Below are 72089 nucleotides of genomic sequence, written 5' to 3'. Positions count from 1 at the left end.
TATATATTATGCCTGGCAACAATAGCTTATTTCATCTCAACTATATATTTGTCATGACTGACACATAAGGGCGATGCCTGATAGTTCCGATACAGATACCGGATATTTTGGACGAAAAGTATTGTGATCCGATTTGGCATCGGGTATGGCAGTGGTTCCCAAACTGGGGTCCGCGGACCAACTGGGGTCCGTACAGCACTTTCAGAGGGTCCGCATGGAGAATTAGTTATTGAGTTTTTCAACTATAGGCGAATGTTTTTAAACATTAGTCTGTGTTTTAAACATTTTCTGTTATCATTATTGTCTTTATTTATGCTTTATTATTCGATCATATAGCGTGTTTTATAATGTCTCTTGTGCAATCACAAAGCATCTATTATGCTGTATTACTTGCTATCATGCGAAGGGTTCGCATCAAAAAGTTGTTACATTACAAAGAATCGTGACTGCACTAGTGTACTACAAGAAACATGGTTCAAATCGAAAACTATTCCATTTCTTGTATTCAGCTCCAGTGAACTGATTATCAGAGGTCTACCGTCACCGATATATCGTAAAGTCGTCAAATATTTTTTCGCTTCGCTGAACAGGTTAATTAAAGCATGTATGCGCGTAACGACTGATACGTTAACGAGCGAACAGTCGCGAAGTCCTAAACTAGCTGAAGCCAAGCTTAATGCTTGTTCAGAAATAAATTTAAGTAAATTTCGCAAATCAACGTGCATAATGCAATTAAAATAGATTTGCATTGTCATAACGCCGGGGTAGGCTAAAATGCAACACTTATGTATAGTGCTTTTTATATTTCTCGTATAGGCCGGTCCTTAATTGCACAATGTAAACATCACAGGGCATGCTAAAACACTCACTACCATCGACTGTCGAATGTGTGGCATTAGCTGATCAAAATGAAGCGAATGGAATTGAAACTCTCATGGTCGGCATCGGTAGATTACATTGTTTTGGGAGTTGACAAAGTTGGTTCAAAATACATTACACGATTTACCATGTAACTGGCAATTTAAATTGTCACTGACAATTAAAATTATTTTTATGTATTATAACATGTGATTTCTTACGTGGGTCCCGGTTATTTTAAAGATCACGTGTTTATTATTATCAGTCGTCGAGATGCCTAAACAGTTCTGTTTACTGTACAACATTTAATTGCACTATATCAACTGTAGCTGTTATAGGTCACATGTTTACAATATATTATGTGTGATTCAGGTAAAATATTAACACTTGAATTACAATGATGTAAGCCACTTAGGTTTTAACAATTGATGAAAGATACCTAGTTAAATGCGATTGTAATCTTTTTTAACTGTGTAATTTAGAACTTTAAAAAGTCCCGAGCGATAATTTTCGCGTATAGGGAAACTTACAAGTTCACATGTGCTTAAATTAAGCGTAAACAGTAAATGTTGGATGTCATGTCTGACTGTCTGTTTCTTGTATTTTCTTCTTGAAATCTTTTTCAATACGATTTAAATCAGTAGTAAACGAATATGGAGGGGGAGACGTTTGAAGTTTGTTGTTTAATAATTTGTTATATTGGTTTTATTTGTACGTAGGCTATAGTTCATTTGCATGATAACTCTTTAAACAACCATTTAAGGCTTAAGCAGGTCAATAATTTGATTAGCATTTAAAAATATATTTTTTATTAGGCTATTTGCTAAAATTTAATTTGAGCAAAATGACTTGACTTGACTTAAGTCTTTTGAAAAACTAAATTGGATTGAAGTTTAAAATTCGAAAAGTTTGCCATTTTATTTTTATGACAAGGACGTGATTTGAAGTTGACTTGGCTGGGACTTGACTTGCTCACCTGATGACTTGGACTGGGGCTTGTTTTTTGTTAAAAAAACTTCTTGGACTTAAGTTATTTTACACATGACTTGACTGGGACTGGAGTCATTTCAAAATGACTTATTTATAACACTGGTAAACACAGTGCCTCGATATAATTGCAGTATGGTGTCTAACACATAATCGGCGATCTACCCACTCGCCTACAAATGAAAGTAACGAGCTTATTACAGAAATTTTTTTTCGTTTTTTTAGCTAGATATGATGCGATTTAACATGTTACGTTATTTACACTTTTATTTGTAAATCCATGTTGATTTTGGAACAAATTACGTGGGTTTAATTTTAATACAAATATTAAAGCGATAAATTCGATAAAATTGACACTTCGCAGTTTACAGACGTTTCAGCAATACCTCAAGCCATCATCGGTGTAAAATCCAATTAGAGATAAAAGCGGTATAAAACATAAAAAAGAAAAAAGTAACAGCAAAGAAAGCGATGTATGGGTCAGTGCTTACCTCTAGGTATTAAACAGATATAAAGGTGTCGAGGTTGTATCGATGTTAAGCTAGGCCTACCATATGTCCTCTTTTAGGAGGATTTGTCCTCTTATTTCAAGAAAAGTGAATGGTCCTCCGTGGACGCTCAAAAATGCCCAAATGCCCTCTTTTTTCGAATTTCGAGTTAGTTGCTTATACTTTTAACACGACTTTTAGGCGAGACGTTGTATTTATTTCCCAAAAATTATTGTTGCCATGAAACATGCTGAATTGCTGGTTTAAAAAAGTTTTCCAACAAATTGCCCTACCAGCCATATACCTTCTTGAATCTTGATTGTTACTGCAAACATTGTTGCAAATATTGAGCCAGAAAAAAAATGTTAAAAATCGCGCAATTTTTCTTTAGCATTATGGTCCATAATGCAAATGTTGAACGCAATATTTTCTATGACGCAGCCACAATAATCCAACGAAAGAGACAGCATATTATTTGGATCAGTTTTGAGCATCTTGGCGGTTTTATATAATTTCAGTTATATGTCGTGTAAACAATTTCACGATCTCGTTAAAAATGATCATCATAGGCATACGCAAAAGTTAAGGGAATCACACAGTATTCATGGACTAAATCTGAAAAATAAATTTGATTTGCTGTTTTTGTGTCTGTTTTTGTTACTTTTGCTTTGCTTTGTTTTTGGTAACTTTTGCCTGCAACTACCAAGAAAATGCGAAACATCATCAAACTCAAACGTAACAATTCTACTTTCGTTTTACTTTCTGGCAAAAAATGTACTCTTTTTGGGTGCTGAAAATATGTTAGCCTTATGTTAAGCTCAGGTTTATGATGTTGGGGTTGGATCATCAAATACTCCAGCAAATATAGACGTGCACGCTGAGTTTGCCACAATAAAGAACGTGTTGTCGGGCAGTGGATATCCTAGTACCGGTACATTGGTTGTTTGTAGAGCATGCTATTTCGCAATTCCCTAATAATCGCCACCATGAAAAGGATTAGGAGATTACGCCTGTTAGTGCTTTAACGTAATGAAACTTCCATTTGTCGGACCTATTTTGCAGCACATAAGACGAGAACTCCAACGTTTTATATTCAACGAAACACAAAAGACAAGGCTAAGTTAAGGTTTTTTCGTGAAACGTTAAGCTGGCCTTCTGGTTTGCCCTAAAGGCCCGTTTACATTACAGGTGCACTGAGCTTAGCAAAGCGTAATTTGCATTTAAATTCTATTGAGGCGAGCGTTTCACGCTTTGCTAAACTCACGCCGCAGCAGCTGCAGCTAGCTTAAAGTTACGCTTTGCTAAAGTCAAGCCCCGTGCAGCTGGAAAAAATACGCTTGGAGCGATTTTCACGCTTTGCTAAACTCAAGCCCGGTGCAGCTATAGAAAAACGTTACGCTTTGACGCGATTTTTACGCCGAGCGGAACTCACTGCAGCTGTAGTGAAAACACTTTCACACCCAGTGCAGCTCAGCTCCGCTCAGTACAGCTGCAGTGTAAACGAGCCTTAAAAGTTCCACCATCGCTACTTTACAAAAACAACGTGGTGTACCGATTGCGATGCAGCTGCAACCAGATATACATCGGCCTAACGCAACGCAACCTAAAGACTCGTGTGAAAGAACACTGTAAGGTTAATTTCAATTATCCGGAAATATTGGGTTCACGGCATGATAAATATTGTCTATATTTGCTGGAGTCTCTGATGATCCAACATCACAAACAGAGCTTAACATTAAAACAGCCTCGGCACCTTTATATCTTTTACCTAGTGGTAGGTACGCACTGACCCATACATCGCCTTCTTTATCTGTTATTTTCATGTCCTGTTTTCCTTTCTTTTTATGTTTTATCGCTTCTATCTTCACTTTGACTTTACACCGATGATGGAATGAGGTATTGCTGAAACGTCTATAAACTGCGAAATGTCGATTTTATATTATGGCTTTAATATTTTTGTTTATTTTTATTTTGGGTTTAAGGTTTCCATGATGCTTGACTACAAGATGCAATCGCTGCTTTTAGAACTTCGTCGTTTCGGCAATCGATTGTTTTACGTTTTATAGAATAATGTTTTTAAACTGTTTACCACAATAATCCCCTTTTTACATTTTTATTTTCTTTTCATGATTTTTTCTTTGTTAAGGTTTTTCATTTTGTCCAGAGAAAGTATCACTTGTTCATAAGCATTATCGGAACATAAAAAAAACTGACATTTTTAGAAATATTAGTTTTAATTAAAGAAACGTACCGTTGTGACCCTTTTGGGGTTCTAACTATTGAAAATCCATTGTTCCGCTATCAATTAGAAGCAATTTAAAATTTTCAGTGCGGTTCGATATAAATCTCTTACTAATGCTAAATTTAGAGTTTGTACCGCAGCGTTGCCCAGACGGTAAGTTTATCTCCCATGGGTTTTTTGTCGTCTCATACTTACAACAAAAAAAAAACGGTACAAACAAAACGGTACCGATAAAAAACGGGAACTCCGGCCATAAGACCGAGAAAAGGACAACACCAACGTCAGAATAAACACAATTCGGAATAAGGCCAAAATAGGAGTAGTCAGCTACCGTGTAAATCGGAATAAGTCCTAAATCCGTCGTAATAAGACCTAAAAGGTCAGAACCAGGCCTAAACAACACTTTAACCAACCCCAAACCCCACATGGCCCCCGAACGTCCCATACCCTCTACCCACAGGTTCTGGGGTTATTTTGGCGATTTAGACCATCTTCCGATTAATTTAGGACCTATTCCGATGAATTTAGGCCTTATCGGTGGATTTAGGCCTTATTTCGATGAAGTTAGGCCTTATTCTGATGAATTTTGGCCTTATTCCGATAGTTTTAAGCCTAATTTTGGTGAATTTAGGCCTTATTTCGGAATATTTAGGACTTATTCAGACGATTTTGTTCTAATGCTGTAGGCTACTGAATATTACTGCGTATTTGGCTGTAATATGTCATTGGTTTTAATACTATGGTTTTATAGTTTATTGTGCTTTAGTTTTTGTTGCTTTTTAGGTCTTATTGTGTGTTCCCAAAAGAGGTAAACCACATGCGTTATTCAATTGACTTTCAAAAAAAAAATAAAAACAGAATAAATTGCACTAAATATTTTGCAAACTGGGCTATATTTAAACATGTTTTAACTTAACACATCAAATTACAAATTGTGGCGCAATGCTGGATTGGACCACTTTTATGACTGATTCGGGTTCGGTTAAGGTTCGAGTGAAAAATATATTTGGGGACTCGGTTAACGTTCAAGTTGTCCAATTTCTAGTCGTCATGGACACCCGTTTGGAACACTAACTGGTTTATAACATAACCATTCACATTTACTGGGCAGTGGGCAAAGTTTTTTGAATTGTCTATATATTAACAATGTACTCAATGTACTTTTTTATTGGATATACTCATTAACTGATTGGATTATAGTGAGTCTGTAGAATAATTTTCAAGAGTTAATAGAACAAACTATTAGTTTTTTAAAAAGATCGTTTAAAAGCGGTACGGGAAGTGATGTGTTGATTGTATTTCTGCGATGTCAGCTAACTCCACAATAAGACAAAAACTTCTTGCCAACTTGGTACGCCGACTTTTTGTATAATAATCGATAACTGACTTTTAAAAAAATATTTTCGCTGGACAACCGTAAACGGGCAGATTATTGATTTTGCGGTAAACAGTTTTCAAATGAATTTAAACAAACGCAAATATTTTGCTGAAATAGCAATTTGTGTTTTAAAGCCTACCCATAATATGTGGTAATGTACCTTGTCCTTTATGTACTTTTATGCTGAATGGAGTGAATGCATTGTTAAAAACTTGAAAGTGGCTATTGAACCGGATCGCTGTTTTACGCTTGCACCAAGATGTGATTATTTATTGATTTGGGTTTGGATCAGTGATTCTGAAAACCTTTTTTTGTCACGCGGCACAGTAAAAACATAAAACAAATAATATCATAACTTGTCAATTTCCCCTTTAAACATACCTGGGCGAAGTTGGCGCGCTGGATTGGTTTTGGGCAATATCTCCAAAAGTTGTGACGATACAAAGTTGAAATTTCTACACAATCCTTATATTGCTTACATCTTTCCAGCAATCACACTTTTAACGAAAAAATATTAATATTCATTTTTATGAATAGCTTTGATATGCGATCAAAAATTTCATAAATGGTCAAATTCGACATATGGCCTTTCGATTTCAAATGCCCCAAATACCATCTAATCATGACAATCCGTGGTGGTGGTCTAGAATCTTACCACATTTTCGTCCAGGGTTTATATTGCTAACACTATTTGGGTTAGGGTGAGTGCTTGGGTTTGGGTGGGTCAAGTATTGTTATTATATTAATTCTAACATATTTATGCCTTTTCTGGCAATTTCAAATTCGACAACTTGAGACCCTTGAATTTTATGGTCTTTTAAAACGTATATTTATGTTACTCTTTCGTCATACATCCATAATGTGTTGTTAAGAAGTAAAGCATTCTGATTATATATATATATTATAAATTTTTTTGACAATTGTGTTGTCAATAACGTGAATTGTTCAACATTGATGTCATGAAATAAACTTTTTTGGTGTTCTTAAATGTTGAAGTTTTATTCTCTGTAGTTTTAACCTGTTTAACCTATATTTTAACAGCTAACCATTTTTGTTTAACAATACCTTGAAATTGCAATGGGTTGCTGTGAAAGTTGTCTAAACAAGGATGAAAATGATGCTGTAAGCATATATTATAAATAAATTTAGGATATCCAATATATTTTGATTTTGTATATAATTAGATTGCCTAACTTGCTTCAGCTAGAGCACTTTGTATATTATGGTAATTTAATATAAGGTTTAAACATTTGTGTAAAGTCTCGTATTGTCTGTTTAGGTACAATTTATTGTTTTGAGCTTGCTAAAGGCCTTAGGTTTTATATACTGAAGCTATGAATAACTTTGCCAGCGCTAGTACTTGTAGGACTACTTTTACACTAATGCGCTGTTAAATATTATTTAGTTAAAATAGTTCATGTGATGGTATGGTAGAAAAGGTGAAAATTATTAGGGTATTTTAGTTTTTCTATTTGATAAATGTCTTTAAAAACTCCCAAAGTAAGATACAAACTTAACCTAATTAGCAAAGTTTTTCTGTTTAAGCCACGCTATTATTAATAAACATTATTTTCTAAGATCTAGGTTAAAAAAAATATTTTAGTTTTAACACATTGCTACCTAAAACACCAAAAATCAATTAAGCAATTATTATTAGATACATTATTTATTTTATTTACCTCCTTTATTTTGTTTACTTAAAAAAGTTTTGGGTTGTCCAAACATTTGTGGTCTAAAGTAAACCTATGATCGTTTTTCATGAAATGTCTATGACTGCTTAGGCCATGTGTTAGGACTATACATATTTGTGTTGTCACAATGCTGTTTTCTTGCCCTCTTAATATCTTTAAATACATTGACAGGATGAGACAACTCCCATATTACCCAAAGGTGGGAATGCTGTTTCAATTAATGACACCACAGACCCAGTAAACGCTCCATTTGACTTTCATCACATTACACCAGCTGCAAGTTTACCTAAATCTGTTCACGATGAACAATCAATTTTGAATGGAATTATATCACAATATAACAAGTGAGTTTTCACTTTTATGAATTCCCAGGTTGCTTTCAGGCAGAATCTTGCCAGCCTTCTGGTGACAAGCATTTTTTGGCGTTTTTTTTTTTCGGTTTTTGGTAGCGCCCCTAAACTTAAATGATGTGTTCGCCTAAGGAATGTTTGAACCTTGCCATGTTTTGGCGATAAACAAGGCTATTAAGTAAATGGGACAACAAAACGTAGCGCCAAAGGGGCGAAAATTTTTGGACATTAAGTCATTAACTAATACATAAGGGACATGTGAAGTTACAACCTGGGGCCTAGGGGTGTACGTACATGTCTGCTTTTCTTGCTTTAAAAGTGGTACATAGATAATATGTTTTCAGATAAATTTGTGTGAAAACGTGCTGCATAAAACCAGATTGAAAAGCACGAAAAAATATTCTTTGGATAAATTTTCAATCTATATTGCTCGAAATAATGATATTTATAATAAAATTTAATAGAAATTGTCACAGTTACATTGCAACATGCCCCATAAATATACTTTAGGGCTAGGCCTTAGGTGGAGAAGCATAGCCTGGTACATCCTTAATATGCTGATGCAAATGTTATACCAGTAAAATTAACAGGAATTGGGAATTCAACTCAATATAGAAGTACTTGCCAATTCAAAGCAAAACTGCCAACATGTAACAATTGTATGATCAAAAGTGTGTAGTTTTTAAAATAATAAACAGTCTATATGCCTTACACTGGCTTTTTCTCACTAAACAATGTGCACACACTACCGTAACTTTTTTCAAAATAACACAACAAAATGAATTTCTGCCAATTGTAGTGTATTATGTTATTACATATTTCCGCTGTTCAAAAATAGATGTGATTAAATATCTTTGGAAACCACCACAAGGTATTTTGTAAATTGGATGTTGGAAAAAAACTTTTCAAAAAAATTTTTTCGAAAAAAGAAAGAAAATTTTTTCAAAATTTTTTTTTTTTTTAAATTTTTCTTTACACCAATTTCTTCGGTTTTCTGGCTGATTCTTCGGCCAACATAGTCGCCAAGTCGCCAGCATTTTGCCATACTGCTTTCAGGCAACAAGTTGCTCTCCCCTTAATGTTAACTTAATCTTCTGGTCATCCCAAAACCGTATTATTACTAATAACAAGTAATCTGTAAGACAAATATCCTCTTTTGTATGTAGTGTACTCAACTTAATTTGTTTTATATTGTTGCAACAAAACAGTTGTTAAAACATTTATTTTATTATATAACTAGACGAAATACTTGGCATTGCCCAGCTAAAATACAATATTTACCATCATAATGTACGAAGTCTACCTGAATTTTATCTGGTTAAACAAAATGAAACAATCCATCACACTGTGACTCTTTATTACTATTGCACATTATGTTGTAACATGTTAAACTAATAGCTTCATGTTATATCCCATAATTTTGGAAGCTAAGTTAGGTAATTAACCAGAAAGTAATATTACGGATAGCGTAAGATCTTCGTAAGTGGCATAAATAATGCAAACATATTGTTTTAAATGTCATACCAAATTTGCTCATGCCTAAACGTTTCTACTGCTTTTCAATTTGGTAAAAACAAAAAAAAATTAACGTATAACCTAATAAGCAGTTTTGTGTCTGAAATGGGTCACTAAAGGAAAGTCGCAAACGCGCTGTGACCATTTAATTACTAATTCACATGCTACCAGCATTGTATAAGCTTGCTGAAGCCGCATGATATAGCCGATGATTTTAAAAAAACATGGGGTATTTAACATTAAACCAAATTGCAACGTTGTGTGCTTTTTAAAATTGAGCTACTAAACACACAACTTTGGCTAAAGACGTCTCGCATAATTTACGTAACGAAAACCTGTGACATATGTCGATCAAAAATTACTAACAAACAGAAAAAGTCGTAGCAGCAATTGTTCAAATTTCGCGAAATTCAAGCAAATAAGTCATCACGGTAAATACCATTCTGCATCCAACAAAAAAAAATCCTGTTTGAAAAGTAAATTTGATTAGTGTTTAAACTGCTGCAACAAACGCGATATTTTGCTAACTCAGTCCAAATGTTGCATAGTTTAAACTCGGTTAGGGTTGTTGTAAGTTTTCTGTGTAAGTGTCTTAATGCCTCATAAAAAAATGTTAAGGAAAGCGCTGCAATTAGCGCAATATTTTGCGAACTTATACTATTTTTTACGTGGTTAAACAAACTGCAAAAAGCTATCAAACATAAAAGTATAAATTTTGCCACATGAAACTTTTTTTTACCAAGGCAATGCACTTTACGCAGGTTATTGCCTTATAAATGTGTGAAAACGCTTTACCCTTTTCGTCAAGAGGTTTTGCAAGAAGTCGCACGCCCGCCCTTTCGAGTTGACATGCAACCACTGTTGTGTGATGTTTTTGAATGGTACGACTAAATAATCGACTATAGCACACAACACTTGGCTAAACATGTCATACATCTTTTAAGAAACGAAAACCCTTGACAGTTTTCAATTGACAATAACTCTCAAAACGTAAAACTTCGGGTTGTAGCAGCAATTTGTTTAGACTTGCTTGATAGCGTGATATCTAAGCAAATACGTAAACACGGTGCTAAACTGTTTAACCTATATTTTAACAGCTAACCATTTTTGTTTAACAATACCTTGAAATTGCAATGGGTTGCTGTGAAAGTTGTCTAAACAAGGATGAAAATGATGCTGTAAGCATATATTATAAATAAATTTAGGATATCCAATATATTTTGATTTTGTATATAATTAGATTGCCTAACTTGCTTCAGCTAGAGCACTTTGTATATTATGGTAATTTAATATAAGGTTTAAACATTTGTGTAAAGTCTCGTATTGTCTGTTTAGGTACAATTTATAATTTTGAGCTTGCTAAAGGCCTTAGGTTTTATATACTGAAGCTATGAATAACTTTGCCAGCGCTAGTACTTGTAGAACTTATACTATTTTTTACGTGGTTAAACAAACTGCAAAAAGGTATCAAACATAAAAGTATAAATTTTGCCACATGAAACTTTTTTTTTACCAAGGCAATGCACTTTACGCAGGTTATTGCCTTATAAATGTGTGAAAACGCTTTACCCTTTTCGTCAAGAGGTTTTGCAAGAAGTCGCACGCCCGCCCTTTCGAGTTGACATGCAACCACTGTTGTGTGATGTTTTTGAATGGTACGACTAAATAATCGACTATAGCACACAACACTTGGCTAAACATGTCATACATCTTTTAAGAAACGAAAACCCTTGACAGTTTTCAATTGACAATAACTCTCAAAACGTAAAACTTTGGGTTGTAGCAGCAATTTGTTTAGACTTGCTTGATAGCGTGATATCTAAGCAAATACGTAAACACGGTGCTAAACTGCGTCAAACGTAAGAAATCCTTATTAAAAAAACAAATGCTTTCTGTTAAACTGGTGCAATAAACGCAATATTTCGGGACCTCTTCCAAGTATTGCGTGGTTAAACCCATTGAAGAAGTCATTAGACTTTGGCCTCAATCACCATCACAACATTGCTGGGAAGGCTTGTTGTATGATATACGTGTAGGTTTCCTGATGTTTTTTCAAAGTGTGTTTAGTATACGACCCGTGTGGTAGCAGTATTTGACGTCCAACGAAAGAAAACCTTGTTTAAAAAGTAAATCTGCTTAGTGTTCAAAATGCAACAACAAATGCGATGTTTTGCGAACTCTGTCTAAATTTTGCGTGGTTGAATATACTGCTAAAAGTTTTAACTTTGGCACACGTTCGGTTACAATAAATTTCATAACATGTTTTGTTTTTTTGCCTTGAGCCTATTGTTTACACCAAAGCCCTGGTCGTCCCTTGACTTACAATGATTGAAATTAAATTACTCTTTTCACACGCTTTTTTATACACAGCAACAAAATATGTAGCGACATTTATCGGTCCAGAATTGCTAACCAACAGCCTTAAAAATAAAAGTTGCTCATCCGTAACCGGTTTGCGACGGCGCTCGCCTGAGATGCGAGACTTTCTCTCATAGAAAGAAACAATTTTTTTTCTGTCTGGGAGGCTTCTTTCTATTTTCCCACTTGCTCTGTCTGTGTCTCCCAAAAAAAAAAAAAAAAAAAGCGAACATGCAGCCGACTGCCGACTCACAAACTTTCCATTTTATTATTTTTAGATGTATTTCAGTAGCATATCAAGGGGATGGTTTTGTTGGGGTCCTGACCCTCCTTTTTTTAAGTACCAATAACATTTTAGTCAGTGTACCCTCTAGTTTTTTGCCACATCCGCCCAAAATTTTGCGCAAGAGCCGAAAATCAGTGCGCAAAGTGCCCAAATCATCAAATGTAAAAGTGCCCAAATAGGCTTCGTGGAAGACCTTTTTTGGTCTCTTTATTTTAGGCTGTTAGTCTGATATCAAGATTTGCATAGTTTCACCTAAAGAGAAATGACAGATCAATTTTTGCCTACTAGCCATTAAACATAAACATCTTGTCTTTCCTTGAAGCTTGATGACTTGGCGCACAGCCATTATTATAGGCAGCAAAAGGCCTGCTTGTAATTTATCATGATCCTGTTCCTGTGCATGGAACTTGAAAAAATGCTCTCCTGAAGAGGTTATGTATTTGACGCATGGCGACAATGACGCATATGTTCACTTTGCAACTATAAGGGTTTGCTTTCGATGGATGTTCGTTAAATTATGTCATTACTGTGAGAAGTAAAAAATCCCCCTCCTCCTCTTTTTGTTTCTTGATTCGCCACTGATATAATCATATACATATGTTATTAAATTATTCTATCCACCCTTTATGGATTTCTTGATACGCTTCTCATATTAATATTTATATTCTTCTGTTTTCCCAGTGAAGTCATTGATATTACTTCTCTTGACTCCAAAATTGATGCTGTTGAATATATGAATCGCGTCCAGCAGTATAAGTAAGTTTTTACCTTTGCAAATATGTAAATTGTCATCATTGTGTTAAACAAAGAGGCTGTATACATCCAATAAAAAATACCAATGTAGCTATTTTGTTATTGTTTAAATAGTATTGCATTTTATAATTTTGATTTTTAAAATGTGTTGATTTCCACTGTTTTAACAAGTTGATCAAACGTAACATTTTCAAGGTAGATCCATATATATATTTACACTTTTATGTATTCACTGCCAGTAATTTTAACTAGATCTGTGTGTTTTTAGTCGTAAGGTGTCAACTTTAACCAGTGGAACACGGTACAAACAGCCAGGTCTTCGCTCAGTCTGCGCTAATCCTGCTGAAATACTTGTTGCTCCTCCAATTTCAGTTGAAGACGTTTATTTGGTAAGTGCAAAGTTTACACAAAAGCTGAATTGTTCTCTTAGTTAACCATTTCACTTGTTTGTAGGTAACTGAAGCATCTAATCAACTAAGCAGTGCAATGAATGAAGTAAAAATTGTAAAAAGGGATGAACTAGTTTTAAGTTTAAGTCATCGGCGATAGCAGTGCTGTGATATTGCCAGTGAAGTGTTATGCAATTATGAGTCGTCATTTCATCTTCATTTTGATTCAACACTTGCATTGCATACTATGCCATTTTGAGAAAGAAGGAAATGGCCTGCCTTAAAGAAAGATGGAAAACAAAGCAACACAAAAATATCATATATATGTATATACATACGCTGCACTGTTAGTTGAAATTATTGTTTATTGCATGATTTTTTTTGCTTTAAAAGCATTTCAAAAATGACTTGTTGTTTTGAAAAATTATGATTGTGAGTATATATATATTATTTGTTATAAAGTATCCTTGAACAAAATTTAACATTTTCTTCAAAGCACATTGAAAATTTGGGTGAAAACTTTTATTGTGTTGTTGTTGTGGTATAAGTAAGAAGAATGTTGTGCATGTCCTTTCCTGGTAAAGGTTGAATGCAGCTTGTAAGATTTAGCATTGGGTTAAAATTGACTGAAACATGCAGTCTATCAAACCATAACTTGTGAGATCGCTTAATAATTCTTTAATATTTGTATTGTTTCCAATAATTAAAAAAAAAACACATTTAAATTTGAAAGTAAACAATTTTTTTTGCTAGCAATGATGCCAAATGAATGCAGCGAATTATCGATGATTTTTAATGCGTTTTTTCTGTGTTAATAATAAATTGTTTGAAAATAATTCTAATTTTTTTTTTCGATAACGAAAATTTCTACATTTTGTAGTGATTGTACTAAACTTGCATTTTATTGAAAATTCTGAAAATACATTTTTTTCTTCTTTGACCCTCTTTATTGTTGTTATTACCTTCCAACCGATCTGGTTGAGTAGGACATGCTATACAAATGCTATATCATACTAAACCGATATTGTTAAAAAATCCTCTAATTAAAAAAGAAAACGCAAAAATGAAAATATGTAGAGGTTTTAATTAGCAGGTGACCGAATTTGGTATCAAGCGATTTGAAGACGGTGGTAAACTACTATATAGGCCTATGACAACAAATAAATAATTGGCTTTGGTGTTCGAATTTCAGTGAAAAAATTAGTAAAGTGATCATCTTCCCCTGTGCAAGCAGGGCTGCGGAGTTGGTTCAAAATAAGCCGAGTCCGACTCCGTCCAAAAAAATAAACCCGAGTCCAAATCCGGCTAAATATGCGATTTCGTCGAGTCATGAGGACTCGATTAACGTAACTAAATAGGTAGATATTCGGCAATCCACTTCTAGGGGTGTCATGTAATTCACCCTCTCACGAAACATGGTTGGAAAATATTCACCATATGCTATTCCACCTTTACAATTAAAAGTTTGCTGTAATGTCAGTTTCAAAAGTCGGACTCGTGACTCTGGTAGTTTTACGTGGTCTTAATCAGTGCCGGATTAACTAAGTGCGGGGCCTGTAGCAAATTAATTTGATATAGTTACCGGAAAGTAATTGAATATTTTATAAATTGATCTACAACAACAGAAGTCTAGCAGGGGTCGGCAACCTTTTTTGACGCGGGTCAAAAACAAACTCTCTTCGGGCCGCACAAAATGTAAACTGAGAATTGTGTTATTAAAAAGTTACAACAACTGTGAATCAGGTGGACGCCGTTTTTTTTATGCAGTGAAAAGCGTGTTTAATTACATTTATGGCGACAGAACGTATTGGCGCAAAGCGCAAATAAAATGCGTTTGTTTGGCTCAAAATTCGAGTCCACACTTAGTCAACCATTTTCACTGATGAATAGTATAATAAAACAACTTTGAGGAAACCGAATTACTTTAAAGAGGTTTGGAGAACACCTGACAAGCGAAGCGAGCGCGATTGGCTACCGGCATTTATTAAATTTCTTGCAAGTTTTCATTAGCCTACATTGTCGAAAATAAACCTTAAAAAAGTGTTAAAAAATATATGTACAATATTTGTGAATATGTTTTCCGTTTTTTTACATTTTTGGGCTGGATTCGGCCCGCGGGCCGTAGGTTGCCGACCCCTGTTATACAACCTAAGCGTTGAAAGAATACTAAAGAAATTTTATGATACGTAGCGGGCAGTAGACTGGCGTATCACATCCGCCCTTTCCAGTGTCCATGGCGTAGTAATTAAGCCCAGTAGAAATTATTAAATCGCTAAAGAACCCCAACTGCTTGTATTGCTTGCTGTTAAGCTGATTACATTACTGTATAGGTCGCTGAGTAGCATTGACTTAAAAGTAAAGCCCGAACAAGCTTGTTTTGTAGCCTGTCAAGCAAAAGACTGAAATGGTCTATCGTCGGAGAGTGTAAAGAAAAGTATATACGTGAAGAATGGAATTGATAAAACACATTATGAATTCAGTATGGAATATATAGCTGCCGCTAGATAGTGACGGAGAGGTATGGCTTATATAAAACCCTTCATGCTTTGGCATGTCATTCGTCCACACCAGGGCGCCACTGCACACTGAGGTGCTAGTTCCTCGGCTAAAGTGTCCATTCTGGGGGACATTTAGGAATCTGAGTTACTTCGGTTTTCTAAACTTCTTGATACAATTGTTTGTATACGATTTGAGTGTAATATTAAAAAAAACATTGTTCCACAATGTTTACAGTCGATCTGATCAACCACTGGGTTACGCAACGAAACTAACTAATTTATATCTTCTTTAGGGTACAGTTAGATAAAAATGTTTGGGATCAACTGCTTTAAATGGTTTGAGGCATGACTGAGTTCTGCTCGTAACATTTCGTGACATCTGCTCGTAAGCGCTTATTTTCGCAGAAGCCGATTGTTTGTGTGCGCCAAATAACACGTTGATCTCGAGAAGCCTAAATCGTTGCCTGCATTTTTGCTTTGTTTGCTAGTTAGCAGAGCATCCCAAACTATTTGTCGCAGTCCCACTTTTCGGGGTTCCAATTAGGATAATATAAATTTACACAAAGTGGTGAATCTATTTAACTTAAATTTTTCAAATCTCTTTAATAAAACCCATATTTGGTTTGTGACCCTTATTTGGAAACCGCTGGTCTAAAAATACATAATTAGAAATATAGGTGCAACAATAGAAGCAACATTTTTGAACTATATGTGTAAGGGTGAAATTTGTTTACCGATTGACAAAATAAAATTTCTTTGGTGACACTGGAAGAGGGAAGTAAATACTTGGAGGGACAGATTTTGTATTTATCGAGTAGATGAGACAGGAAATTTTATTTTATTTTACTGAAATGACGTATCCCCGACAGAATTTAATGGATTTTTAAGTCCTGACTGATGTTGCAGGAAATATAAAAAAGGATTTTTGTTTTACGGATCTAGGATTTTGTTTGGGACCGCCATGATTTTTTTAAGAGATGGCGTCATAAAGTTACGTCTTAAAGTAACGTTAAAACGTGGCGCCTTTTTGGCTAAATTAGACTGTTTATAAGCGATTATACTGGATTTTAGCTGCATTTATGCCACGCTCAAGAATAACAAGCGTTTTAAGAATATTTATTTTATGACGTCACGGTATGACTATAACATTGTGAAATAATTCCTGAAAATGTAACAGTATTAATCTGAAAAAAAAAATCACTGAGTAGCCTATTTTTTTTTATTTAGGCAGATGCTGGTAACCCTGGCTATAGCCATAGGTCTGCCTTTAAAGCATACAGTAAATGCTTCAATTGCTATGTTCAAAGAAAGCGTCCGATTTGTAATATTTCTATTGCGAAATTTACAATATGTTGTATGTTAGGTTTAAGCTTAATTCAATATCATTCTGTCCTCTATTCATCCATTCAGCAGCACCCGTCAAAAATAGATTTAATAATCAATGAAATATTTAAGGAAATTCGTGGTAATAACCTTAAATTTCGCGGAAGGCTGAATATAGCCTATGATTTTACTTACATCCCGAACAATGCCTCGTTTATTTTTTTAATAGCTATTTCAGAAAGGAATTTTAAATTTTAAAATATGCACATGTCCCTGACCTACACTAAGCTTTTAAAATGCTTCCTTGAAGACATTTATACTTGAATTAAAAAAGTATATGGCCAATCCTTTAATCAAAACGTAATATCATAACTTTTTTTTATTTCTAAAGTGGGTTTCACCTTTTAACCAAAAAAAATACTAAACTACTTTTCGCTCAACCATAGACACCTTAAATAGAAGGACTAGTAACTCGCACTCTCGGGTTACGAAACTTGGGTCCCAATCATAGACACCTTAAATAGATATGGTCCCAATATTTTATGTTATTATCTCATCTGAACGTCGCCAATAACATGGATAGACTACTCGCATTATGATGTTAAACATGGGCGCCCGCACGGACTCTGGCCCCTTGCATGTGGCGAAAGGCGTGCTTGTAATTTAGCGCTAGTTCCGTTCATGGAACTTAGGAAACTACGCTGCTGCGGATAGACGAATTATGTATGTTTCTACCACAATTAATCAAACATATTTCACGGTCTTGGTTTATTGTTTCGCCAAATTTTATTCCAATCAAAATATACACTGGGTTTATATTGCACAAAACGCGAAAGAATGTTTTTTACCTTACCACTTATTGTTGGCTAAAACTATATCATGGAAGATTCTGAATTAATACGGCGCTATAGCTTACGCTCACAAGTTGTAGTAAATAAACATCTAAAAAGCGGCACTTTCCCCCCCCTGGAATTTCAAAAAGCGATTATCAGTAATATTTGTAAGTGTGATATGTATTTATTATGAAGGTTAAAAATATTATACATTATTATCCATTGCCCCCAGCGGCGTATCCAGGGGGGCTGGGGCGCTTGCCCCTTGCATGTGGCGAAAGGCGTGCTTGCAATTTAGCGCTAGTTCCGTTCATGGAACTTAGGAAACTACACTGCTGATAGTCGAATTATGTATGTTGCTACCACAATTAATCAAACATATTTCACGGTCTTGGTTTATTTTTTCGCCTGGAGTTAACGATTGCACACTGTAATTTCGCAGCTGGCCTGGCAGGATTGTCGACGACGCACGTGTTCGCTTTGCGTCTAAAGGTTCGCTTTTGCTGGTCGTTCTTTGGCTGTTTCTGATTAGTTTTTTTATGACGTCTTGCAACCACCATTCTATGACGTCATACTGTCACTGTTTTATGACGGCATTATTCATGAACGTCAGACGGAAGTTAGGGGAATTCCCTAAGTTGAAAATTTAGGACCCCTCTTTTAGATTTTCTGGTACGACCCTGATAAAAAACTTAATTCAGATCAACTCAAGAAAATTCTACTGGAAGCTCTAGTAGCGGAAAACAATGCTGGTGTTAGTATAATTTCTTGTGTAGGTGATAATTGCAATTCAAATTTGCAGGTAATGGTAAATTACATGGCCCCCCTGGTACAGTCTTTATTGACGCTATAAATACTTATGCTTTCCTCGTTTTTGACTACGTCTATTCTTTTAAAAATATAAGAATTAACTTGATAACGGTGCATTTTAAGGAACTTTATTTCACAAAAGATGGAAACACATATATTGCACGATGGAAGGACATAGAAGCACTGTACAATGAAGACCGGAAAAACAGCATCCGTCTTACCAAGATCGCATACACAGCTGTGTACCCAAAATCTTTGCAGAGACAAAGCGTCCTTTTGTATGCCAGATCTTCAATGACAAGACAGTTGCTGCTCTTTCAACTCTAAAGAATAAACTTGGCATTAACGAGGGCACCATCATTTTTGTCAAACTCATCACTGATTGGTTTCACATGATGAATGTGAAAGGTCGATATTCCGGTATTAACATGCGTATTGAGTGTCGTTAACCATGGACCAAGAACTGCACTAGTTTCAAGAAACTTAATGAAACTTGTGACATTATAGCCTCTCATACATGGTCAGGTGGTCGGTGTCGGACGCAGAAGCTTACCAATCAAACTGCAGAAGCATTTGTACTGTCTACAAGAGCTAACATCGAGGCCGCAGAGTTGCTACTGACTCAGCACAACTTCATCTACGTTCTACCTGGTGTGTTTGCTGATGAGGCCCTTGAAAAGTTATTTGGTCAAGCAAGACAACGCAATGGAAGTAATTTCTATGGTGAAATTGTAGATATCAAGACGGCTGCAAAAACCAAAAACCTCCATGCATTTTTAAATATGAGTAAACTCCGTGCGAGTCTCATGATGTGCCTTGCACCTCCAACATTTGCATTGATAATGATCAATTCGAGAAAATATGCAATATTTTGAGTGATTTTGCGCTATTTTCATGTGATTTGACCTTTAAATGACCTTCAGATAACCTGATAGAAGGTTAAAAGTATGAAAAAGTATTTCCGCACCCTTCAAAACCCCCCAAGAGACACCAGAATGAAGGTTCTACCATGTATTCGACACAAATTATGGTGGGACCCAAGTTCCAGATACCGAGCATAGAAGATACCAGTCCTTCTATTTGAGGTGTCTATGCGATCAACGGTAAGTGTGGGTTTTAAGCACACTGAAAGAATATTTACTGCAAATAAACAAACGACAAACAGTACTTACAGGTACTTACGATATACGTACAATAATTACCTCCGTATAACGTACGCGATCTGACTCCAGCTAAGTGAACAGTGGAACTGCTGTTTTTTGGTATAAAATGAAATCCCTTATATACAGCATTCCAGCTGGCGGTAATTAAATATCGTGACAATGCGGTTCGGCGACGCAGCAAAAAAATAGGAAACTCGGACAACCGACGATAACACGATCAGGCAATAAGTTGTCAATTTGATGAATTCACGGAGGCTGTTGTGACGACGTCACAACCGGCCAGCCTACTTCATCTGGTTGGCCGGGGTTTCAAGCCGGTAACAATATGAAGCAGCGCAAGCTGCTACATAAGCAGGCGAAAGAAGAACATTTAAATCACAGAATAAAGTCGAGGCGTGACAATTCGTCTATTATAATTATTGCTGTCCTGATGATATGGGAACAAAATCCCATTAAATTTCATTGTGACTTGTTTCGGTTAAATTTATCTAGTTTGCAAAATTATTTTCATTTTTAGTGATCTATGATTTTACAACCCAAATAAACAGCTCCTCGTTCGTTACAACAACTGCGCTATATTTTAATAGAATGCTATTTACTACCACAAAGCACAGTTAATTAAAACAGCTAAAATGTGATGGGCATATGGATGCTCATTACATTATTTATGTTGACTGTTGAGAAAGCAATACCAATAATCCTTTATTGTATTCATCATGGGAAGTAGTTTAAAGATTGTCAGACGAAACAAGTAAATCGCATAGAATTTTACAAATGATAAGCAGAATCTTTGTCTTTATAAAACCTATTTGCAAGTTCTGGAGTTTTCTAAATGTATTGGGGGACGAGGACATTGTGTGAAACAAAACATTGGTACGCAAGTAGGCCTAGGTTAAGTTTCGGAACCACTACATAGCAAAGAAAGAAAGTGTATTAAGCACTAATAAACAGGCAGGCTGGCCAAATTTATAATAAATATTAAGGTTTAGTTTGTTTGCAGTTAATTTGCAAAAACACATTGTGCTGGAAAATCATTGGATTTTGTGCAGGAAAATCATTGGATTTTTCTATGTACAAACCAAAGTGAAGCAGTTTCAGAACGTGCAAAACAATTATCTTTTCCAAACACCTCGTCTCGCAGGCCGCACGAAATGGTCCTTATGTAAACCACGTAGATGTAAACCACGTAGATTCTGCGGCTGCTTGCGCTGTTGGCCACGTAACCGCACAGTCAGCGCTGCTTAAATAAATATAAATATAGTTTGGCGCGCCGTAGGCTACCGTAAAGTCTACCGAGTGCTGTATAATAGAGTTTTCTTTTTATTATTTATTTAAAATGTCATGAATGTCAAATATGTATGTTTTATCGTTGAAATGTAAGACGTTTTTTTTTTCTATTTTCTGTATGGACTAGTTATCTTCAAAAAAGGCAGTGCTTTTGTTTTCTCAAATTGTTGTTTTTATGGCAGGTACCGGTATTTATTGTATATTTTAATCCCAACGTCACTATTAGAAAATAAATGTTTTTTCTCTAAAAATACTAATTATAAGATTCCTAAACTGTGCGGTACAGCGTAAAGCAGTTTAAGATTAAACCAAAATTGCGGTGCAACGTAAATTTCGAACAAAAAAAAGTGCGTTGCGAGCAGTAACACAAATTTTCTGTCCGCACCTTCTAGTCTAGGGGATTGTATCGTTACCACCCCAGCATTATATACCCCGTCTATACCAAGCTCATTATAATGTACCGACAGCGTTTAAAGCGTGCGAGGCAGTCGCATAATTTTTATGCAAAGATTAAATGTCACAAAAGTTACGGCATACTGTTAGGTTGCTAAACAGGCAACCTCAAGGAATCTGGCGTTCCCGGCCGATCTTGTGCGAAAATATGCAATTGAAATCCTAATTTATTGCCTACATTCAAAAAAATTGTGACCAAGTATTTGCGCGAGAAAAACCAGGTTATTCAGCTGGGGACCGCGGTCAATCCGCGCATTATAAATGCTGAATGTTGAGCTTAAAACGTCTAGTTTAATACAAAAAAGGAACTACTTATTAGCGGTACGATTATGTTGCATTTCTTCGTATAAAGAAAAGAAACACATTCTCTTTCGAGCTGACTCCCAGACGAGTAAATTGTGCTACAGGGTATAAATAATGTTTTCATGTTTTTTTGGGTAAGTTGCCAAAAGTATTATTCGACAGGGACACAGAAGTATAAAGTGAGCGCAAAGTGCAAAATTCGCATATGCAAAACTGTTATTTTAGAAAGTGCAATAGACGCATAAGCCTTTGGGCGGTATCGTCGAAAAGTGCTGAAACACACAAAACAGTAAAATTATAATGCGCAGCAAATATTCGACCGGAACAACTAATTAGGCCTACTGCTTATTTGACCACTTGTAAAGCGTGGTGTTGTACGGTTCTTCACGTAAAATTATTTTTCAACATTAAAACCAAAGTCTTTTTTTTGTTGGTTTCATTCAGCTGCAACCTGAAAAAAGTATTTAAATTCCAAAATAGACAAATGGAAAGAAAATATCATAGTTGCAAAGTCGTTGTTATTGGAGCTGGAGTGAGCGGTCTGTCCGCTGCTCATGCACTCATTGAAAGTGTTTATTTAACGTTACAGTGATTGAGGCTACAAATGAAGTTATGTTTGGAAGCCTTTTGTTTAGTTGTTTTAAACAAATTCGGACAAGATAATTTTATGGCATCATTACGGGGATACTCTTACCTTGTTCTAAAAACTTTATTTTTTGTTTTAAATGCTGTTGACTATACATTCCCTTGCAATAATATGCTTATAGACGTAAACTAAAAAAAATTCTCAAACATATATAGTACCACTCATTTACTTTATAATATAAATCGATTTAAAGACCTATTTCATGTTAGCATAAATGTGTTTTGATCATGTAAGAAGTGACATAGTATAAATAAACAAAGCTGCAAAAACTGTGTCGCACGACATATTTTGGTTTTTACAGGTTGTCCAAAGTGGTCTTAATTCCGCAAACATTTTTTATCATTTAGCAATAAAAAATAAAATAACTTAAAATAACACGTATATACCATCATAACCTAGACCTAGACGAAAGGCAAACCACATATTTTATAACGTGCATAATCTATCAATTAATAAATAAAATTAAAAAATCTAGAGCATTATTGAATACAGTCCGGAATAAGACCAAAATAGGACAATACCTAATAGTCGTAATAACGTAACTTTTGGAATAAGTCCTAAATATGTCGGAGTAAATGTTGCACTGAATATGCGATAATGTAAATCACCTTGAACCTTGCAAGATAAATGTCGAACTAAATTCCTGATCAGTAACATCAGAATACCCTAGCAAATTCAGGCCAGATACTATTAAAGGATCCCAAAAGACGTACAGTTGTACATATATTTCTGTGAATTTAGGACTTATTCCGGAGGGTTTCTGCCTTATTAAGAATCAGATGATTCCGATCTTATTCTGCCGTGGGTATTACTGTGCATTTGGCTTTATTATGTCGTTGTTCTTAATACTATGGAATTATTCATTTTTTTTTTGTTATAGGTATTATTGCTTTGTAGGCCTTATTGTGTGTTTCCATTGTTTCCAAATAATTTATCAGATCACACGAACAAAAACAAGTTCGTAAACTTTTTTTTAGTGCGATATCTGGGATGTTTGGATGAGCACAAAATCGATATTCGTGCTGTATTACCATCCTTTTGCAACGCAACAAGTGTTATTATTACATGACACTCAAAAAAGGGCCACTGGTGGGCCCAGAGCATTTTGAGGTGGGCCACACAGCATTTGGAAAAGTGTAAAGTTTGTGAAAATTTTAGTTGTATTTGTTTACTTCTTCAGTTCGTTTTACAGTACACTCTCAAGCTTCACTTTGACAGCATTATGTGTAGGTTATTATAAAATATTCTACTTTGTTGATATTTTTAAGTTATTCTTGATTTCTAACACATTTCAGTTATGTAACCAATTTAAGCAGAACTTTAGGAAGTGAGCCACGAACAATTTTCAAAACAAAAGTTGGCCACGACCATAAAAAGGTTGAGAACCCCTGAGCTATGTACAACTGGACCTGGTGATGGTGGATAAATGCTTTTAAAAATTGAAAGCTAATCAAGTGTGTTAAACCAATGTTTTTGACCGGTGTTCCAGGGAACATTTGTCAAACTAATACTTTTCTTGCGTGACGATCACCTGACGAATCTTTCACGGAACACCAGAATCCTTAATATCTATACAAATCTTCCCGACATTATTTCTATTTAACGATTAAAGAAATGTGTTTCTAAACATGCCCAATAATATCAATCCGCGTCGGGCTTTCACGACTTCGTGATTGCCTTTTTTTCTTTTTTCTTTTTCTCATTGCGAATCAGATTTTGTGCGAATGTCTATGCTCCATAATGTTATAGCATTGGCATTTGAACAACACAAGGTTGCTGTACGTGCTTAGTTACTTAATTTCAAGCCTATATGAAAACAAGGCAGATGTTAGACAAGGGGTTGGCAATCTTTTTATTGTGGGGGACCAAATCCAAAACTCAGAAAGCTCTCGGCGGGCCGTATTAAATTTTAACGTTTTTGTTTTAGCGACAAGCGTGTATAGTTTTAAACATTTTATGACAACAACCTTTCAAAAGGTTTGACCGGAGATTCATTGGCAATTTAAAACAAAAAAGTGCCACAAAAAGTACAGCGATAAAGCGTCCGCGGTAATCGCGAAAATGATAGTTTGATAAATGTGAGTCCATGCGGCGTCAACCATCACAAAGAAAAGGTGTAATAAAAATTACGTTAACGAAACGCAACCAACTAAATAACTATATAAATATAATATAGTTTATGGGTAATTTAAAAGGTAGCCGTTAAAATCTCATCGTTATGTTAATCAAAGTTGTACCGAATTCTTGTGAATCGCACAAAAGTGCATTCAGATACTAGGTTGTTGAACCACCATTATAAGTATTTTCAGGCTAATCACGGCTCTTTTAGTCTAGGCTGAAAAGAACCCAAAACCCAAACACATACTAGATGCTATTCGCGAAACATTTCTGCATTTGAGTACTTAACATAGCCATAAATATAGGAATGGACCTCGTTACCAGTTTGCAAAGGACGGACCGGGCCGGTTCAAAATATCATAGTTGCAAAGTTGTTGTTATTGGAGCTGGAGTGAGCGGACTGTCCGCTGCTCATACACTCATTGAAAGTGGCTTTTTTAACGTTACGGTGATTGAGGCTACAAATGAAGTTGGTGGAAGACTTCGCACAATAAACCAGGGTACCTTTCATATAAGATATAGCCTGTGTGTATTGCTGGATTTTACTATATTTTAAGAGACTAAAAGTGTTACATTATGTGTTTTCCAGGTTTGTTTTCATTTGACAGTGGTGCCCAGTGGATATACGGAAATGTTACAAATCCAATGTGGGAATTCATAAAAAAGCATAACTTACACGTATCTTTAAACACGAAGTAAGCAGAGCAAGTACCGTAATCAACGATAAAGCAATATTATTATAAGGCAAGAATGTGGATATAATTAGTTGTACTTCATTTACAGGTCTCAAAAGGGCATGTATTTCACTGAGGGTGGTATACCTCTTACACAACACGGTGCAAATATCGCTAAAGAAGGCATTGGACGATTTGAAAAGCTTATTGAAGATGTCGTGGTTGGTAACGCTACCCCAAAGAAAAATGACTCAGTCATGTCATACGTCAAAAATGGCTGGGAAAAATATTGTGACGGCTTTAAAAAGGATGAATTAAAAATACTGAATTCTGTTTTTCAATGGATGACTACAGAACTTAGTACAGAAGAAGCGTGCGACAGTCTGCAAGACATTCCGCTTGCAGCATTAACTGATTATCACCACATTCCCGGACTGACGATGATGTTAATGAATGGCTATCAGAGTTTGGCACTGCAAATCAAAAAACTAATTCCAGCTGAAAATATTCATTTAAATAGTGAGGTCACTTGCATTGACTGGAATCGCTCAGGTTTACACCCGCTTCAAGTTAATTATTGCACCGAAGGAGAAAATAGGCAGATAGAAGCAGATCATGTAATTGTTACTATTCCTCTTGGATTCCTAAAAGAACAACACCATACACTTTTTCGACCACCCTTACCGCAACACAAAGCTAGTGCAATTCAAAGGTAAATAGCTTTAAAAAGTTAGTTCAAAATCCCCGTAATTTGCATGAATACCGGTACAACAAATATGTAAATATACTATATAGATTTATCAACCAATTGATAAATTACCGCATTTTATATTCAGAATCGGCTTTGGTGTGCTTGATAAAGTGATAATGTACTACAATAAGCCATTTTGGAAAGACGATGTGGACTACATTTGTACCTTATGGGATGATGACAACTGCGAAGCGAGGATAGAAGACTGGCAGCGTTCCGTGCACTGTTTTCACGTTGTGAAAGATGCGAAATCGAGTAAAACATTTTTACTGGTCAGTGTGACTATTTTCTTTTGGCAAACAAGACATTACTACTCTACTTACTTCTGCAGTGTTGGATTGCTGGGGAAACGGCAAGGTTCGTCGAAACTTTGAGTGATGAAGAAATTGGAAATGGTTGCCATGAAATCCTACTTAAATTTGCAGGTATAGTCGAAAATGTAAACTATAAAATTTTCTGCAAATGGAAAGCTAGAATGTGGGCAAAGTATTAAAATATCGATATTGTTGTAATAAAATTAATAAAATTCACTTCATGTTGTATTTATTGTTATATAAATACGACGAGTTTAGGCGAGTAGGCCTAATACACCATATGCCAATCAAAATATATATTTACTGCTAAGTTGGGCAATTGAAAAGCGTTCAAATTTTAATTGCAGTTATTTTTTATCCAATTTCGTCATTTTGAATTACTTTCATAACGGATACCTAGCTTTCGTTCGAGTGCGATCGTTTAGGGGTGTTCAACATGAGGCACACGTGCCAAATGTGGCACCAAAATTAGCATTATTTTTTTGCTGGTAATCCAATAGTTTACTGCGACGATTTGAATTAATATTAAACAAAAGGTAAAAAGCTAAAGCAAATCTTTTTAAAATGTCAAACGAATTGACAGGCCACTTTCATGCTGCAAGAATTGTTATTTAGCATCATGTTTAACATTTCGGTGTCTTATTACAAAAAAATAAAGAAATTTTATTTTAATCTAGTTTAAATCCTTTATTTAAAACAAAATGCAACAATGTTGATCATACTATAAAATCTCTGAAAATCTGCTATGGATCTATTTGTGACCCTCAGATAAGTGGTTCGCCATTCCTGTACCGCAGGATGTGGGATCTGTCCCGTGGGCCATCGAGTGTCAACCGCTAAATTAGAGCTTTTATGTGTTAAATGTATTCAAAACCAAAAGAAGTTCCTAAAACATTGGGCTGATTAAAAATAAATATATCGAAATAAAAGACTTATACCTATTTGCGTTTATAGGACATCTGTTTGAACCCTATGTACGCGAGCGAAATATATATTATTAAAGGAATTTTGCTCGCAGCAAACTCTAAACCAGTGTTTCCCGAAGTTTGCGGTACCCCCCCTTGTGGGCGTTGAGGAGTTACACGGAGGCGTTGTGAGCCTTTTCTTGATTTAGGGGTCGTCAAACCCACATAAAGGGGCGTTTATAACATTTTATAGTATCACGAAATACACTTTGTAAAACACGCTACAGTCACAGTTTTTTTTTTGTTTGTTTACAAAACTCTTGCAAGCCTACAAATATTATTATAACATGTACTATTTATGCTTGTGTATCGGGGTAGCTAACTAGAAAGAGACAAGTGCGTTATTTCCTTCTTAATGTTCTTTGTTCACTGTCAAGAGCCACACATCACATATTCGACGACGACTTAGGCAAGTTATACAGTGCAGTGGCGATAAGGCCCACAACAGAGCAGATGTGGCTCGCAACCCACGGTTGTCTAATAAGCCTGTAGCCCCGTACAATATTGTTTTATGAGCATAAAATTGCCTAATGCAGACTATTTACAGCTATAATTAGATGAATTATCAGCAGCAACGTATAGTATAAAACCAAATGGGGTGGGGGGGGGGGGGGGGCGTTTAAAGAATCTGTCTAGCCAAAGGGGTGCTGGTACAAAAAAGGTTGGGAAACATTGCTCTAAACTATAATTTCTTAACTTAGTTGTTACGAAAAAAATTGTATGCGGTCCTATCCCCTTTACAACTTCTATTTTACATAATCTAGAACCACATAATAAATGCATTTTTTAGCATTGCACGAAGTTAGTTTGGCTATATTAATTCTAGTCCATTTTACTGGAATGTTTTTTAGCCCCATAAGGCGCACGCTCTGTAACAAAAGGTTTTCAAATGTTTTGTTTTTCGCGTTAATATGTTGTAACTTTTAATTATAAACAGATTAAACGAGTTTAAATCCCAAGTTATACCACTCTAAAGTTCAAATGTGGTATGGTTTGGAGGAAATACAAAAACAAATAATATGTAGCTTCTATATATGCACCTTATGTTAATATGTACCTTGGGTAAAAAGGTTCTCGTATCCTGCCCTAGGTTTGCTTAAATTATATTTCATTTAAAAAGATAAAAAACAATGTTTACAGAAAATTTGCTTTACACGTAGAATACTTCAGACTAACAATCAGCACTTATATTCTCAGGAATAAATGACTTACAAGGACCAAGTTATGTACATGTAACCAGATGGCATTCCGACAAATATACTAGAGGTTCTTTCAGCTACAGATCTCACGCGTGCAAAGAAAACGATCGAATAACTCTTTCGGAGCCTCTACCGCCGTCAGCAGAAAAGAATGCTTTGCAGTTGTTGTTTGCTGGAGAGGCGACACACCCTTCATATTATGCAACAGTACATGGAGCATTTCTTTCTGGCGAGAAGGAAGCCAACAGAATTATTGACCATTCAAAAATCTTGGAATGATAAAGTAAAAATGATTTAGTTTTGTGCAATTTCAGTTGAGCATCTTTTAACTTACGATTGTGCTATAGTTACCCAGTTCTTTCATTTGTTTAGTATCCTGATGTGCATTACACAGTATTTTTAACACTTTCTGAAAATAACAGCGCTATTTCACGATAATCTTATACATAACATCTAAAGTAGGCTTACTTGGAAAAATTAATTGGCTACAATGCATATAAGAACGACCTTAACAAACAAAAATTTTTTGGTAGGTTTTGGTTATTCACGTTACCATACATTCAAGACTTACAAAATTTATTTTTTGTGTAAAACGTAGTTTTTAAGTAATCCATTTAAGTCAACCTGTTTATGATTCTCCTTTGTAGTTTTTATATGTGCACCGCATATTTTTTTAAGTGTTTAGTGGAATTGAGGCTATGCTAAACAACTTTATAGCTAAGTTTAAACGTTAGAGGGAAACGAGAAATAAACGTCATTGATATCTCGTATTAGGATGCCAAACCGTTCGATTTAGAGGGTGCAAAGAGACGCAAGACATACTTAGAAACATAATTCACATTTGCGCGAATTAAGGCGCTATTTTTTTTTATTTAGGTTACAAATTACGTATTAAAAACAGGCTAGAAATACAGTTGTTTCTGTCAATTTGGCCACAAAGGTGCGAGCAGCAACTCTCAAAACGAAAACAACGCATACCAAAAACCTTAAAACAACCTACAAAAAGGAAATTAGCTATAATAAACCTTTTATTTTATGTCATACCACTTTTAGAACCGCAATGCGTATATATAGTAGGCCTATTATAAAATATATTCTAAGTTAGCCTAATACTGTGCCAATTTACCGTTTCTAAAATGGTTACCAATGAATAATGTAAGACATTTTACAGCCAAAGACAAAACAAAGCGAAAAAAGAGTTTTTCTATCTGTTACCATTAGAGTTTCGTTTTAAACATTTATTTTATACGGGTAATTCGTTTACTTGCAAAGCTTAACGCCAAATTACAATTGTATGCCGAATTTTTGCTACAAAACCGTTTAATATGAAAATATTTATCGACTCGTATATTTCTATAATAACATACATCTTAAAAATTGTACTGCTTTTCAAAAAAACATCCAGAATATACTACCCAAATCAGCACGTTTAATAAAATTATCATTTTTCAACCAACTGAGCTAGGAAATTAGCCCAAATGTTGATCTCAAAAATACAGTTTCTACTTAATCGAGTTTAGTTTCCGACGTGCGCATGGCCAGGAACAAATTTAGAACCTATAAGGCCACGTATAAAGAAATTCTTAAAAGGTGGGAATATTTTCCACGAGTTATGTGACATTAATTTATTGAGTGGTTTGCCCTCTAACCAGCAATATTTGACTATTAGGCTACCTGTTATAAAAGCCAACTTACTTATTGCATCGATGAAAGGTGAATTTCAATACCGGTAACTCTTTTTATGGCTTGGGGCTAGGCTATGGATAGTTAATTGGTACCAGTACACTAAGTTTTTTATTCAACAAAATCAATAAATGAATCAAATTAAATCTGCAGGCTATATGGCCTTCGATCAATAAGACCGAAATCAGAATAACACAAATGTAAAAATAAAACATGGTTGGGAATAAGGCAAAAAAATGACTTAATAACAGTTGATTGAAAAAAAAAAATTCTAAATTTTTGGACAAAAAATGTCTAACCCTTGATTCATCCATTTCGGTTGGTTCACCCTTGCAAAACTTCCATTTACCTTGGTGTAAACCAGAGGTTCCCAACGTGGGCGGTACCGCCCCCTTGTGGGCGTTGGCGAGTTACAAGGGGGCGTTTTGGGTCCGTTTCTAATTTGGGGGGCGCTGAATGCACTTAAGGGGGCGTTACATAAAACCACTTATAGGCTAAATTTTATAAAAAATTCACATAAAAATAGTAACAAACAGGACTGTAGGTAACTTTTAACCTTAAATGCAGTTTTCCGACCATTGTTACGTAATAAATGTAAAGTTGTTGGTTGTTGTTGCGTTTCACAGTTTTATACGCGGCAAAATTTTTGTATATTTAAAGCAGGGGTCGCCAACTTACGGCCCGCCACCTCTTTGACAACTATAGACGCGAGTCCATTTTAAATACTTTCGGGCAAAAATTTTTCGCGCTTCGCGCGAATGGTCTTTCTACGTCCAGTTTGTTTACGTTTTCATGCTGTTTTGGGAATAGATTAGCGCTTTTTTACCGTTGCGGACAAACGGAAAACGTATTCAAAAATATTAGACATATATTATTTAACATTTTTTTATTTTTTTCGGCAATGTAATGAATACTAGCACGAAATTTAAAAGAAATGTTGGTATACCCCCCCAAAATTGCGCTCGCAAGCTGCGCCAGGACTTAAAGACCTTAACAAACACTGAATGACACTATCTATAAACACTAAGGTTATCGCATTTCCTCAAACTAGCTTTATTACACATTTAATTAGTAGTATGGATGAAAAAAATCCGAGGTCCGCCTGATTCACAGTTGTTCTAACATTCCAATAACACAATTCTTAGCGGCCCTATTGGTGCAGAAAGTTGAATTTTTCCTGGTAATGACATAACCTGGTGAATTAATGTATCTATAAATTCCTATAGTGAATGTATGTTAGACAACCTAAAATATGACTGACAGCTTATCGTAACGAAAGTGAAGACAATAAGTGTTAGGCAACGATTAATATAATACTTTACTGTAAAGCAAGATGAGGGGGGGGCGATATGAAATATTATTGAGCCCAAGGGGGCACTAGTGTCAAAAAGGTTGGGAAACACTGGTGTAAACAATTCATTAAGGTTTAAAAGTTGGTTAGCACTAGAAGCGTTGTGTGTCAGTAAATATAAAGCATAAAACGCTTTCATATTTTTGCTTTGACACTGGAGATTTTCGATACTTGATATATTATTCCGATATCAATTCCCCACATTTTGGACAAAAAGTAATCGCTATGCGATCCGATACTAAATGACATCAATTCTACGCAAACAAAGTAGCATTGATTTTAGTGAAAACAATACAAGATATTCAAGCTATTATAGGTCAAAACTTGGTTGAGCGTTAACAAGTTTGGTTCATCCAGTCTAGTTATTCATTGCCTCATATCATTTAATATCATTTTCCTTCCAACGTAAAAATACAGTTTCAAATCATGTTTGAAATTTTATGTTGGATCGCCATTATTACCAACCTTGTAGCCAGCATTGATAAACACGTAGTACCGGTATCGGGTATTGGCTTCCAGTCTCATCCGATATTATTTGGCATCCCTAAAACACTGTCGGTTACGAGCAAATAATTTAACCGCTGGCGCTAACGTTGGCAACGTGATGTATACGTAGGTCAGGGGTGTGCAACATTTCATACTGACGGGCCTAATATGCAGTGACGTGCGGTGAGGTTGCTAGATGGTGAGGCACAAAATTTTTCGAGTCACTTTTTTCTTTAACAACCACAAAAACGGTATCGCACTAATATAAATTAAAAAAAAAATCAAAAACCATTCAGAGAGCAAAAACAAAATGATTAAAAAGTAGTAAAACTACATTAATATAGCAAACGTAATAATGACTACATCTTTTATGACGTAACAGTGCATGACATTTATTAGCGTGGCAAGCCTGTTATCGACTGTTGTGGTGCTGCTCATAAAAGCTGCAAAACAAATTATTAAAAGAGTACAATATTAGTTATTTTTTGGGTGGTCATGGTCCCCCTTGCTACGCCTATGACAGCCACACATCCACTCCTTTTTTACCAATCTCTTTGAAAGTTGCGTGTTATTTTTTTTTGTCCAGTCGTCTGATGCAAAACTTTTAAATTTGCAACAGGTCTGCCTTTAAATATGACTTCAACTTTAGAGCTTTAAACTACAAGAAGTCAATGTACACGTACTATGCGGGCATTCAAGCTGGACAAAGAAAGGTTTCATAGCGTGGACGTCACAATTGAGGCATGCCTCAAATCGTAGCTAAATCGTTCATCATGTTTTCCGGGAGAATTAGCGAAAGAAAAAGGCACGCATAATGCAGTGTATAGCACTTCTGTGATCTGAAGAGAGGCACGGATTGGGCTGCCTCACTTTGCGTATTTTAATGATTTTGACCACGCGAACGCTTGATATGAATAACACAATAGAAATAGAAGAAAAAAATAAAGCACGATTTAGGTATAGAAACGTAGATTTACCTTTTGCTTGATATATCTTTTGCTTTGCCAGATGTTGACAGGTGAGGCACTGCCTCACCTGCCTCCCCTGACTGCACGTCCCTGCTAATATGTGTATTCGGAATAGATCACGGACCACTTGCATATATCTCGTCGACTACCTGTTAGTGACTATACCACGAAGTTTATTGCGAATCAACGAAAAAGTTTTTAAAATCACTTTAATGAAAGCTTTAAAGCTAGCTTGCTTTCCCAACCACCCTATCCAGGTTCTCTTGAATTGAAGTTTATGGCAACCCGAAGTTATTCTCCAGGTGTACATTAGTCAGGCAGATTTCATAAACCTCAGTTCGGCAAAAAAAAGTACGTTAAACCGAACAATGCCATCCTTAAAGGGAAAAATGTACTCAGCTGTGGAAACTTATTTGTATCGAGAGGTTTGCGGTAAAAAAAATACTTTTTAACTGCGCAGAGAGAAATTTGTTTCTTGTTTTTTTACAACTAACATGAACATTAAAATTGATTGAAAAGTAATTAAATTTCAAATGAGCGAAAAAGATCAAACGGCCATTTTTCTTATACTATTGTTATATGGACCATAAGTAGCTATTCAAAAGCATTTCAAAAACAAAAAAATTGCAGCGTTTAGTGTAATCCATATGTTCAAATTTCACACAACTTGTACATTTTCCGCATCAGAGTCCAAAACACATTTTGAAGTTCTGTTTTGTTAAGAGGTCACTTTATGATTTTAGGATGCATTCTGTATTGCATACATTGCACTGTAAACGTATTCCGCACAAGCGTTTTTACATATTTCGGGTGCAGTTCAAATTTTTTCGGGGTGCACTTTTAAAAGGTTGAAAAAATCTCGCGGGTGCACTTGCCATACTTTCCACAGTGGTAAGTAGTCTGGAAACTTCTAGTTGGATCTCGGAAAGTAAAAGAAGTTTTGATCTATTTTTTTCAGTGAAATGCTAAGAATTGTACTAGCACACGAAAGATAATTCAAAACTGGGTTTATGTTGAGAATACCGTTCATTATTTAAAAATTACTAAAGTGGGTCATCTTTTTATTTTGGTGTGTCTAACTTTGAACAGTGTTCAAAGTAGCCCCACCTACTTTTTGGCGACATCAATACGTTTTTAGTGCTGTTCAAAGTAGCCTGTACGTGTTGTTGTTGCATTAAAGTATCATTGATAAATAATGTCCTACTTTAGAATCGTCATACCTTGTGGTACTTTCGTTGACCATGCAAATGATATGCGTACTGAAGTTTAATTTTTTTCAGCATAAAAATACGTCCATTATTTCATCATATTTTATAACCTAGATTATTGATAAGCACTGTAAAACATAGTTCGTGCATACAAACGATCACTTGGTTCTCGAAACTATACAGCCTATTCGAGTCAAACATTGTCAACAGCGATGGGGCCGGTCCAGAAAAAGTCTATGTCGTTAGAGAAAGCAAGCAAAATGCACAACATTTTTTTGGGAACGTTGAGTAACAAACACACTGGTACTACCGGCCATCTAACAGTTTTTAGCGAAGTGGAAGAAGATGCTTTCGTTGAACACATCCAAATCGATGGAAAATGGGGTTTTGGACATGAGAATTATAGAGGGTCAAATTTTCCTTGAAAGGTGATAGAAATGGCTAAGGAAGGTGCCAAGGTTTCTACCTTAGCAAAGTATGGTAAAGGTTGGCGATGGCCATACTGTGTCGACGAGGTTGACTATGAGTGGGATAAAGAAGCACAACATAGTAGATACCACAAACGCGGATTTTTCGGGCTTCCTGATCCTAAAAATGAGTGGGGCCCTAAATATTGTGTTTGCATAGGCAATTGTTTTAGCTATTCGTTGTTCTTTTAGAATTTTAGATGTATTGTTATTGAACTTTTGTTAAATAAAAAGATTTATATTTCTATCCACGCGGTGTCTTTTTGTGTGTGTGGGGGGGGGAGGAGATTTGATTTTTTAGAAAGTGCGGCCCTTCTTACTTAAAAGGACCCTTTTTGGGCAATTATTTCACTAAACCTGTTTTAAATACCCAAGTTTTTTTTACTAATAATGCGATGTGAAGTGTTAACTTTGAACAGAGCTTGTCAATTAAGCCCTAAAGAGCTTGTAATATGTAGTGTTCAAAGTTAGAATACCCCCTACCTAACTTTGAACACATAGAGATTTGGCGGGAACTCAGGGCCGGATTAAGGTTTTCATGAGCTTGGTGCTAGCTTTAGATCAGGGATGTCCACAAGCGGCACGCGTGCCAAATGTGGCACGCGACCTAGTAAAAAATGGCACGCAAGCCCAGTGGCGTAGCCAGCCAAAAATTTTTAGGGGGCCAAAAAGTTTGAACTTTTTTGTTTAGCTTTTGTCGTTGAACTAACTGCCGCAACGAACACAAATGACAATGCTAGCAAACCGTTTCGAGCAGCAACGCCATGCTCAAAAACCATAGCAAAACGTAATATTAACTAAATCGTTTGTGACGTAACAGTGCATGACTATTGAAGGCGTGGCATGCTTGTGGTGCACTGCACTGATCTCTATGAAACCTGGATAGCGCAACTAGCGGCACGCGTAAGCGTTTTTTGAAACCAATTAGAAAGCTCTGACGCCATCTTGAAAGGTTCCTAAAGTGCGTAAATTTTGCATTACGGCTTATGGGAGAGGAATCTTAAAATTGTCTTTAAGGCAATATTTGGTGATTATTTTACCGGATTTTAAGGGATTAGTGATGTATTGGTATGCTTGGTACTATACACAATACTAATAAAGCACTGCTGATAGAAATATACTTCGTTTTTACTGGCACCAGAAAGTATTTTTTTTTATTGCAACAAGGCAACGTCAAGTTAGGTAAAATCAGCTTAAATGATATACAAATCTTTGGAATGGCCTTTTTGATCAGTCTAGTTAATGTATTAATTATGTACATTTAACTATGCTGGTTGGTAATGCTGTTCTGGCAACAACATTTCTTAGCATTTATTTTCGTATAATAGTAACAGCAGCAGGTAGTAGTAAGGTTTAATTGAAGCTATATGCATAAGTAGAATCAGGTATTTTATTTAATTGCTTTTATTATCTTATGGATATCCTGAATTAGTTGCTGTGTTTTATATGGTGTTTGTCTGTGTTATCCACTAACAAACATTGGCGGCCACCAGATGCCCAATCCATCACTAACTGGTGTTTAAATGGCAAAATGTAGGATATTATCACATTCCAGTGCACTTTTTTGTTTATTGTCGTTACTCTGTTAGGAAAATATATTCGTGCATAAATAACTTATCCATAATACAAAATTTCTGCAAATAATTACTATTTTCCACACAGCAGCAACTCTGTTGTATTACAAATAGACAATCAACCATAACTAAGGAAAACAAATTCAAATGACACTTGTAATTAAACAAGAAAATAAAAGGTAAATTGGGAAAAAGTTTATATGTTGCATTTTCTATAAAGTACCCTTATTGAATGTTGAAAATAAATAAAGATTTAATAATAATGTTAACAAAACGCTATCTATGTTTAATGAGTGTTTAATTTATTGTCAAACTACATCCTTCGGTGCTTTCAAGTTTATATTAGTTTTAGCCAGTTGTGTGGTGACAATATTGATTCAAAAAATGTAAAAATCTTAACAAATTCTCATGTTTTTGGTAAAATTTATGTTTTTTCTTGTTAGTTCTCATTACACATCACATATTCCATGAGACAAAAGTGGTCCAGAATGTATGTATTATTTTGTGGCTTGCACTGATTCTTGCTCTTTAAATCATTCCGATAAGAATATACCACTTCGCTGTTGTTCCATGTTTTTTTTTTTTTTTTTTTTTTTTTTTCACAGTACAAAAGTCTTCAGGAAATATTTAAAATCTAAGTAATCTGAGATACTCAAATCAGCAACAGTTACATACAAAAAAGTAACTTGCACGGTTATTTATCAATATTATTATTTGCCATAAATTCATGCATTGTTGAAATTCTGATATTTATTTAAAAATGACTATACTCATGTAGTTCAAGTGGAATTACTTGCAGGCTTTACTTCGATAGTTTTGTTGTAAATGGTTAATGATGAGTTCCAATGCAAAAAATATAGGTGTGTTCCTGAAATAAAAATTATTTGACTAAACCTATTAACAGTCACAGTACGGACTAAACCGGCGCTGGTCTAGAATCCTACCACAGCAAAACATTATTTGGGTTAGGGTGGGTCATGTTTTATTATTAAATAAAGAATATAATAATACTTGACCCACTCATACCCAAACTCGCACCCTAACTCAAATTTTGTGCGTTGATTTTATAACTGTAGTAGGATTCTAGAGCGCGCAACTCCTGTGGATTGGGCATCTGGTGGCCATTGTTTGTTAGTGGATGACACAGACAAACACAATATAAAACACAGCAACTAATTCAGGACATCCATGAGATATTAAAAGCAATTAAATAAAATACCTGATTCTACTTGCTAGGAAATGTTGTTGTCAGAACAGCGTTACCAACCAGCATAGTTAAATGTACATAATAAATACATTAACTAGACTGATCAAAAAGGCCATTTCAAAGATTTGTATATTATTTAAGTTGATTTTACTTAACTTGACGTTGCCTTGTTGCAATAAAAAAAAATATTTTCTGGTTCCAGTAAAACCGAAGTATATTTCTATCAGCAGGAGCTAAAATTAAGGTATTCTGCTTTATTAGTATTGTGTATAGTACCAAGCATACCAATAAACACTAATCCCTTAAAATTCGGTAAAACAATCACCAAATATTGCCATAAAGACAATTTTAAGATACCTCTCCCATCAGCCGTAATGCAAAATTTACGCACTTTTGAAACCTTTCAAGATGGCGTCAGAGCTTTCTAATTGGCTTCAATTTTCAACCACTAGTTGCGCTATCCAGGTTTCATAGAGATCAGTAATGCACTGTTGTGGTACTGCTCATAAATGCCAAAAAACAAATTAAAACAGTAAAATATTTATAATTTTTTGGGGGGGCATGGCCCCTCAGGCCCCCCTGGCTACGCCTATGGGCGCAAGCCCCCCAAAATATCATTACTTCTGATTATATCATTACACCGTCTTTTTTGTTTTTTTGTTTTGTAAAACCCCTTTTATTATTAGAAAAAAATAGTTGCTAAATTTTGGCACGGGAAGAAGTTATAAGATAAAAATTGACACGTCGACATGTTTGACTTGGACACCCCTGCTTTAGATAAAGCAAATCTGTTGATAACTTCATCGCTGTCTATTTTTTCTTAAAATCTCGTTTTTAATACAGAGTAGAGCTAACGAATGTAACCTAGTTGGGCCTATGCCCCATAGACGAGCGCATTCTTTAATCATTTGAGGACTGAAAATGAGCTTTCGCTTGAACAATTATATAAATCCATTTTCGTTAATAAGGCTAAACATTTGAGTTTCTTTGTTTAATTGTTCTCGCCAAACAAGCATTACGACGCCCTTTGAATTTATCTCCGATAATGGCTAGTAAAGAAATCGGCAGTTTTCAAAACTATAACGTCCCACTTGGCAGCAGTTATCTCTTAACTAAGTGATCAGCAATTTCCCTTCAGCATCAAATATCCGTTTGAGCCTGACCAGTTTACCTCTTTCAGATTTTTGCTTTCCCAACCACTTTTGTATTTCTTTATCTCGTATCTTATGTTTTCAAAAATCAGTCGAACTTTATTACGTACATTACATTCTGACATTTTCTTGATACCACTCTGCATAAAAACTTCTTTGAACGTAGCCCGATAAGGCGTGTTACCTATTTACGACATGCTGTAATGGTATTCAAAGCATACACCATTTCAAGTAGGGCTGCGGAGTCGGAGTCGGACTCGGGACTCGACGGAGTCGGTTTGTTTTGCCGGAGTCGGGACTTGGGACTCGAGTCCGAATCCGACATGCGCATGCGCAGTATCTAATTTAAAAACTGTTAAGGCGGCAAAATGTAAGTTGTAAAAGTGTAATAGAAAATAGTGAAATATTTTTAAACCATGTAATGCGGGTGGATCAATTATGACACCTATATGAGTGGATTGCTGAAAATCAACCTTAATTTGGTTGCGTAAATGGGTAAAATATAGACTGTAGAATCAGTGCTGGACTCGGGACTCGACAAAATCTTACTTTTGGCCGGAGTCGGACTCGGGAGTCGGACTCGGGTGTATTTTTTGGCCGGAGTCGGACTCAGGTTGTTTTTAACCGACTCCGCAGCCCTTTTAAAGTATTGTGACAATTTGACTGATCTATTGTGCTGTCTGTAAACATAAGTTAGAGTAGCTATAGTTGTAATTTGTTTTAACATTTTATTCACATATTAGCTTCGTAGATTGTGAAGTAACAAACACGCATTGACGCTTATGGTCTCAAAATAAACATATTGGATATTTTACAAATAAAACGATCTGACACCAGCGATGATATCTATAGATTTAACTTTACAGTGTTTTTTACAAAGATAATGTCGGATGGTCATTAAGTTGTTAGCCATGGCCCATGGGCCTATTTTTTAAGTGGGCCTGGGGCTGCAGCCCCCTCAGCGCCCGCCTCTGCGCCTACTGCTAAACACTGATTTAGCTCACTAAGATAGTTCAACCAATGTGTGTGGAACTTATTCAGACCGGTGTAGATCTTGTTCCGACGAGTTTAGCCGTCGTTTGGTCGTAAATACTACTGTATATTTGTCATGTCGTTAATCTTAACATTATGGTATTATATAAATTTCCGGTTCAGATGTTTTGCTGTGTTTCCCATCAATAACCTGTTTTATTTTTTTAAGTGCATACACAAGGTGGCGCAAAACTTTTAGTTGCTATAAACATTTCAAACACCCGATCCGTCAGAAATCAGTGCAGTTCTAAGCAAAAAGGTCTACGACAATCAGTGCATTCAAAGGATCAAAAAATCCGACTTTTAGACTTTGAGGTCTTGGACAATGCACTAATTTGAATTAACAAATGTGCATAAGAAGATTAAGTTTAACAATACTTGACCCAACCAAACCCAAACGCTAACCATCGCCCTAACCCAAATAATGTGCAATAATTTCATAATTATAACGCTTCAGGCCCCAATACCTCAATTTGTGACGTAATAATCTTAAATACAATGGACGAGAAACCATCTTATGACCATCCGAGTTTGGGCTTTTTTCCCAGCATTTAAAGAATTATTAAAATAACGCACATTATTTGGGTTAGGATTCGGGTTAGCGTTAGGGTTTAGGTGGGTCAAGTGTTATTAATCCTATCTCATAGTTTTTGTTATCTTTTCTGAACTTTTAATGAATATTTTTAAATTATCTACGCCGGGAGTTTACCTAAAGGTCCAAATCAGTGCATTGCCAGGACCTCAAGGTCTAAAAGTCTCGACTTTTCTGCCATTGGATGCCCTGATTGTCGTAGACCTTTTTGCTTAGAACTGCACTGATTTCTAACGGATCGGGTGTTTCAAAAGTAACTCTATGTCATTGTCAAACCAATAGGACGCTATTTGTCTGTAAAGTTTGCCAAAAAATAGACAGAATAGATTCGCGTGAAGCGCGACAACAATTTCCGTTTTTGTGTTTCAAACAAGCTAAAAATCGAATTTGGCGGGGTCATGACTAGATCCGTCCCCTGAAAAGAGTGTTTACGATACAACCAAACATGTAGAAACTCTCTCTGGTTTTTGCTTAGTATGTACTTTAAGGAAAACAAGCCGCGGGCCGAATTAAACTGCTTGGCGGGCCGGATCCGGCCCGCGGGCCGTATATTGCCATGGTCTGTGTTAGAGTTTGTAATAAATTTAGGTTTTTTGGCTTTTTTTAGGCAAGTTTGACTTTTTTATTTTTGCCATCTGGCAACCCTGCAACCGAACTTCCAAATAACAATGAAAATCTACGCACAATATTTGGGTTAGGGTGTCGGTTAGTGTTTGGGTAGGAGTGTGTCAAGTATTATTATTTAAAAAGATTACCTAACCTACCGAAACCCTAACGCTAACTAGCACCTTAACATAAATAATGTTCTTTGAGGTAGGATGCTAGACCAGCACCCTAGCATTTAATACAAATTCACAAAGTATTATCATAATTTATTAAATTATGATTCAAGATCTTCATATTTAATTTAGGATTTGTCCTATTTTTATTAGGTAGGACATATTTAAAACCAAAAGTTTTTCAGTTTTTTAAATTTGTTTTGAAATGTAAGCTGACTTCAAGTATCTAACTAAACTGGTTATAATGGAAGTTCCCGAAGAAATTGGCTTCGACTTTTTTGATGATGCAACAGGTAAGTTTAAAAGTTGAAGATGTATTTTATCATGTGTTGTGTAATGTTTATGAAGAGAAAAGACTAAATTCTGAATTTAAAAAAACAAAATAGTCGGCGCTGATCTAGAATCCTACCACTTTTTTGTCCGTGGGTTTATGTTGCCTACAATATTTAGGTTAGGGTGAGAGTTAGCATTTGGGTTTTGATCCAGGTTGGAAAGTAAGGCCTGCGTTTTACCGCCCAGCCACGGTCATAGCCGCGCATTTCATGTAAAATCAACGTTAAATGCGGTCAGCCGCGAAAAATCGCTCAAACGCGTAAAACTTACCTCGCGCGAACGGTTTTCAGTGTGATACTCCATTTTCAGCTATGCAAATTTTGCAAATAATGCAAATTTGGGCGGAAATGTTATTTCAGCTGCGCAATTTCAAGCTTTTTTAAAGTCCAAAGTTTCCAATCTGGGTTTTGATGGGTCAAGTATTCTTATTATTATATTAAATCTAACATATTTATGCCTTTCCTTGCAATTTCAACTTTGCCAACTAGTTTAGTTACAGTTAAAATAAATGTGGTAGAATTGTCGACCAACGCCGACTAGTTTATTTTTTTTAAATTAAGAATTAACCAAATAAAATGGCGCTGGTCTAAAATCCTACCACATTGTTAAATCAACACACAATATTTGGGTTAAGGCGAGAGTTAGTGTATGGGTGTGGGTGGGTCAAGTATTATTATATTTGTTATTTAATAATATTACTTCGCCCACCCTAATCCAAACCCTAGCTCCGTATTCTAACCCTAATAATGTGCATTGTGGTAGGACTAGAATCCTATGACTTTATTGCAGAGTCCTTTTAAACTCAAGGTCTTTACCTTGAATCCAGATTGGAATCATTTGTTTTGCACATGGGAGACGGTTTTACAGCTTAAATTTTGCAGCTGTAGTTACATTTCTGCCAAAATTTGCATGGCTGTAATAAGTTGTTTGTAAAATTTGCACTGATGGGAATAAAGTACTCTACTGAAAACCGTTAGTGCGCCGGAAGTTTTCCCCCATTTGAGCAATTTGATTTTACGTCGATTTTACACGAAATGCAAGGCTATGACCTTCCATTTCTGTTTTCAGGAGCAATTAATCTACAGTCTTGCAAGGATTAAATATAACTTTGTATAGCGATGCAAAGTTTTCTCATGCTTTGTAAGTCAATTAGTAAGATACCTACCTTACTGATGTAACAAATAACAAACAATTGTTTATTGATGCTATTAAAACAATCTAATTAGATATTCTGTATTTTGTGACTCTTTGTACATCCCGGTCTGTGTTGTGCAGGTGAACACCCAAGATTTTACAATTTGTATGCAAACTTAAATTAAAAAAAAAAGTTGTAAAAAGATTCCTAAGCACAGGTGTGCATAAAACTGTGATTGCAATTGCACAAAAGCAAATTTGACACTGTACACCTTTTATGCGAGTACCTCTCAAACTGAAATGGAAATATCTCCTCAATAAAAACATTGTTAAGAAACTTTATTGTTGTGTCCAAAAAATGCATATCTTTACAACAGTGTTTCTCAACCTGCGAGTTCTAACCCAACATTGAGTCGCTGTTTGATTTGGTTGAGTTGCTAAATTTTTTTACTTAAATCATACAAAAAAATCAGTGAATAGAGTTTGGTCGCCAAAGCTTCGCTGTTTAATATAATTGTTTTTTGGTAGCTGCAAAAGAAGATTGAGAAACACTGTCAGATAAGAATCATCTCTGGCTTATTACTTACTAATTTAAGAGCATTCAATGACATTTTTGTCTTTAATTTTGGTTTTAGATCAACCACATAATTCCAACATACAAACAAAGTCATCCACTGCAAATCATCCACAAGCATTTATTAGACCGCTGTCATCAAGCTCCTCCGATTCAAGTAGTCAAAGTGAAGATGATGATCTGCATGGACGAAATGAAAGCAGCGAACAAGCTGATAGTACAACCCTCAATGATGAACAGTCAAATTCAGATAGAACTCCCACTACTCCTCAAACTCAAAAGAGCAGACAAACGGAAGATAAGGCACATAACAATACCTTTACAGTTAAACATGTGGGTTCCTATAAAAGTCGAAAACAATATACAAAAAAGAAAACACACAAAGGAGAAGTGCCATACAACAGGTCATCCTCAGATTCTGTGACAGATGTTTCACCACTGTCTTCTCCGGCAGCTTCTCCTACCCTTAAACGTCATGGACAAAACTTGCCTGATCAACAAATTCCAGATGAAACAAAAGTACAACACATTACCAGGCTCAATGTGGTTTTCAGAAAAAATAAAAATGAAGACGATAGTTCGAAACAAAATGTACCACAAGCAACTGAAAATTCTAAACAAAACAAAGCTTATAATAATTGGAATGGTAGTGACTTACATAGCTATGCCCATGACTTTGATGACAGAAGTTTATCTAGCAGTGATGAGGAATATCATAAGCCTGAACCCAAACTGGTCCCTGAAAAACACAATTGGAAAGCCAAGCATACCTTGGATGCTCAACATCATAGAAAACGCTTGCTAAGCTCATCAGCAAAAGAATCTTTGGAAATTTCAAATTTACTGGAAACTGTTCTAGACTTTGAGAAGCAAAAGCAGTATCAGGTTGGTTCTTTTAATCAGTTAAAATTTTAGTAAAATTCATTATATATATATTAAAAGTGTTGTGATAAATTGACATGATTGTAAAATGTGTTTTAGCCACAGTGGATATTTAGTAGGCATACATTCAAAAGTTCTTGAAAAATGTCCACTTTTGAAACCACTGATATGCAAAAGATATAATTTGACAAAGAATCGGTAATATTAGAGTGCGACAAGCAAACAAGTTTCCCCTGGCCTTTTTAGAATTCCTCTATTTAAATAAAAAAACAAAGTAGAACCTTACAATATTGTGCATTTTGACCAAAAAGACACGTTTAAGAATCCGTTGTAATCTTAGCTTCAAAATCATTACTTGGCATGTTTATAGTGCACCCGTCAAACCATTGCAGATATGCAATAATTTGGGACCATAATAGTTTATCTAGTTTTTATGATAAGGCAAAAAGATTGACAAACACAGCACTCAATTTTAATAATGAATTACTCCTACATTTGCTCTGCTTTATTTGTTTGGCTTTTAGTTTAGCAAAGATTTATCACATTTTTCTCCTAGAGAAACCGTTTTGAGGACCGACCAGGAATTTTAGGAGGTTTACATCGAAAGAACATGTCTTTTTCAAATGACCAGGTTGGTATTTTTAAAATAAACCTAATGTGTTTTAAAATGGGTTAAATAAGTTTATCTATGCTGTGCAAAGATTGCTACTAATTCATATATGGACAAAATCTAAAGTAAGCTGAAAATGGATGGTCTATTTAATTTAGACAAATATTGTTTTGGTTGCAGATTTGATGTTTCTAGGTAAATGTAAAATTTGTTATGTTTTTTTCTAACAGTAAAACTAATTATATTTACAGTAACCGTGTGCTTATCACTACATGTTGTTATTTTAAGGTTAGGCACATTGACCATGAAAATCAGCGACTCCTAAAAGAAATAACAAAGATGAGTGCTCGCAACAGGTCACGGCCATCAAGCGCATCGAGTGTTCGGTCTGTTTCAACAGTCAGATCCAACACATCAACCCAAAGCAGGTATTTTGAGATTAACTGTGTATTTAAAATTATATGAGGTTATTCGCGATGGAAAGGCATACAAAGTCAGTCAGTTGACACTTTCATGATTTCCATGCGTTATACAAACGGTAAAAAAACTTTTTGAGACCAGTGTTGACAAAAGGCAAAAGATAAAATAAATGTAAACTAAAGTTAATAAAAGGCAAGGGTGGATGGAAGATATAAACTCAATGTTTGTTCAAATTCCTTAAAATGTTTTGTCTGAAGTTATATTCTTTTGTCTTCTAATTCTCACAATTTTTTTATTTTAATACAAACTTCATGTTAACCTATAGCCAAATCCTCTCAAAATACAACAAGTGTTTATTCCTGGTTTGCCTATGCTGTTCAATATTTTACTGAGAAATGTTTTCTGTTCTACTCTATGTTGCTTGCTTTTCTGTGCTACAAAACTTAAATTTGTTGTTTTGAATCACAAGGTCAAGTTTGAGGTCAAGTGGTTCAAGACGGCAAACAACTGAACGATCACCCAAGCTTTATCATTCCGCCATAAACAGAATTAACTATCAACGCCAAATTGAAAGGGAAAATATGGTGAGTGAAATATTGTCAATGTTCTAGGGAAATTTTTTGGGGGCAACTGTTGTTTACCCTAATATTAGTATTTTTACCTTTGCTATTAAAATCGAAAAAACCTAAATTAGTTAAATTTGCAACATTTTACAACCAATGCAATTAAAATTGGCTTAAATGGGCTTCAAAATGAATTTCTGTAACATTGTTTTACATTCAACTCACCTAAAGTACAACTGACTAAAGAATACAGTCCATCAGTCGTGTCAGTTGCTTAGAGCAGCGCTTCTCAACCGGTGCGCCATGGAAGGCTGCCAGGTGCGCCGCGAGCAAAAGGAAAAACTAATTTAATATATAAGACATGTATTTTTACTTTTCTTTTAAGCTCATTGATTCTGCAGTACTTTTAAGTATAGACTTACAAAGCAACAAGATGTAAATCAGATAATAATTAACACCGACATAATAACGCCAAATTCGCATAATTACCACGACAGAATAATATCTAAAATAGTCTAGATAAGACCTAAACATGTCGAATTAAGCCCAAATTAATCGGGACACCTGTTTGGCCTTGGCTGTTTTCTGTCGGCATTTGGGCACCGCTGTTTTGTCCCCGGATTTTTTGCCCCTGTTTGGGGTTGTGGGCGGGTAGTTGGTGGTGCTAGGAATTGGGTTAAGGTTGAAACTATTCGGGGAGTTAGTGATAGTTATGGGTGGTGTTTGGGGTTAGATTAAAGGTTATATAGGCCTTATTTTGGCCATTTAGGTCTGATTCCGATTTCGTCATTATTACGACCATTAGGTTTTTGTCTTATGTACGCCTTATTCCTAACTTTGTTTTATTCCGAAATTGATGTTGTTCTTATTTTGGTCTCAAGGCTGGAGTCTCTTTGAAGATATGCAACTATAAAGCCTATATAATAAAAAATTGCAAGCAATTTAGCTTCGCTCGTAAAGTGCGCCGCCTCCTTTTCAAATGTCTCTAGGTGCGCCCCCAAGTAAAAAAGGTTAAGAAACACTCGCTTAGAGATTTAATGCAAACAAGACTTTTAATATTAATTTTGTGTATTACAAAGTGGAACTTTATTTTTTTTCGGTTTTTAGTCAAATTAGTATTTGCAAAAAAAATAAAAATCTTGTGTTTTGTATTTAAAGCAACTTCTAAAAAGAATCCAGGCGACAAAACCAACCAAGGGCATGCAACGGCAATCTCAGCTGTCCGAATTCAAGAAGCAAAAGCAGTTCATGGGAAATTCGGTGGACAGAAACGGAATGTCGGTGCGCCGCGCACATGGTAGGGCACCTCATGAATTATTCCTAACATATTACTGCGTTTATTGTGGATTGCGGTAAAGCGGTCACGAAGCTATACAAAAGCATTGTACCTTAACTAACCTGCGCAACTTTAAATGGCAATGAACGTTACCTAGTGCTCTTGACAAACGACGCGCGTGGCGTGTGGCTGTATTTCTATATTTTTAAACGTGTTGAGCTTTTCTGATCAGGTCGTGGAACACTTGTGGCTCCTTCGAAACATGACCCACTAGGCCAGGGATGTCCAACCTGCGGCCCGCCTGATATTTACGTGCGGCCCACCACTGATTGTCACTTTCAGTAGCCTTTAAAAACAATTGTTTCGACCATCATCAAAACGTGTAGAACGCGCAGTATTTGATGTAGGCCTAATCCCTCTTATGTTTTTTCTGAGACTATAATCAAGTCTAATGTCGCATTTTAAAATCCATCGAACACTTTGTGCGCACACCATTGCTAAGTAAGATGTATGTTTTTCTAAATGTGTATGTTTCCGGACCGTTTTAACGAAATGTATAAGCCCAAAGTTGAAAAAACTCAAATTTTTGCGCTTCGCCATAATAAAACTAATAAATAAGGCCAAGATTACTTGCATATTCGCGCATAAGTTCACTCTCCAAGAGCGGGTGTTTATAAGTCAAGTTGTTTTATGACGTCACGATATGACATAACTTATGACGTCACCCTTTAATTTGAGAGGTTTGGCGGCCCATCGAAATTTTTAAAGTGGCAATGCGGCCCACTCTGCTAAAAGGTTGGACATCCCTGCACTAGGCAATACAAGTTAGAAATCTAAAATGTAAATGTCGAATTGAGAAATTAAACGCTCATTTAGGACACGTAATTTGATTTTTACCACTTTTCTTGATAAAGATACAGTTAAAAACACCAATAAGTTACCACTAATGGAAAAGTAAGCAAGGTAGGTAAATTTAAAATTAATATTCCAAGTTATGAAGTCATTGCTCCATGAAAATGGAAAGTTTTGGCATCTTAAACGATACAAAGACGTTTTTTTGTATTTTGCTCAAATCAGTTACATCTTTGTAATACCGCTTTTGTATTGAAAGTAACACCTCTCCAACCTACAAATTTAAAATCAACGAAAAGTGTAATGTTTTTAAAATTACCTATTACGGCGTAACTTTGACATTGTATCTTAATAAATTTCCATGCCCTTTCCCAAAACAAAAAACCTAGATCCGCGCCTGCTGTAGCAACACAGGGCGTGGCGTTGTTTTGCACAATGTGCACAAAAATGCTCTTTTTTTTTAGAATGTGCAGTTGTGCACACATTTGAAAATGCTTTCAAAAATGAATTTCAAAATGAGCTTACATTTTTTCCACACAATGTGCAAAGACTGTTCGCATCCTCGTCTTTGCTGTAGGGCATACCAAAACGGAAAAAAGGAGACATTGTTACTTAAACCAGTTGTTCTCAACCTTTTTAGCTTACGGACCGGTAAAATTTCAAAACTAATTTTGCGGACCAGTGGACCTTCAAAAATCAAAATCAACCCAAAACGTAATTACGACAAAAGTAGGCAACTAGAATTCTTCCTAGCATTTTCATACAACTGGTCTTACATTTTAAGACTTAAACTGGCTTTTTCCCACTTTTAAACGGTTTGACAGGACACTCGCAGCATTGTGACGTATGATAAAAGTCTAAAATAGACCATTAACTCTATGTTACCATCACAATGCTGCAAATTGCGTAACTGGCTAAGTTCTAACTTTCATACACGTGCCTTCAACATCTTGAAATTTGCAATTGAGATATAAAATAGTAATATATTTGCCGGACCGGCGGTTGAGAACCACTGACTTAAACTACAACTAACAATATGGGACGTTCCAAATTTGCAGCTGGGACATTTTCCCTGCACTTTTGTTGTAATGAGCGCCTTTTTTTCAGAACTGACCAAAAACGCTGAAGTGGTTAAGGACGCGATGGGATTGAATGCTCGCTACCGTCCCAGCAAGCCGGCTTGGCAGAATGACTGGTGATGGAAGCCGAAGTCACTGTGATATACAAAAGTTCATTTTGGCTTCTCTTTGCGAAAACCATTGAGTTTGCTGTCAGCGTTTTCGTGTTTTCCGTTATTTCAATTGTGATAGGTCAACATTTCAGCACTAGCGGTTATTCGACTTTTAGGTACTCAATAACTGTTAGCTTCGGAATCATCAATGCTCTTGTGCTCCCTACATTTGTTGTGCAACCATGCTGTTTTGTTTGCAACCATTTGCGTTTTTGTAGGTTTCGTGCTATACCGTTCCAATATACGCCACCGTCTACTGGTCAACCTGTTTACGCGTAATATGTGTCTGTTTAAACCAGGGCCGTTATTTATCTGGGATATTTCATTGACCATTCTAAACGCAGATATATTCTTTTGGAAACCAGTGATTAAAAAAAAACTTTTTCTATAGGCTCGTTGCTAAATCCCTTTTCGCGACTATGTATTTTCTCTGAATATTTACCTGTTGTGTGACATCTTTCGAGAACAAAAAATCACTATTAATATTTATACGTAGCGACTGTTGCGTGCTGGTCTCGAATACATGCTTGTTTTGCGTTTATTACTGTGCTTTTCTTTAATTTGTACCACTTTTTTGACTTGTCATGATAACAAAGCGTTAAACTGTGCTATAAAGTTTGGCCGCACTAAACCACTTGCTCTGTGAAATTAATTCGGCTTGGATAATAATGGTAGCGTTAGTAAACGTTTTCAGGAACCATATAATGTCGCGAGATTGTTTGTAAGTTACATTTTATCACCAGCTTAATTCCATTTAGAACTGTTTAACTGTAAATGCACTTACATATACGTCTAATTAATGTCAGGTATTTTGTGAAACGTGTGGTGGCCTGTTCTATATATTTTGTGAAAATTGATATTCTGTGCTATCGTAAAGTTTGTCTAAATATACATTTATTGAAAAACGTGAAGCCCCCTTTTTTGTGAAAACCAATACCTATTTGCTAGTTAATTAGAAGAGATATCCCAAATTACGGTTTATCCTTTAGAATGGAAATTGGTTGATGGCTTTTGTTTAGCACTTGGGTTTAAAATTCAGCCCATTCCATCTTGCTGAACAAGCAGTTTTATTTACAGTAAAGTTATAAAAAATGTTCGCATAACGCGACAGAGCTGCCAACATTACTGCGGTGAAGAACAACAAGCATTCCCTTGTTTCTTGAAGCGATGCAACATCAACATGGAACTTCACAAGCAAATCAACAACGTTGTTCGTTATGTGAAAGTGTCGGAAAACGCAGGCAAATGTAGTTTTTTCACGTAAATGATTTTGGCCTTTCAGGAACGCAACAATAATCTCTCTATTTAATATTTTTGCCAAATGCAATTCGACGAATATCTTTTGGTAAATGCGCGAGATTACAATAACCGCTTGCTAAATGGATCCACCCCCTGAATTTGACCTTCTTTCTCGTAAATTGTCATTTTTGACAGAAAGTAGGTTTGCCGACGATGACGGCCTGTCGACATCTTGCTTGGCTTGAGTTTCTAGTTCGAAAATCCGCTCTTTGAGCTTCTGCTGCGACGAAGTAAACTCCGACATTAATTTGGCAAACTTGCTTTGAAGCTTTGCCAATCTCTTTTCCATGACGTCGATTTTGAGCGTCATTTCTAGTTCATCTAGCGCGACGTTTTCCTTTAGGCAATACAACGTTTTGTATTATTAATAAAGGTAAGTATACGCATACTGCAGAGCACTTTTAGGTATTTTTTACGTATCTGTAATGTAGCTTGATAATGAATTGCAAAGCCAAAAAGGTCGAGTAGATTGACATACTTTTAATCAGTTCATTTTTTAATTTTCTGTTATTTTTCCAGTTAAAGAAATAAATATTTTGAATTTTTTTGAAGGAACAATGCCAAAATAAACATACCTCATCATCTGGCTGTTCCACCAAGCCGTCTTTCATCAAAATTTTGCGTCCTTTTTCCTCCAAGACCTGCTTTGCGCCAGGATATTCCGACAGAGCTTCCAACAGATCGTCCTTGGATAAGCAGAATAGATCTGTGTACCTGTATTAGCAAAACTAAATTATTTATTTTACAACATGCTATCGCTTTATAGTCATAAACGTATACATTTCCATAATAAATATTTTAATGTAACCTCTATATTTTTTTAATCTTATAACTGAACCAGTGAACCACACATTACAAAGTAAAAAATAGAACCAAATGGTTTGTTGTCATAAGCGTGACAATTTTACCTCTAATTGTTATTATTTTGTCTACAAAAACACATATTAGTATTTTAATCGGTTGTATTATCATAAATAAATTGACTAAACGTTCACATCTATTAGTGGGCTGTTTCAATTTTTTTTTTTAACGATGGTATAAATTTCTATTTGCACCATTAAGACTATTTAAATTAAAAAAAAACGTGTTGAGCGCTTAGAAGTAACAATCGAAAAGTAAGTTTACGTAATTTATTTAGTTGGTTACTCCAAATAATTCTTTAAACTTCAAATTTAGATTAGGTACATATCGTGTTTTATGCCGAAAATTTTGTTTTACTGTGCTGTATGTATTTACACAATTTCGTATTTCTCCTAATTGTTAATAGAACAAAAAAGTTGTTAGGCCTACAGAGAAGTTAAATTGTGTGAAAAAGTTATTATCGATTGAGTGTCGTACAAGCCTTAATGGTATTTCAGAGATGAAAATTGGTCATCTTTTCTGTTTCTATTAGACAAAAGACACTTTGCCTGAAGCTAAGCTCCGACAATTGATTCAACATAAACCCTATTGCTCATTTGGAGCAAACGACTTGCGATTGTCATTAGTTTGTTTTACTTGTTATTTTTTCTTTCTGCAAATAATACAATAAGATCCCCAGACTCTTTGAGACCCTCCGGCTTGGAACTACTGAACTACACATTTTAGACGTCACAATACACGTGACCGGGGTCCACCAACTCTGGTGTATACAAGGGACGTGTAAAAGACTTAGCCGTCGGCCCTCGCTTTAAGGACCAGCGTCTTACGTACCCTTACCAACCCGCAACGCTAAACTGCCAATGAATCCACTTACCCAATGCTCCGTACGTTCGCCGTCCTTCTGTTTCCAGTTTTTGTCCCGGTTATGTTTAAAATGCTGATTTCACCGAAGTAAGCTCCGTTACCAAGCACAGCGTACTGAGTCACGCCGTCATCAGCAACAACTCCTAGTTTACCTTTAAACATAAAACGAATCAACGAAGAATTTGACTGACACACCTACTTTGAATTTACCCAAACGCAAATAAAATTCAATATTTTTTACAGCACTGTAGAAATAACACACATTGATTCAATGTTGTGTGCCACTTTTACAATTAGTTATCTAAACTTAGATCTTGAGAGGTTTAGCGGAAAAGACGTTCTTATTACACTTGGTAAGCTTTTTGTTTGTCAGGTATGATTCACCGTTTTATTGCCGAGATGTTACCCTGATTTACTTCACTTAGTTTAATTATGATTTTATGCTGTCTTATGATTTACCTCAAAATTACACATGTGTGTAACTGGAAAATTTGGATCATGAATTTGCGATTTGCAAGTTTTTAGGCTACTCATTTCCATTAGGTGTTAGGAGACCTAAGTTGTGTATAGGCTACGAGTGGACGCTAGCCACGATGGGACGTACTTCAAGAAGTGAGGTTATATCAATATTACACTCTTTTAAAAAATGGGTATGAATAATTAGTGATTTTATTCAAACAACTTGATTTTTACTAATTTGAAGCATGTTTATATAATATGTTAATTGCAAACCATTTTTCTGAAGAGTTTGTCCTTATTTTGTTGAGTAAATGACAGCAACTTGAACTGCTGAATTCATTGGTAAAGATCAACGTTTTTAAAGAAACGCATATTTTTTATAAATATTAGTGCCAAAAGAAAAAACTTTCCAAAACGTCTCCATTGGTTCTTTAACTGTACAATGTTAAGCATAGGTACCTTCTTTGACGATGTACATTTCCTTTCCCACATCACCCTTGCGACAAATATAGTCCCCCGGACTGAACACTTGCGGTTGAAGTTTCAGCACCAATTCAATCAACAAGCCAGGTTCACAATCCTTAAATAAAAACGAAGAATTTTCACGATGGCTCTCTTTATAGAAATGCGCGAACAGTTATAAAACAGTAAACAAGAGTTGGTCAAGGTCAACTACGTGACACAGGCCTATTAGTAACAGAACATTAAAAACAGTTGAGGCTGCTTTACTGTGTAGTAAGTGTTAAAAAATTACAGTTGTCCCAACTATAAAAAAGCACCTAAAGGTACAGTTATCTTACTGTTTTGGAGATTTATTTTCCTGAAATACTCCGTGTGTGTTATTAAGTGTGTACGTTTGTTTATTAAATTGGTAATCACTTAGAAATGAGAAAAAAATACGATAATTTTTTTGCCGTACATCACGTAGTGAACCAACTCAAGCGAGGTTAAATAGAATCATGTTTATAAATTACGGTGTGGTTACCTGGAAAATGCTGACTCTTTTTAGCGTCTCCAAGTGGACGCTTATCGCGATTTCGGCTCGTAACGTATCGGGCAGTAAACTGAGAATGGCCTTCTCGTCTGAGGACTTCTTGTTGGTCCACAAGTAATCAAACCACTTGATGACCCGCTTCTGTAGGGTTTTGCTCACGGCGCGAAACTGTGTAAAATGGCAGTGTTGTAAACGTTTTAAACTTAAGTCATTGCCATATTAAGTCAAATCATCTACTATATAAATGAGAAAGTTTTGTCGGTCGACCACACATGTTCGCCGCTCGCAAGCAATAAAAAACAAATCGTAAATTATTCAAATTTAAAATATTATTTCAATGTAAAAACACATCTCACTAAAAGCAACAAAAATAGAAACAAAATTTCTTTGCAAAAAAAAAACGAAAATAAATACGTAAAACCTATCAAATTAAACACCTATTATTGTCTTCCAAACGATTTGCTTTTTTGGCCTAAGTCTACGTGAAGTCGTTCGTATAAATAAACGAAGTCAATTCAAGTCATTTCTAAGCAATAACTTAAGTCATTGACTTAAGTCAATCCAGAGTTTAAGTCATAGCTAAAGGAAATTTATTAATTTAAATATAAGTTTAGTGTTGTTGGTAATATTTGCAGCTGTTGCACAATATATTGAACGTATTTTTATATGAAGCCACTCCTAAAATATTTTAGTTTACCCAAACCTTTAAAGAATTGCTCATGGAAGATTTTAAAACACGGGGCTATGTGCAAATCTGTTACGAATTTTTATGTAATAAAGTAGCAGTGGTGCTGACGGATCGTATTACCTGCATATATTGTTTTATTGCGTCCATTCTGCTTTGAAACTCGGACCGGGCAGCATTCATGTTACTAATCATAGAACCGACGTTTCCAACAATTGTTGCGAAAATCAGCACACCAACCAAAAAATCAACCACCTGAAACGAGAAAATGAATCTCCACTATTCAAATTATGACTTCGACATTTACCATTTTTTTTTTATAAAAAAAAAAAAAACATGAAGGTTTAATATCAATCACATGTGTTTCGTTTGTGGAATAAAAAAACATTGCCTGAAACTAAAGAACTTTTTTTTCTGTTTGCGGTTCTTTCGTAATTGTTCGCCAAAGAAGAGCAATTTAGAAAAAATAATTTTGTAAATTTGTTAAAACACATCAAATACCAAAGCCCATACAGAAGTAGGTATCATTTTGAACGTTTCGAATAACTCTTTATTCATTTTCAACATCTTGAAAATGAATAAAGAGATGTTGAAAATGAATAAAGAGTTATTCGAAACGTTCAAAATGATACCTACTTCTGTATGGGCTTTGATATTCTTATTACGTCTGACTACAACCTCCAACCATTATGCTCCAAAACATCAAATACGAGTCGTGTATTTTATAGTGCCTATTGTTAGGATTGCCATTTACTGCAAAACAAAGAAAGTTTTCTAAAAGGGAAACGTTTAAAAGGTAACCAACCTGGAACAGATATTCGATGTCTTCAACCGGCATAGGTGTTTCACCGATAGTGGTGAGAGTAAGTGTCGACCAGTAAAGGCTGTATACGTACTTTCGCGCCAGACTGTCAAACGGTGGGATGGCTGGATCAGGGTAAACCCATTCGTCAGAACCAAACCTAAAGCAGTTAACAACATCGGCCATTAGCTATATTTGCCTAACCTTGTGAAACCTTCTCCCAGCCAAAACAGACTTATACAAATAAATTAGTTCACAGAGAACCACAGGCCATACCAGTGTTGTAATGACTTAAGTCATTGACTTGCACTTAAGTCACAGTTTTCTTTTCAAATGACTTGACTGGGACAATCATTCCAAAATGACATGTTTACAACACTGGGCAATACACAATGGTGGTAATTGGACCAATATGTTGAATAAAATATTAAACATATGCACTTGTGTACATATTTAAAAAAATGTTTTAGACTAAAGAATTTACGCTTAAAACAGTTCTGACACGTGTCATTCAAAACCGCTTTATAAAGCACTGTATATAGTGACTTGTGGGAACGTAATCTTTAAAATTATGATCTTAACTAAAGGGAATAAATGTAGTTCTTTGTCAGCATATTTCTTACCCGATCGCCCTTGATAGTGCAAAGTAAATGCATGCATTCCAGTGAATGATTACAACGATGTAGAGCACCAGGTTGGAAATACGGAATAAGTTGGGATAGGGCGTTCTCGTCTCAACACGGTCAAAGCATTCAAACATACGGGATAAACGCAGCACGCGATTGAATCTGAGTAAAATAATGGCTAGTGTAAAACTAAACATACAAATATTGCATTCATAATATCAAAATATAGGCTTATGTCTAGATATGCCGCACTTGTATCTCTTCAAACGATTTAAATTTGAAACCTAGTAGTGTATACTATAGACATGTTAATATAGATTATATTGGTTCGTTTTGATTAAACGTTGGTTTAAACATATCGATACAAGTAAAAAGAATAGAGGTTTTTATAAAATACATTATTTTATTCTTAATCTTGATATAATACATTTCATTTTATTTTGAATGAAGTTTAATATATTTCGAAATAAAAACCGTTATATTCTTGTACCTCAATTCAAGTCTGTCCATGCCAAATATAATATATCCCAAATCTGTCGGAAATATGGAGAAAACATCAATATAAAACTGCCGGTTGCTTCGGTAAGCTTTCTTCAGGCGTTCAAGATCTTTGACAAGTAAACCTTGCTCTAAATAACCTAAAAACGCATCGGCGATTACGAACAATTTTTTTAGCAAGAATAAGACAATGCATGTACCGAACAAAAAAATTAAAAAAATGAATGTACAGAAATCAATACTTTAAGAAAAATCCAGTTGGTCTAAAAAATTGAGAGAAAGTTGTACGCCAAACAGCCTACGATAAATACAACTACTTTCAGCTAGTAAAATTGAAAAAAAAATTACATCTAAACCGCAATTTACTTTCGGCCTACCTGTTTTCTGTCGAACAACCATGTCCAGGATGTAAATAATGTCGCAGAGATAGTCGAAAGGTAGCCAGGTAATGGTGTTGCGCTTCTGCAGTTCAATAAAGCATGATCTTGCGATGACGAATATAAGGTTGTAGAAAACGGCGCATGTGATGATAAGCAGCCACCAGAAGTAAAAGCCCTCGGCCGGGTCGATCACCCAGCTAGATTTCGCCTTTTTGGCTTTTTGCTTTACGTCTTTACTGAAATCGTTCAAGACAGCTTTAAATATTTAAAAATGATTTCAGTTTGTACAGTCAAATATCTGCCGTTTAGCGAAGAACCACAGGCTGACTTACAAGAGCAGGTTTACTGCAACGTAGCATTTCCTGTTTTCCGACTAACCTTAAAATCATAAACAACAACAAATTTGGATTAACAGCATCTGGTGAAGCGTTAAACCAGTGTTTCCCAACCTTTTTGACACTAGTGCCCCCTTGGGCTCAATAATATTTCATATCGCCCCCCGCATCTTGCTTTACAGCAGGGGTGTCCAACAAGCGGCACGCGTGCCAAATGTGGCACGCGACCTAATAAAAAATGGCACGCAAGCCCTTCCCAAAAAATACTAAAATTGTTAATTAGCCAATTGCCAAAAAAGCTCAATTTGTTATTCAGCCAATTGTCAGAAAATACTAAGTTTGTTTGAGTTGGACACCCCTGCTTTACAGTAAAGTATTATATTAATCGTTGCCTAACACTTATTGTCTTCACTTTCGTTTCGATAAGCTGTCAGTCATATTTTAGGTTGTCTAACGTACATTCACTATAGGAATTTATGGATACATTAATTCACCAGGTTATGTCATTACCAGGAAAAATTCAACTTTCTGCACCAATACTTTAAATCAGGGGTCGGCAACCTCTTTTTGTCAGGGGCACCAATCAGACTCAGGAAGGTCTCTGTGGGCCGCTAAGAATTGTGTTATTGGAATGTTAGAACAACTGTGAATCAGGCGGACCTCGGATTTTTTTCATCCATACTACTAATTAAAAGTATAATAAAGCTAGTTTGAGGAAACGCGATAACCTTAGTGTTTATAGATAGTGTAATTCAGTGTTTGTTAAGGTCTTTAAGTCCTGGCGCACGTTGCGAGCGAAGCGAGCGCAATTTTAGGGGGGTATACCAACATTTCTTTTTCGTGCTAGTATTCATTACATTGCCGAAAAAAATCAAAAAATGTTAAATAATATATGTCTAATATTTTTGAATACGTTTTTCGTTTGTCCGCAACGGTGAAAAAGCGCTAATCTATTCCAAAAACAGCATGAAAACGTAAACAAACTGGACGTAGAAAGACCATCACGCGAAGCGCGAAAAATTTTTGCCCGTATTATGTGAAAATAGTCAAAAAGTATTTAAAATGGACTCGTGTCTATAGTTGCTTTAAATATACAAAGATTTTGCCGCGTATAAAACTGTGAAACGCAACAACAACCAACAACATTTATTACGTAACAATGGTCGGAAAACTGCTACAAGTTCGCAGTACGAAAGTTGCCATTTAAGGTTAAAATTTACATACAGTCCTGTTTGCTATTTTTATGTGAACTTTTTATAAAATTTAGCCTATAAGTGGTTTTATGTAACGCCCCCTTAAGTGCATTCAGCGCCCCCCAAATTAGAAACGGACCCAAAACGCCCCCTTGTAACTCGCCAACGCCCACAAGGGGGCGGTACCGCCCACGTTGGGAACCTCTGCGTTAAACTATGAAATGAGGTCTTTACAAAACTCGCAAGCCTGGAGCTCCAAAGTAGTTTACTTGTTTGTATAAATCGTGCAACATTACCACAAGACAATTGAGCTAACATATACTTATGGCGGTTGTATTTCACAATTGCAAAATAAATCCTTAATGAAATATTCTTTGTTGGAATTGTGACTAATGCCTACTAATACCTATGAACATGTATTTTAAAAAGATAAAAATTTGCTTGAAAAGTGCAGTATTCCGCAACCATAGAGCCACACAAAGAATATTGGCATGATTTTTGCGTCGAAACAGCACTGTTATCAAACAGGAATAGTCTCGCCCTTCTAACAAAACTGCACACAAAATTCATCTATGCTATTACGACTACACAAAATTTATTCCAACAGAAAGTATAGTCTGTTACATAATGTGTTTTTTGTGTTTTTCTGTAGTATTTCGGCTGATTTTTAGCGAGGTAAAATAAGAGACAGACTATATTATAATGTTCTTACTTTGCAGTTCCTTCAGCTGCTTCGCTTGTTGCAGCTGGAGAAGGCATCGGTGGTCCATGGATCTTATTTATTATTGGATCGACTGTGGCCGCCTTTTTCTTTTTTCGAGCAGTCATAGCCCATTTGTTTACGCTACAATGAGAAAACAGATTACAAAATAAATCGTAACCTATGTTACTGAAATGGCTTTTGAAATCAAAGTTTGTCAACTTTACATGAAAACTGAAACTTAATAATTTCGAAAATATTTCTTTAGTCATGTTTAACACATTGTTCTTAGCCAGCAATGTAGCATTGAAAACGTTTATACAAATTTTAATTTAATTGGACACACGCATATCGACAAAACTAAACACCTAACTTTCTCACCGAACAGCGAAACGAAAGCAGCTATTTTTAATTTATGCAGTTTTGTTTCTTAATTCATGCAGTTTGAATGCAGCTATTCGCAATTTATGCAGCCACTATCAATATATTTTTAAACATTTTCTGCTTTCGTGATGTCGGCCATGTTGTATTAATTTACTTCGCGACTTTTACAATAGTGACCAAAACCACGAACACTAGCCTTCAATGGTTTACGTAGAGTTACCGTAAGGCAGTAAAAATCCAAGACTTCTTTTTTGCAGCAGGATTATCCGGAGTTTCCAACTCTATGATACTGCTTCCATCAAGGTCCCTGTAAAACAAAATTGTTTCAGCAACAATCAAGGTTTGCTAATTTCTTTCATAATGTGCCACCAATTGCTTGATTTTCATCCCGGGGCAATTAATTGTGTCGTCATACCTTAAACTTTGGGCAATTTTTCATATAAATGCTGTAGCTTAATTTTAGATTTATTGGTTAAACTTACGCTGGTGTTTACAGAGTTGCAATCAAGTCAATTTTAATAAATCAAGTCCCCTGAATAATTTTGTGAAAAAACTGTCCAAGTCAAGTCATTTGTCCAAAAGACTTAAGTCAAGTCAAGTAATTTTACCAAAACAACTTAGGTATGTTGGAAACAGTGACTTGTGTGCACTTAAGTCAAGTCATTGTCTTAAGTCATTACAACACTGAGTATTTATGTCCCGCAAAAAAGGTTGAGAAGTACTGCATTCCAGCAACAAACCCTTTATAGCATTTTGTTACATCAACATAAACATATGTATTTGTGACGAACCGTTGTACGTCTTAAGTGTTAGTTTTTAAGCTGAAGCAATACGACTATGATAGGTGCTGATAGCCAACAAAAAAACATGTTTAATACAGTATGTATAGCAGGATACGATAGATACGTCATAAATGCACCTTGTTTACAAAAAGAAGTTTAATTATATACATTAATTTTGATTTTTCTGGGCTAACCACTTAAGTTGCGTTTACTGTGCCAACCGCTAAATCATTTTTTTTTGTATTGTATCTACCGTAGTCAGGTATCTGAATAACCCAAAAAGAAGGCTCAATTTGTTTTATCTTTAGAGGCCTTTATTTTATTAAATCTTTTAACGCCAGATAATTTCAACGATATTGGATCTTTTTCAGCATTTGACCACATAAAATATCGGCGTGCGGTGGATGTAAAGTCATAAAATGTACGAGAAATAAATTGCCTACAATGATCTGGTTATCGACCAACAAAACCACAAGGCAATTTAAGATAAAAAAATACGTTTTATATCAAAAAAACGGAATCACCTAAAACAAGGCGATAAAGAAGGCTACAGCAACCTTACCTTTGCTTTATGGTCGTAGATGTATCTAATATTTGAGCAGGAGGGTCACACTCTATCACCGAAACGCCGCTTGTTCCAGGCTTCGCTGATGTGCTTTGAAACCTCCTACTTGCAGCACTTTTATCTGGGTGAACTTTAGACATTTCGCTGATAGCAACTGCCCTGTTTTTTTTGTGCAAAACTTTTTTAAAGCTACACTTTTACTACCATTTCCTGAATAGTATCTCTTCACTGTAACATGTGAACTACCAACACTGCGCGACAATAGACGATAAGCGAATTCGAACGTACAGTTGGTGTTGCATTGCAAGCGATTTTCAACAAGCGGTCGATATTTTTATGTCAGCGCAAGCAAGCCAACCATTGCAAATCTGTTGCTGTCAGTATGGGAATTTAATCCCTCTTTTGTTTTCCTTGCTTTTCGCGCGACCCGTGCTTGCCGCCCCTGGTTGGCGATGAGCGATTAGATTTTGCCTCGAAATTATTCATAACATCAGCTGGTGAACCGGCAAGGACGTGTGTTAAACGGTTTGTACGGTTTCATGACAACATTGCGATTACACTAATGACCCAATCACCCGAAATTCACGTTGTTATTTTGTCTATACCCAAACCGTAAACTAAGGCGATATACGTGGACTTTACAACAAGTAATCCTTTATAACTTACAAGTAATCCTTTATAATATAAGCACAAATTGGACGTCATCAGATGTCGCAAAAGATTTCCAACTTTTATGAAACGCACAGGATTTATAATCAAATTCTGGTTGGGTTAAATATTGAAACTATTTACAACAGAATCTTTTCTCGCAATTAGGGACGACGCAATTCCTGTGAATTATTTCTCGTAAAGTACTAACTAAACTTTAGAAAACACGAAAAGTTTAAACCGTGCTCCGCTATTAGTATGCTGCAGTTTTTACAGTCCTATAGTCAGGTGATCCTTGTTAAATTGGCAAACATTTAAATAGCACTGACTATGGTAAGGGCTTGATTAAGGTTTTGGTGGTCCTGGAGCTGTATGCTATTGCTAGTGTGCTGCGGCCTATGAGTATCATATTAAACACAGGCTACGTAATAATTCAAGTAACATTAAGAGCGTTGTCGCACGAAGCGCAAACAATATCTTATGCGTTTGCGTTTTTATAATGATTCTTTTGTTCCATGTTACGTTTGATGTTTATTCCGCTATTAAGCTGTTTAATTTTTACATTAGAATTATATAAGTGTATTTGAAAAAAAAATTGTGATTTTGTGATTTTGCGAGCTATACTAATTTTAATAGTTGGTTTTCTGGACTATATTTGCTTCTTTTTATGACCGATTTGGGATATGTTTTTTATCAGAACAATATGCGATAGGAACACTAAACAATATGCGATAATTTAGGGAGATCTAAGTTGTGTTCAGGGGTTGGGCACCATGCCAACCAAATTGCGTTTTGGCTAACTTTAACAATAAATCGAAAATATTTTTCGCCCTTCACGCGAATCTTTCATTTTCTAGTTTTGCTTTATCATGTTTTTGTTAACATTTCGGCGCACAAAAAATATGGGCCTTACCGCCATTTTTAGTGGGCCGCGAGCAATTTATAATTATTATTTCAGTTATAACCGCACATTCCTTGTACTATATTTTTAAAAGTTTGGCCAAGATTGTTAATTTACCTCATTTCTACATCAGAGGGAAATCAGGCCATAACCAAACAAAATATACTTTTAGCCGATTTTTACTATATGAATACAAATATTTACAAAAATGTGATCCTTTTAAATTAATCCTATATAACCCAGAGGCGGTATGCTTGCTATATAGCAATTGTAGCCAAATGTTTAAATGTTGCGATCGACTGAAGTAGTTTCTAGATACGGTTCAGAAAAAAGTCACAAGAAAACTTATTAAACATTTTGAGCGTTAATTGCATTTCAAGCCAGCGATGGAGGTTAATTTGTTAACGTAAAAGAACGCTTTACTATACTTGCCCAGACAACAACTGCGGTCATTTTAATGTTCCGCTTGTGTGCGACGCTTCTGTAATGACGTAACACAAATTCGGCCGACCAGGTGAAATGTGGCGATCGACCCCTTGTTATATGGTGTAAGGCGCAGTGTTAGACTTTAAATGTAATGCCTTATGTCCCTTATTTGGACCTATTTTTGGAATTGTATTATGACTAATGCGCACGTATCGGTTTAATTGCAGTTTTGCTAAAATAAATGAAAGCATTTTTACGCGCTTTTAATCCAAATAAATAAAAATGCTGAATCCGCCCCTGTTAACGCAGTGCGGTTTCACATTAGCGGGCCTTCAATAAAGCTCTTGAAAGAGTATTTTTGGCAGCGACAAAAAAATTGCCGACCACCGGTGTAATGATCACCACATCTTCATTTTCGTTGGTAAGTTTTGATCTTTGCTTGTACAAGTCAAATTAATAACGAACGCTAGCAGGTGTATTGAACGATCTTACACAACCAGACATCTATAATAGCGGTGCTGTGTTTGTATGATACAGGGCCTTAAATGATTTTGGCACAAAACATGTTTTTGTTCTCGGTCGTTGTGTCAACTTTGTATTATTTCGCCATTTCTGGCTGATCATGGATCGCGGGACAGAACATCAAAGTCACACTTTTGTTGATTTTGGACCAGGTGCTGCTATTAAGATTTGTCCCGTGTTTTGTTCGGCATAAACTGACAGACCGATCCCCGAAATAACACCAAATCACGAAACTTCACCCTAGTTGGAATGCATAGCCATTATATAAAGGATGCGAGCAAATTTACCTGTCACATTAGCAGTGGACAGACAGTACATGCCAGTCATTATATTTCGGGTGCCAGTCTTTTAATAGTTCAAAGCAGAAGGTCAAATTGACGTTCCACGTCTCTGGAAAGCAAACGAAACTAAATTGAAAAAAAAGACCTACTATCTGCTTTTAGCAGGCTTTTCTCTAAGATCAAAACCAAAAAAAGATTAAGATTTAATAACTGACTTAAACTTAAAAGTACCTGCAGACTCGTTAGAAGGTTAGAGGTCGTCATAGTGATTGTTCGGCGTTTAAGGAGTATGCAAAAATAATGTAACAAAATTCGTTTAAAATTTGCTTCGTGGAGTGACGTAATGTGTGTTAAGTTAGTTTTTAAAACCAGGGCTTCATACCTATTTGTCTGCCACTTTCATTTGTTAACAGTTAACAATTTTCGCTGGTCGCGAATTCCAGTATTGGAATCTCCTTTGTTAACAACTGGCTATGACTGCGAGTTCGATAAATTATCGCTGGGTAATTTTATAATGAGACAACTAATTACATTCACGTGGTTACAGATGCCGTAAACTAGAAAATGAAATAATTTATTTGCCGTAAAAATCAAAGAAATGACGATATATATAATACATTATCTTATCAATAATCCTATTTTACCAAGTATAAAATGCTTAAACATAAAAATTATTTCATTAGCCATAATTACATAAAAATTATTTCTGGTAGCCATAATTATAGCCTAAATTATTTATACAAGGCGACGTACAAAAATCTGCTCGGTTAGTTTCTGATGTGTTACCTATAGCGCTGATTGAAAAAAAATGCTATGAAACGAGGAGCGATGATAATACTGAACACAACAGCGGTGTTAATTCCCTACCTGATTGCACTTATTCCAGCAAACAACATCAACACATTTGCAGCTGAGAACCATGGTACAACCTATGAAAGTAAGTGACATTTATCAACAGTACGTGGATTTCTAAGACAAACTGCAAAATTTACGTGGAAAAGTACACAATACATAAACTTGAAGAAAGCAAGTTTTGTTAGTGACATTTGGTGGCTTACCGAAATTCTATCCAATTATAAAATCGTCTGAAATGTGTAGCGCGTGTTTTAAGTCTACAAAATCATCAAGCTTCAAAAGTTACGAGTTCAAATGTATGTTTTTTCGACTATTCCTATCTGATAGCTTTTGATGTTATGTTACTGATCAGAACACCGATCAGTATTGTAACTGTAATGTTTTTTTGGCAAAGTTAACCAATAGTGGTTAGATGCTTGCTAAACTTGTCTAAGCTGTGTTCATACTTACATACAAGCAATATGTCACTGGCTAAGGGTTCATTATAGACATTCCAAAAGGATTTACATAATCGTACAAAAATGGTCAGTTTCGTACAAAAATAGCCAAGGACCTAATTAATTAATTAGGCCAGTGCTCCCCAACCTGGGGGTCGCAATAGGTTATCCGGAGGATCACCATGTGCTATTTGTTAAACGAAAGATTGGCAAAAAACAACAATATCAACGAAAAATTTGGCAGAAGACCCACCATTCTAACAGTAGTACTTATGACATTTGCTTCAGAAAACTGAGAAAAACGGTCGACGATCGCCGAGCGTTTATGATGCAACAAAAAACTCTATGTAACAACGTTTTCACACAATTCGACGATTAAGATAATAATAAAAAACCTAAGATATGTTACATTGCTCTAAAAAGGTGTTTACGAACGTTGACGGTAACCAGTGGCGTATAGCCAGCCCAAAAAATTTGTTTGGGGGGGCAAAAAGTTTGAACTTTTTAGCTTTTGTCATTGTATTAACCGCCGTAACGAACACAAATAACAATGCTAGCAAACCGTTACGAGCAGCAACTGACTAAGTGTTAACGCAATACTCAAAAACCATTGAAAGAGCAAAAACTGACTAAGTAGTAAAACTATACATTAATGTATAGCAAACGTAATATTAACTACATCGTTTGTGACGTCGCAATGCATGACAATTAAATATGTGGACTGCCTGTGATCGACTGTGGTACTCCTTATAAATGCTACAAAACAAATTATTAAGAGTAAAATATTCAAAAATTTTTGGGGGCATGGCTCCTAAATATCGATTCTGCTACCTGGGATCGGCTATCGGCTCAGATCCGATACAATATTAATCGAAGCAACGCATACTCTTCTATATAAATAGTCGCCAAATGCGATTACTGGACGGAGTTCTTTGACTTCGACCAACCGGGCAGGAACCAAGAGGGTGATTTCGAGGACATGGACACTATGAGGCGCTACGTTCCCCACAAGATATGCGAGCGGCCGACCGCCATTGATGTACGCGTGGAAGCAGACGGTCGCGATTACAGGTGCGGCAAATTTTGTGTGAGATCTGCAGAATTTGGTAAATGGCAAAAGTTTGCGGTGTATGAATTTGAAAGACGACCACGTTAATAAGAAAACAACAACAAGTGTTAATTTGTAGCGTTTTTAAGTTTATTTTATAGGTGTGATAGGTTATGAGTAGGGCGATTGTTTTTTGAATTGTCCAAAAAAGTCAACATTTTGTCAAAATTTTCACGTCAGGTCAAAATTTGCAAATTTTTTATAGTCAAAATCGAATAAAGATGCACATAAATCGTTAAGAAAATTAAAAAAAAAACTATAGTCAGCTTTTGAATTGGTCGTTCAGTTTTTTTTTAATTTATCGTTCCATTTTATCACAAAAATTAGTTTTAATCTATATTCAAAGTCATTTTAAACGTATTATATCTTCATTAGAGCAAAATACGGTACAAAAAACATGTGAATAACGACGCCCAGGTTATTTAAATCAATGTATTTCTAACAAGTCAAAATTTTGTCAAAATAGATTATTTTTAGGTCAAATTTGTCAAAATTTTAAATTTTCAGGTCAAAATTTCTTAATTTTTAGGTCAAAAAATAATCGCCCAAGTTATGAGCAAATTTCTTCGCGGCTACAAGCACAACATTATAGTGATTTGTTCCTATCATGTAAAGTAAAATAATTTCCTTACCGAACGCATAGAATTTTTTAGAGATGACGTCACAAAGTTACGACCCAGCGGGAGATCGAAAAACACTAACCTGAGGTTACAGTAAGAAGTAGTGAACAAATGTGTAACTGAAATCTTAGTTTAAATACATTCAAGGGTATGGTGGGATGGTCCGGTGAATAGGGTCATAACATGGTAAAAAAGAACATTTTTTTACCCGTACGGCGAACCTACAAAGTTTATTTTACCGGAACGCTGTCCGGACCGTTCATGCTCACTTTATTTACTGGTGTAATTAATTTTACGCCAATAGAACACTAGGTCTAAAAAGTCATCTCAGCAATGTCGTGGATAAAGTGTGATTTTTTTATAAGATTTTATTTTTAGGAATTCCGGCGACATCGTTGAGGAGGTAAACCCGGAAAATGGCTTTGTATGCAGGGACGGCGATCAACCGCAGAATGAAGTATGCACCAACTACAAAGTACGCTTCTGTTGCCCGCCAGGTTGGTTGAAAAATTGGTTTTCATGTTTTTTTGCGTAATTCTACATCTTAAAAGGTTCTTACCCCGTTTACGCTCTTTTATACTTATGAAAAGCGTTACTTTGCAGACTAAATTTTTCAGTTACGCAAAACTATAAATTAGCCCTAGAAATGACAAATAAAGGTCTCATAAGTAATTCCCTTACTGAACGTTGCAACGTCAAAGTTGTTTATTTTATTGAACTTAACGTTTTTTGTTTGTTTTCATTTGCTTATAGTTTTAGGTACTTGTCACGATGTCGACAAATGGAGCGATTGGTACGAAACAAGCGTTGTAGACGAGATACTAAATGCTTCCATCGCTAAAATTCATGCTTTAAATCCACAGGTAAATTGACAGAGTTAGAAGTTTGTAGTAGATATGTGTCGCTAGTACGTAGTATATTTAATAAACTAATCCTAAAATATTTTGGATTATTCCGGGGCATGTACATCCCGCTAAAAATTGTACCCAAAAGATAACTACCCTTATTCACAATTTTTTGCGGAAATATGATTCAGAATTGAGTCATCCGTATTAAATTGTAAATTCGTCTATTAGACTCATTTTTGCTTTAGAACATTTTTCCATGTGGATGTATAAAAATAACTTGAGCAAACATGGCGGCGAATTTAAACGTTTGAATATGCGAAAGTGATTATCGAGGCTCGACTCGGACTTAACAAATCTGATGGCGAGTTTGGATGCACTTAACAATACTTTGTATTAATTATCTCAAGGCAGAGGAAAGCTAAACTCAATAAATAGTTTGTCTAATGCAGTATTTCTTAACCTTTTTAGCACTCGTGCCCTTTGAGCTTTCATGAAATTGTCTCGTACCCCTGTCTTCAATGGCCGACGGAAGTAAATAAATTTGTAAAAACTGGAATTAAACGCATTGTAATTATTACTCAAGTGTTGAATGCATGCATTAATTACAGTCTTGTAAGTTCAACAGCATTCACAACACACAAACAATCAGTAAATTTACTAATGGCTTTTCGTAAATTACGCATTCTTCACAAATGTGCTTAAATATGAGCATTATTTCACACTGCTTGTCGTACCCCCTGCTTCGGTTCTTCATACCATTAAGTTAAGGCGTACACGTATCCTTGGTTAAGAACCCCTGGTCTAATAAAACATGGAATGTTTCCCAATATTCTATTTGACAGAAAACGTGCCTCAAGCCGAGCGCCATCGAGATCAGACTTGTTGGAAAGGAAGACGACTCGTATGTGGTGGGAAACAACGTTTTGCAAGCCAGTGTGGATACTGGCCTGATGTGTTTGGAGGCTGACCAGGTCTACGATGGCTCTGTCAGAGACAATATTAAACTGAGCTGCCCCTACGAAATCTGCGACATGGAAAGATTAGCTACGATTAATCGACTTCGGGCGGAAGCCGGTTTGGCAACCGATTCTATCATCGCTTGCAAAAATTACAAAGTTCGTCTGTGCTGCGACTTTAGTAAGTAAAGTTTTTTTTGCATTAGTTTATTTCGGAACGTGTTTAATGGCGGTCATTACCCGTGACGGTATAAATATTATAAAAAATAGTTCATTTCGATTGCATAGTTGTAACCCATAACTATAGTACAACTATAAGCTTTACATATTATTTCTGTACAGCATTCTAAGTTTATCTCTGACGAGGAACTTTATCGCCTAATACCCCGTTAAATAAAAATCATGTTAAAAATGAGTAAACCATTGCACGTTATCCAGTAGATTTATACATTGATGGTCTGATGGCAAAAAAGATTATTAAAAAAATTAAACGAAAATAAAATTTGCACTAACTATTGTGATGTCCCACAATTATATATTGTGACGTCATGTTGAACCACTTTTTTGACCGGTTCATGTGTTGTTGACGTTAGATTCGTCTTAAATATTCGGTTCACGACGAGTCGGCCTTCTTAATTATTTTCGAATGGCCGTTCAGGTTCGATTTAAATTCAAATATAATCAGTGGTTTATAAAACTCCATTTCATATTCTCGTTGTCGTTTATAATTAATAGGTTGCCCATCGTCTGAGAACAGCGGGGTTATTTAGGGTTGTAATTTGATGACATCACGTTATGACGTTACTTCATGCTTTTTTGTCTGACATTACCCCCCCCCCCTATTATCTAACTTTTTTGAATTCCCCCCCTATTATCTAACTAAATTCCCGGATTAGCCCGTGGTTTTGCCGATCATCAATCTAATAACTCGCATAGGGCTCGATGTAGTGTCACTAAAACAATTTCGACGTAAATAGACATCGGTCTTACAAGGAACACTTCTGCGCGAAGCTCCATACAATATAAGTTGCGCGAAAATTGTTTAAGTTGAAAAACTTTCAAAGTGCAAAATATCGATTTAAAACCAGTTCGCGTCTACGTACGAAGCCTACCAAACCGTATTTAAGGTATCTCCCACTTTGTGTTACATTTCAGCTGCATCAATGTTGATTGATCCGGGTTCCAGTGAAGATGTTGTTCCTGATCCACCATTGGCCAACGATGAACTTGACTGGGAACCATCTGGTCCTTTAGAGTCTGAGGATTTCTTTCGCCAAGTTGAATCTATGTTTGCCTTCAATGATGACGACGATTTCGTTACGTGCCCAGTTTCAGTGTGAAACCATTTAACCAAGGGGTGTCCAACTCAAACATTCCGGCGTGCCAAGTTTTATCTTATAAAGTTTTATCCTATATAACTTCTTCCCGTGCCAAACTTTAGCAACTATTTTTTTTTCTAATAATAAAAGCGCCTTTACACAAAAAATAAAAACAGTATAGGTTATAATATCAGAAGTAATTGATTTCTGTCGTAATTGCTTGGATTGTTTTGTATTGTGAATAAACAATGACAATTTGCTGTATAACAAATTTAGCTTTTTTGACAATTGACTTTATTTTGGGGGGGCTTCCGTGCCATTTTTTATCAGGCCGCGTGCCTCATGTTGGACACCCCTGAATTTTAACCTGACCTTGACCGAATAGACAAAGCGAACTGGAAACTAGCGTCCTAATTGTTTTTCGATTACCTAATCTTTGGTTTGATTTGTTTTTGCAACATTATTATTAACCAATCTCGTTCTTGATACTTCTGAAATCATATATGCTTATACATTATTGGAAAGCTATTTCTCTGCATTTTTATCGACTCTATTCTAACACAGCTGAACTGTGGTGAAACTTTTCTGACGCGTTGTACATAACTTTTTTATAAATTTACTCTGCAATGCCAAAGCATTGTCAGAAAGTGAAACATAAGTTACAAAGGAGATGGTTTTGAGATTAGGGAAACTGGCAGAATCAAGACTGCAGTTGGTAACTTTTTTGTAACTGAAATGTCTTTTACGCTTTACAAATAGACAACGCAGACAAAAATCAAGAACAATCTCTTATTGCTACATTTTTTCCTTTTTGCGCAAACGAGCAACACACTGTCATCCACGACAGATCGTTGAAAAAAGAGAGACCACATTTCTTTATTTATAAAATGATTGGCCGCACCAATGTCAAATTGTACTGGTAATCAACAAACTGGCAAACAAGATTAACACAGTGTTGCCTAACATTTTGGCAGTGCCGCTAATTTGAAAGCAATATACTGTAAGGATAACTTTATGAAGGCGGTATTTTGACATAGTAAAACAATGAAACATAGACACGCATGTCGCATACGTGCTCAACTATTGTATAGCCGTTCTGATGTAGCTGTTCGATTAACGATATGGTTTTCGGCATCATACACTGGAAAGATGCCTACCGAGTAGTTTTTTTTCCCTTGGTATAAGGCAGCGCTTCGAAAAGCGATTTTTTTTGGTATAGCCTATACCGGCATTTCTTTTAAATTTCTTGCAAGTTTTATTACATTGCCGTAAATAAAAAAATGTTAAAAAATATATGTCCAACATTTTGAATACGTTTTCCGTGACGTACTTGGCGGCCTTCCACGACGCAACGGTAAAGAAGCGCTGATCTAGTTGAAAAGACCGCATCAAAACGTAAACAAACCGGGCGTAGAGTGATGATTCGCGCAAAGCGAAAATTTTTTGCACTCACTACTTACGTAGTTAAAATAGCAAAAACGTATGTGAAATGGACTCGTGTCTAATTTGTCAAAGAGGCGGCGGGCCGGATCCCATGGGCCGTAGGTTGCCGACCCCAGGTCTAAATGCATTCAGTTCATCGGGCCATTTTCACCAAGCGCGTAGTTTGCCTTAAACACACTGTTATGGTTTCAATTATAGCGTGAACAAATATCTTATATATAGAAAAGCGAAAAATAATGTTCCTGTAAAATAAATCGACTAAGAACAAAAGTTTTTCCATTTAACCATATTAACAAATTTATCATAGACAAAGCGTCGACTATTTGGGTCCGGCAAAAGATTTACCTACCTAAAAAAATACGGAACAAACTAACGATGTACTTAAACAAAAAAAAAACGGAAAATTTGCTATCTACTGTAGATGGGCTACACATTTCTGAAAAAAAGTTGTGTGTGAAAAGAAATAATTATATCGTCGAATAAATGGTCTTTTTTAGTTCTGCACGTTTTCTTCAGCCACAGCCATTAGTTAGTGCTACTTCTGAACTGAGATGAGTTGAATCCAATAACCTTCAACTTAAAAAAGCTAAATATAACTGTACACACACACTTTGATATTGGCATAAATCACTCCACAAACAAATCGTTGGGTTTCTTTTTTATTTTTAGAGTTCCGCGACAAAAATGCGCGCAGTTGTTGGAGAACCCGTCTGCGGTATGACAAGCACGAACCAGTGCTTGAAACAAGCTGTGGGGTAATATGGCTTAGGTTGCTTTTAGCATTCTAGGAGTAAACCAAAATCCCAGCACAGCAACATAGCAGTGACGTAGGCGAAAAAGGCTTGGCGCATCTGTTGGGTAAATGTCCTATATTGTGAGAAACCTTACAAATTGACCGAGACAAGCAGCAAATGATTAAACGGGCACGTAAACCATCGGAAAAGAGTAACAAAGAAACCGCGGTGCTGATAATTTTTAAAATAGTATCAATCTGACAAAACGGGGGACTTTTACAGATAACAGTAACGCGTCGTTTTATTAACCAAGCTTCGCACGCCGATTGCATTTTTCCCAATGCTACAGCTGAGTTTAAACGTGATTTTCCCGGTGCTTTGGCGCAGCGTCGCAAATTGGCGTTGGGCGTTTTCGTAACCGTCGAGCGTGTTTGGGGCGCCTCCAAGTGGTGGGCGCTCAACCGTGCTGCGCCGGATTGAAGTGGAGCGAGACAAGGTTGGGAAGATGCGGCCTCTCCTCCAGTTTGTCGTACTCGAGATGGAACTCCTAAAATTCAAA

General features: G+C 35.8%; 5 protein-coding genes across 5 annotated transcripts in view; 3 read left to right on the top strand and 2 right to left on the bottom strand.

The window, feature by feature from the left end:
• The first annotated feature begins 6992 nt into the window (after positions 1 to 6992).
• Positions 6993 to 14240, top strand: LOC146160216 (ragulator complex protein LAMTOR1-like). The gene is made up of 5 exons (XM_083385456.1): positions 6993 to 7075; positions 7816 to 7988; positions 12835 to 12909; positions 13175 to 13295; positions 13360 to 14240. The coding sequence occupies exons 1-5, from the start codon at positions 7031 to 7033 to the stop codon at positions 13453 to 13455; spliced, it is 510 nt and encodes a 169-aa protein (XP_083241582.1). The 5' UTR covers positions 6993 to 7030; the 3' UTR covers positions 13456 to 14240.
• A 10796-nt stretch (positions 14241 to 25036) lies between these two features.
• LOC146160215 (spermine oxidase-like) lies at positions 25037 to 28911 on the top strand. The gene is made up of 6 exons (XM_083384899.1): positions 25037 to 25229; positions 25319 to 25424; positions 25513 to 26115; positions 26240 to 26426; positions 26486 to 26579; positions 28631 to 28911. The coding sequence occupies exons 1-6, from the start codon at positions 25037 to 25039 to the stop codon at positions 28909 to 28911; spliced, it is 1464 nt and encodes a 487-aa protein (XP_083241025.1).
• A 12369-nt stretch (positions 28912 to 41280) lies between these two features.
• LOC146160214 (cilia- and flagella-associated protein 97-like) lies at positions 41281 to 49916 on the top strand. Its single transcript, XM_083384756.1, has 7 exons — positions 41281 to 41423; positions 43233 to 44056; positions 44610 to 44684; positions 44952 to 45091; positions 45553 to 45667; positions 46805 to 46943; positions 48882 to 49916. The coding sequence occupies exons 1-7, from the start codon at positions 41375 to 41377 to the stop codon at positions 48971 to 48973; spliced, it is 1434 nt and encodes a 477-aa protein (XP_083240882.1). The 5' UTR covers positions 41281 to 41374; the 3' UTR covers positions 48974 to 49916.
• A 464-nt stretch (positions 49917 to 50380) lies between these two features.
• On the bottom strand, positions 50381 to 60572 carry LOC146160213 (cyclic nucleotide-gated channel rod photoreceptor subunit alpha-like). The gene is made up of 13 exons (XM_083384898.1): positions 60430 to 60572; positions 59306 to 59392; positions 58714 to 58845; positions 56471 to 56709; positions 56086 to 56233; positions 55593 to 55757; positions 54973 to 55129; positions 54291 to 54422; positions 53474 to 53650; positions 52948 to 53068; positions 52040 to 52181; positions 50880 to 51018; positions 50381 to 50641 (listed from the first exon to the last, which is right to left on the bottom strand). Exons 1-13 carry the CDS (start codon positions 60570 to 60572, stop codon positions 50381 to 50383), a joined length of 2043 nt encoding a protein of 680 aa, XP_083241024.1.
• Positions 60573 to 71447: 10875 nt separating this feature from the next.
• Positions 71448 to 72089, bottom strand: part of LOC146160212 (CCR4-NOT transcription complex subunit 2-like) — a 14290-nt gene continuing 13648 nt past the window's right edge. Inside the window, exon 16 of the mRNA XM_083386027.1 lies at positions 71448 to 72077. Coding sequence (XP_083242153.1) covers positions 71988 to 72077 — 90 coding nt within the window. The 3' untranslated portion in view covers positions 71448 to 71987. The remainder of the gene's footprint in view (positions 72078 to 72089) is intronic.

Source organism: Ascidiella aspersa, chromosome 3 (genome assembly GCF_963924565.1).
Source record: "Ascidiella aspersa chromosome 3, kaAscAspe10.2, whole genome shotgun sequence".
In the NCBI taxonomy this organism is placed as follows: Eukaryota; Metazoa; Chordata; class Ascidiacea; order Phlebobranchia; family Ascidiidae; genus Ascidiella; species Ascidiella aspersa.
Note: the sequence above shows the minus strand (reverse complement) of the source record. Positions and strands in the feature narration are given on the sequence as shown.

Excerpts from the sequence above, each read along its gene's own strand:
- LOC146160216 (XM_083385456.1), top strand. The coding sequence starts at position 7,031 with ATGGGTTGCTGTGAAAGTTGTCTAAACAAGGATGAAAATGATGCT. Across the intron at positions 7,076-7,815 it reads ACAAGGATGAAAATGATGCT|GATGAGACAACTCCCATATT; the intron begins GTAAGCATATAT and ends ATACATTGACAG. Across the intron at positions 13,296-13,359 it reads CAGTTGAAGACGTTTATTTG|GTAACTGAAGCATCTAATCA; the intron begins GTAAGTGCAAAG and ends ACTTGTTTGTAG.
- LOC146160213 (XM_083384898.1), bottom strand. The coding sequence starts at position 60,572 with ATGTCTAAAGTTCACCCAGATAAAAGTGCTGCAAGTAGGAGGTTTCAA. Across the intron at positions 55,758-56,085 it reads ATGGACAGACTTGAATTGAG|ATTCAATCGCGTGCTGCGTT; the intron begins GTACAAGAATAT and ends TATTTTACTCAG. Across the intron at positions 54,423-54,972 it reads ACATCGAATATCTGTTCCAG|GTGGTTGATTTTTTGGTTGG; the intron begins GTTGGTTACCTT and ends TTCTCGTTTCAG.
- LOC146160214 (XM_083384756.1), top strand. The coding sequence starts at position 41,375 with ATGGAAGTTCCCGAAGAAATTGGCTTCGACTTTTTTGATGATGCAACA. Across the intron at positions 44,057-44,609 it reads AGAAGCAAAAGCAGTATCAG|AGAAACCGTTTTGAGGACCG; the intron begins GTTGGTTCTTTT and ends TTTTTCTCCTAG. Across the intron at positions 45,668-46,804 it reads AAATTGAAAGGGAAAATATG|CAACTTCTAAAAAGAATCCA; the intron begins GTGAGTGAAATA and ends TTGTATTTAAAG.
- LOC146160215 (XM_083384899.1), top strand. The coding sequence starts at position 25,037 with ATGGACCTCGTTACCAGTTTGCAAAGGACGGACCGGGCCGGTTCAAAA. Across the intron at positions 25,425-25,512 it reads CACGTATCTTTAAACACGAA|GTCTCAAAAGGGCATGTATT; the intron begins GTAAGCAGAGCA and ends CTTCATTTACAG. Across the intron at positions 26,427-26,485 it reads CGAGTAAAACATTTTTACTG|TGTTGGATTGCTGGGGAAAC; the intron begins GTCAGTGTGACT and ends TTACTTCTGCAG.